At 44.9% G+C, this 72,089-nt stretch overlaps 1 protein-coding gene across 1 annotated transcript; it reads right to left on the bottom strand.

The window, feature by feature from the left end:
- Positions 1 to 41,126: 41,126 nt before the first annotated feature.
- Positions 41,127 to 71,828, bottom strand: LOC133356606 (dual specificity protein phosphatase 6-like). The gene is given in 5 exon segments (XM_061574231.1): positions 41,127 to 47,294; positions 54,872 to 55,112; positions 55,114 to 55,247; positions 62,676 to 62,882; positions 69,843 to 71,828. Coding segments are annotated over 5 exon segments (1,443 nt in total). The 5' UTR covers positions 70,285 to 71,828; the 3' UTR covers positions 41,127 to 46,875.
- Between the last annotated feature and the right edge of the window lie 261 nt (positions 71,829 to 72,089).

Raw genomic sequence — 72,089 nt, 5'->3', positions numbered from 1 at the left:
CCAAACTATCTGTATGTTCTAGATTTGAAGCTTTCGTGACTGCAAAGTCACGTAGGTAAACATTTTTTTTTAAATTAATACAAAAAATAAAATCTGTATGTTGAACTTCTTTCGCACCGTGCGTAACTCATCGTGCTCATCGGAGGATTGGGAACATCTCGTAAACCACTGTAGTTTGCGTTTCAACGGAGCGACACCAAAAGGACACAAAGTTATCTCCTGAAGCCCACTCGTCCTGGCTAGCAGACCGCGACATTGCCATTTGGCTCCCGAATTGCTGCCATACACTAGAATATAATATCACCAGCTCCTCACTCCCTCATTCCAAAACTCAAACTCACCACGAGCCCCTCCCCCACCCCCTTCTCTTCTTCCCCTAATTAAATTCACCGAGCAGACCCACCGGGGGGGCCTTATCCATCTCCCAACCTCTACCTAACGCGTAACCCCAACCCACCGCTGACTTTGGCAAAGGTCTGTGACTCACTCTGGCCCCAAAGTTTTGGTTCGTTTGCCGCGGCGGTAATTCCGCGTTTTTCATGCAGTGCTACTTTCGTTATCTGTAGCCTTTTTATATACCCGGATTTCATATCCATTTGACATTTCCTCCTTACCGAGTTCACACCTCTCCTGAATTGAGCTGAAAAGAGAGAAGCGTTGTGTGACCTGCGGGGTGGTGGATGAACGCAGTACAGATTAACACAATGTGGAAGAACAGTGTAAATGAACACAATGTGGATTGGCAGTGTGGATGAGCAGTGTGGATGAACACAGTTTGGATGCAGCCCAAGCGTGTATGACGACACACTGAAATGACGTCAGAAATAGTTCTGTGACGTCATCCGTCGGGACCGTTCTCCGACACAGGGTGATGCACTGCTATCTGCAGAGTTCCCAACGAAGCTGTCTTGGTCACGCGACTGCATGATACCAATAACACACAATTGGAATATAACAGCATGAAGACCTATTTTTAATCATTCGAATTTTCTGCAGTCTGATTGGGTATCTGTGCTGAGTGTAATTATTCTTATTGGCTGTTCCTGTAGCCTGGACATTATCGATGCTGTGAGTGTCATTGTTATTGCTGGTTATTATTGCAGTTTGTCTGCATTATATCTGCAGTGCAAATGTTATTATCGGATTTTACTGTATTTCTATTGAATCGTATCTATGCTTGTGAGTGCAGTTTTTTTAAAATATTTTTTTACATTTTATTTCATACAATGCTGTGAGACATTTCAATATGAAATGTGCTTTATTAAATAAAGATTCTTATTATTAACACATTTTTTGAAGAAGAATAGTTAAGGATGCTGACAGCGTCATTCGGACGCTGTCTTTCAGACAGACCTGTTGTTCACCTGAGGACGGCTGCTTGCGTTGTGGCCGAAACGTCGTGAGAATTGTATTTTAAAATGTTTTATTATTATAATTTTATTATTTCCCTTCTACGTGACTTGACCGAAAAGAACCAAGAAGATGAATCCAGATACCGTATTTCTACCTGGCATATCCATACAACAACAACAACAACCACAAACAAATCTAAAAATACACTATCAGTTTTACTTAAAAACAAAAATCTATTTCAACATTTCAATTCGTTCCATGGGAGAAAAAAACATCCGAGCGAGATTGCATGTTATCTAATGAAATGTCTCAGAGTTGTGGCTGATGCGGGTTCAAAGACTTCAGATGGAATTAATGCATGAGCCTGGTGCTAAATCTTCATTTTTCTCTTGGGGGACAGACAGCTTGGTGACAGGTCTGTGTGTGGTGTGTGTGAGTGCGCGATTGGGGAGTGGTAGTGTAGCGGTTAGCGTGCTACGCTACAAACCCGGTCGTCCCGAGTTCGATTCCCGCTCACGGCCACCAACACCGATGACGATAACACTGGTCAAAAAAAAAAAAAAATTCTGGCCTGGACTTTTGCAGCTGTTTTAGACTAATTTCAGGGTGCTGATTCCAAATCTGATCTCAGATTTGCTCTATCACATAATTTTAATGCTATCGGCATACCCCATTTTCATTGATTTTACCCGAAATTAACTCTGTCACTTATGATTGCAAGTTGTTGCGAGTCAGTGACTGCTTTAGCGTTAAAATATGGTGCTGTATTTTTAGGATAGTGTGTTTATAATATCATTTAATGTAGATATCCACATTTATTTAATATTTTTCTTCTGCAGTTTTTATTGAAAATGCAATATTTTATGTCTCAAAAACCTGATGTGATAGACAAAAACTGATGCCAGATTTGGAATCGGCGCCCCAAAATTACATTAAAACCGTTGGAATACCTTATGCCAGAAAAAGTGTGTTGACCAGTGTTATCTGAACCGGTCCTGGGGGCATCTTCCAAGTCGATTCATCCTCAAATGAGTGCCTGGTGCGGTGTGTAACTATCGCCACCGGGGAGACAAAGGCGGCCGGGCTGACGTGGTTCTGGCCACCCACCCCCTCGTGTGCTGTGAGGTGCTTGCTAAACACACTTGGCCCAACAGTCTGTTAAGGCTATACGGGGGATCTTTGTCTTTGTGTTGGCATACCTGCCGTTCTGAGTTCGATCCCGTTCACGGCCAATAACAGTGACGAATATTTGAACAGGTCCTGGGCCTCCCCTAGGTCTACTCAGCCTTAAAACGAGTGTGCATGTGTGTTGTACTTATTTCCCACCGTACGTAGCCAACCGTGCTAATCGATGGGTTCACAAACCTGGTGCGGGGTGTAAACTCAGCGAAGGGGGCACAAAAGCAGATGGCCGTGGTGCTGGTCACCCACCCCCTCGTGTGTCGTTCCGGCCTTAATCGGTGCTCGCAACGAGCACTTGACCCAACAGTCTGTTAAAGGCTGCACGGGGAACTTTGTCTGTTGTACGTGTGTGGAGCAATAGGTGCTCGCCAACAGCCTGCAGGGGCAGCATTGTATTTGAAACAGTGGTGGGCAGGGGTGAGCACACCGAATCTTTGAACCCGACGACCTCAGTTAGGTTCCCAGGCATGGCCACTAGTGACCGGTCGAATCTGAATCGGTCCTGGGCCTTCCCTGGATCAACTTAGCCTTCAAAATGAGCATCCCCGGTGCGGTGTGTAACCACCGGCACCGGGCAGACACAATTGAGTGGGCATAGTCCAGGCCACAACACCCAACCCAGCCAGCCACTCGTGCACCGTGGCAGCCTTCATAGCTCACGTGACTGGATGCGGGTACATCTCTGCCATAAAATTTCGATTTAAAGCTTTCGTGACTGCAGGGATTCATCTTCTTGGTTCTTTCGGTAAAGTCACGTAGAAGGGAAGTAATAAAATAATAAAAAAAAATAAAAAAAATATTTTATTACTTCACTTCTACGTGACTTTACCGAAAGAACCAAGAAGATCTCTGCCATTGTCAAGTGTTTGCCATCTGCCACCGGACATCAAACAAGGACTGGACAATACTTGGCCGGATACTGAGCCATGGACCTCTCACGGCGATGTGGTCTCTTGTCACCTTCGAAAGGGAAGTGTCCGAACATGGGAAGACCCAAGTCCATTTGTTCACATGCTGCTGGCGGTGGTGAACTCTTGTTTAGCCACTTGCGTCGTCTTGGGGAATAGTTTCACAAGACCCCAGTTAAAGCTTTGCGACCGGAGGTTGTAAAGTGCCTTGACACGAACCCAACTTCCACGTGAAAAAAAAAGTACGGTGTGTAAATATATTTATTGCATACTGATGACAAGCTTGTGACAAGGTTAAACGTACAAAGGCAAAGATACCTCGCATAGTCTAACACCCTTTGAGACGAGGCTCCAAAGAAAGCTGTCTCTGGTGTGGATCAATCAGTTTCAAGGACAATGCATGTATTATCAGAGTATGTTTTTTGTTTGCATTCTGACCACAAGTATTGTGGTTAATGCAGACATGATTCCTTGTAAAAGGTTTCAGTTTGGTGTTTTAACATCTTAACACCTGTTTTGATGCCAAAAAAAAATGGAAAAACCTCTTCTCATGTCGAATAATGATAATAATGAAACATATTCTATACAACAGCCACTCTCAAACAGAAACACGTGCCACCTTCAACCAGTTTTCTTTCCTCGATTACAGCCGTTTGCTATTTTAATCGCCTCCCATTCCCACGTGCTCTCTATTGCCACACAGTTGCGTGCCTTTATTTTCATTCAAACGTGACCCGAAAAATATTAGCAGGTTAATAAAAAAAGATAAACCGTGTAACTAAATCATTCTGTATCGGCAGGCAACGACGAAACACGCGTGTCAAAAGAAAACAGACAACACACAAACACACACCCTGTTGTGCACGACAGATTACGAGGAGACTCATTCAAGAACATGCCATGCAAAAGTGGCCAAGCAGGTATTTCGCTAAGCTGTTAAACATTATACGACATCCGGAGATGGTTGACTTTGCCTGGGGCTAGGAAGGGATTCATATATTTACGCTGCAGGTTTAATGAAAATCATTCGTACCTTTGGCTGAAATACATTGATGTGTGTGTGTGTGTTGTTTGCCTGCAAGCCTACTGGTTTGTTCCATAACATCTGGCTCTGTAGAGTAAGCGTGGGCGCTTGTGTTTACGTTGAATGGTAAAGGTGCTGCCCTGAAACTGCTCGCTCGTGCCACTGCTGTCGGAAGGGTCTCACACTCGAGGGAGCGTCAAAGAGTGCCCTCTAGTCCAGAGGGTATTTTGGGCAACTCTTTCACGCTGCTCGGACGTCTTGTAAGAGGTGGGAGTCCTCACACTTTACCCCACCGCATGCGATCTGCCAATCTATAAACAAAACGGTGGTGAACCCATTCATACTATAACAACATCTATGTTGCACGATAAACATCTCGATTTTTTTAATTTTACCATTTAAGGCCCACATCTCATTTTTAATAGCGACCTGGCCACAAATGATTGCTCAATGAAGTGGCTTATCACGTGGAAATGTATAGCAGCTAAATACTCTAAACGCACATTTTTTCTTGCCTGGACTTTTGCAGCTGTTTTAGACTAATTTCAGGGTGCTGATTCCAAATCTGATCTCAGATTTGCTCTATCACATCTCATTTTTATGCTATCGACATACCCCATTTTCATTGATTTTACCCGAAATTAACTGTCACTTATGATTGCAAGTTGTTGCGAGTCAGTAACTGCTTTAGTGTTAAAATATGGTGCTGTATTTTTATGATAGTGTGTTTATAATATCATTTTATGTAGATATCCACATTTGTTTAATATTTTTCTTCTGCAGTTTTTATTGGAAATGCAATATTTGATATCTCAAAAACCTGATGCGATAGACAAAAACTGATGCCAGATTTGGAATCAGCACCCCAAAATTACATTAAAACCGTTGGAATACCTTATGCCAGAAAAAGTGTGTTGACCAGTGTAATGTTTTGCCCGTATTGAAACGGCTGTCTGCCGTATGGACCTGAAAACTCAATTTTCTTCGTCAAGAATACGGGGTAATAAACCGTGTGGGTTGACACGGTATGGTGTCGGCTGTCGTGTTCTCACAATGTACCCGGCACTCGGCTTTAAATGAGCGCAGTGCCTGGCGCGGTGTGTACGCATCATCAGCACTGGGGAGACAAAGGCGGCCGGGCGTCGTGATGGCCGTCATCGGTGCTACTCGCGAGTAGCAACTTGCCCCAAAAGTAAGTTAAGGGGTCGTCCATAAATGATGTCACGCACCTAGGGGGGGAGGGGGGGTCAGATATTTGTGACGATGTTTGACGAGGGAGGGAGGGGTAGAAATGTGACGTCACATCAAAATGCGCAACTTTTAAATAAATATAGACAACAGGTTCTACTTAATTAAATAGACTTTTTAATAAATGTTTTCTCCTACAACATCAGAGTGCAGCGCCACATTAACTACGAACTACAATGAGAATAGTTTTAAGCGATTTGAAGCATGTTTTTTTTGGGGGGGGAGGGGGCAGAGCTTTGTGACGTCATATTTGAGGGGGGGGGGTCTGACTTTTTGTGACGCCGTGTAACTAGGGGGGGAAGGGGGTAAAAAATCGTCCAAAATCGCGTGACGTCATTTATGAACGCCCCCTAAGGCTATACGGGAATTCTCTGTCTTTGCCGTCTCTTGATGCGCCTACATAATGCATACACGCGCAAGGTGGACGGCACAAACACCCGTGCGTCTTAGACACACCACGATATCTCCCCCACCCCGTAACGTCAATAATTCGCTCGCAAATGAAGAGAAAGCCGAGGAGGGTGAGCATCACGGAGGCACCCTGCGAACTCCCCGAACGGTGATTCTCATCCTCGGCTCGCATGTGTCCTCCGCTGTAAACATCGCCAGCGTTTCTCCTGGCTGAGCGAACGATGGGCAGACGAAGATGCACGGCTCGAACCTTCGGTCCTGGTCCACTGCGTTGCAGACAAACCGTGGCAAGAGCGCACAGGACGAACCGTAGCAATTGGTTTTTTACCCTTCTATCTGGCAACAAAACTGACACCTTTTTTACAAGGAGTCATGTTTGCATAGACTACAATACCTGCAGTCATAATGCAAACAAAAAACATAACTCTGATAATGTATGCGCTGTCCTTGAAGTTGATTGGTCCACACCCGAGACAGCTTTCCTTAGAGCCTAGTCTCACATGGTGTTGGACCAGATGACGCCAAAAGGCGCACTTTTTGTTTGCATTATGACTGCAGGTATTGTGGTCAATGCAAACATGACTCATTGTAAATAAAAGGTTTCAGTTTTGTTGCCAGATAGAAGGGTAAAAAAACAATTATCATATTTTTTGCTGGCAAATGAGGTTCCAATGGCGTAGCAAACGTGTTCTTGTTATATTATTGGTCTTGCGGAAAAGTCATGTAAAGTCACCCACTTGATTTTACTGAAAGAACCAAAGAGTATCACGTAGATAGGTTCAAAGACAATTTTTGTTATTTTATTTCAACCTATCTACGTGACTTTACCGAAAGACCCAAGCATATGAATTCCTGCAGTCACGAAAAAAGGGGAAAAACCTCTTATCAGTCACGAAAATTTCAAGTCAAGATGTTCTTTTTAGTATTATTATATATTTTGTTATATATTTTGTTAAACGAAACTCATATAAAAGGTTGCATCATCTGCAATGCAATAGCACCCGAGCCGGGGAAAGACGTCAGCCGTTCGTAGCTCCAGAGCAATGTTGATTTAGTAAACGCGTGTGTTGGAAACATTTCTCAACGGGGAGTGTTTCATGGTGCATAATAGTTTTTTTAGGGGGTGGGGGGTAAGATGGCCACGTGGAAACAATGCCCGTGTTGTGTCGTGTACCCTGCTCCATCCAGAGCAGCCGATGACACGCGAATAAACAATTGTCAAATGTGTGTGTCTGTGTGTGTGTCTGTGTTTCTGTGTGTGTCTGTGTATCTATGTCTGTGTGTGTCGGTGTGTGTGTGTCTGTGTGTGTGTTTCTGTGTGTGTCTGTGTGTGTGTTTCTGTGTGTGTCTGTGTGTGTGTTTGTGGGGAGCGATAGTGTAGCAGTTAGTGCGCTGCGCTATGAACCAAGCGACACGAGTTCGATTCCCACTCACGGCCAACACCAGAGACGATTATCTGAACCGGTCCCGGGCCTCCCCTAGGTCGACTCAGCCTCAAATGAATACCTGGTGCAGTGTGTAACCATTGCCACTAGGGAGACAAAGGCGGTCGGGCGTGGTGCTGGCCAACCACCCCCTCGTGTGCCGTTCCGGCCTTCATAGGTGCTCGCTCACAGCACTTGCCCCTACATTCTGTTAAGGCTATACGGGGGATCTTTTTTTTTATCTGTGTGTCTGTGTGTGGAACGCTCTTCAACATGCCTGTGTGCTGCAGCAAATGAAACATATGGCGCGCGTTTGTCCAGGTGACGACTTTGTTTTTTATTACGCGGCTGAGTCGGGTGGAGAAGGGTGTATACGACACACACGTCGGCATTCTACTCCGCGACGTGTCTGTGTGTGTTCTCGGTAGAGTGTTCACTGTCGGTTAAAACAACGACCCTGAGCAGAAGATAATCATCGTGAAGCGTGGTGATGACGATGACTGTCTTCTTCTTGGTTCTTTCTGTAAAGTCACGTAGAAGGGACATAATAAAATAATAAAACATAATAAAATAATATAATAAAATATGTTTTATTACTTTATTATTTCCCTTCTACGTGACTTTACCGAAAGAACCAAGAAGATGAATCCCTGCAGTCACGAAAGCTTTAAATCGAAAGATGACTGTCTTCTTCTGCGTCCTCTTCGTGTCTCCTGTCCAGCCCATGTAGCCTTGTCCAAATATTCAGCACAGTGCCCCCCGCTTGCGGTGGTGGCATTGCCAGCATCTTGCCGGAGTGCGTCGATGTGCTGCCAGGCTTCTCAGGAGACGAGACGTTCGTTTGCTTCTCATTGACACGTACGCTGTTCGGTTGTGCAGGAGCCACCGCTCCCCCCCCCCCAATGATTTAATGAGAGAATTGCATCTGCCGAAACCCACTCTCACAGTCTGTTTAGACTCCGCCACGTGAGCCATTTGGAATTGGAGCCAGATGCTACCTCCTCACTTCGGGGGGGAGAGGCAGTGCCTGATTGTCGTGGTAGCAAAAGTAGCTACACATGTAGTAGTAGCTACACATGTAGCAGTACTACACATGTGGTAGTAGCTACACGTGTAGTAGTTACATGTGTAGTAGTAGCTACATGTGTAGTAGCTACATGTGTGTACTACATGTGTAGTAGCTACACGTGTAGTAGTAGTTACACGTGTAGTAGTAGTTACACGTGCAGTAGTAGCTACATATGTAGTAGCTACACGTGTATTAGTCGCTACACGTGTTATAGTAGCTACACGTGTTGTAGTAGCTACACGTGTTGTAGTAGCTACATGTGTAGTAGCTACACGTGTTGTAGTAGCTACACGTGTTGTAGTTACATGTGTAGTAGTAGCTACACGTGTTGTAGTTACATGTGTAGTAGTAGCTACATGTGTAGTAGTTACATGTGTAGTAGTAGCTACATGTGTAGTAGCTACATGTGTAGTAGCTACATGTGTAGTAGTAGCTACACGTGTTGTAGTAGCTACACGTGTTGTAGTAGTAGTTACACGTGTAGTAGTAGTTACATGTGCAGTAGTAGCTACATATGTAGTAGCTACATGTGTAGTAGCTACACGTGTAGTAGTAGCTACACGTGTTGTAGCTACACGTGTTGTAGTAGCTACACGCGTAGTAGTAGTAGTTACACGTGTAGTAGTAGTTACATGTGCAGTAGTAGCTACATATGTAGTAGCTACATGTGTAGTAGCTACACGTGTAGTAGTAGCTACACGTGTTGTAGTAGCTACACGTGTAGTAGTAGCTACACGTGTTGTAGTTACATGTGTAGTAGCTACACGTGTAGTAGTAGTAGTTACACGTGTAGTAGTAGTTAAACGTGCAGTAGTAGCTACATATGTAGTAGCTACATGTGTAGTAGCTACACGTGTAGTAGTAGCTACACGTGTTGTAGTAGCTACACGTGTTGTAGTAGCTACACGTGTTGTAGTAGATACACGTGTTGTAGCTACGGGCCCCGCACTTTCAAGGGCCCCGCTCTAAATTCTTTCAAGCTATCAACTCCGGTGCAGTGATTCTGCACTTGCTCTATTACTATAGTACTATATTGCCTTCCATTTATAATGAACGACTGGGTGTTCAAGATTAGCGATTTGTGGTATTTATTATCGGGCTGTATAGCAAATGAAAAAATACAATAACTTTACTATGCAAGTAAAAATGCGTGTTGTAATGTTTATGTTTTTTTTTATTCATTTAGGGCCCCATTATAACAGCATATGCTACAGGCCCCGCACCAGCTTGATCCGGCACTGTGGGTGATTCCCCCCCCCCAGCTCCATTCTGCAGCTCTGTCGCTTCATTGACTGACTGTGACGCGATGAAGTGAACGAGCCCGATTCGAGCTGAAAAAAAGCCCAAATAAGATCATGTATTAAGAGACAGTCAGAAATCGTAACTGCCTATAATGATGATGATGGTGACATTCAGATGTTGCAGACAAGTCGACAACTCAGAGGCTCAGAGACGAGCTCAGGGCTGCTCGAAAGCCTCACCCACACAGACGGATGAGGCCTTCAGAAGTTTATAAGTCAGAGTGCAAAGGGATGGAGAGTTCCACACCGAGGGGGCGGCAGCAGACTGCCGACATGAGGCTGTAACAATTTAGTGTAGTGTGTAGTGTATAGTCGTCGAGTGTATAGCAGTGTAGTGTATAGTAGTGTAGTGTATAGTGTAGTGTAAATAGTGTATAGTGGTGTAGTGGTGTTGTGTAACGTAGTGTCGTGTATAGTGTATAGTAGTGTATTAGTGGTGTAGTTTATAGCAGTGTCGTGTATAGTAGTGTATAGTGTAGTGTAAATAGTGTATAGTGGTGTCGTGAACTGTAGTGTAGTGTAGTGTGTAGCAGTCTGGTGTATAGTAGTGTATAGTGTCGTGTAAATAGTGTATAGTGGTGTCGTGAACAGTAGTGTAGTGTATAGTGTAGTGTAAATAGTGTATAGTGGTATAGTGGTGTAGTAAACAGTAGTGTAGTGTATAGTGTAGTGTAAATAGTGTATAGTGGTGTAGTGGGGTCGTGAACAGTAGTGTAGTGTATAGTGTAGTGTAAATAGTGTATAGTGGTGTAGTAAACAGTAGTGTAGTGTATAGTGTAGTGTAAATAGTGTATAGTGATGTCGTGAACAGTAGTGTAGTGTATAGTGTAGTGTAAATAGTGTATAGTGGTGTAGTAAACAGTAGTGTAGTGTATAGTGTAGTGTAAATAGTGTAAATAGTGTATAGTGGTGTCGTGAACAGTAGTGTAGTGTATAGTGTAGTGTAAATAGTGTATAGTGGTGTAGTAAACAGTAGTGTAGTGTATAGTGTAGTGTAAATAGTGTAAATAGTGTATAGTGGTGTCGTGAACAGTAGTGTAGTGTATAGTGTAGTGTAAATAGTGTATAGTGGTGTAGTAAACAGTAGTGTAGTGTATAGTGTAGTGTAAATAGTGTATAGTGGTGTCGTGAACAGTAGTGTAGTGTATAGTGTAGTGTATAGCAGTGTGGTGTATACCGACGTGAGGCTGTAACAGTTCGAGAACTTTGTTTTCCGAAGCAGATTTTGAGTGACGCTGCTGCTGAGTGTTCTACCGGGAGCTTTCAGTGCAAGGGAGAGAGTAATGAAGCCGAGGTGCGGTGGGGTCATCAAACTGCGACTCCGGATCCGCGTGTGGCTCTTGAAGGCCTGCACCGTGACGCTAATCATTACGGGACCTCCGTATCGTATTCACCCACAGTGCATTGCGCCTCTTGAAATATAGAGTTTTTTTTTAGTAACCCGAATTCGAAAAAAAAGTAACTTCTTGTTATTTTGCTTGCTCCCCCCCCCCTCGCCTATTAGGGTACTTGTATAAACAGATTTACGAGTTCACTGATGAGGTGACCTGATTATGCTGCGGTCTGTGCGGGGGGGGGGGGATAGGAGTTGCAAAACGCAATGGGTAACAACTGAGCAGACTAAACGTGCAATGTTTGACAGCGTTCGCGGACTCTAAGAGAACGAGTTCATGAAGGCCACCGTCTGAGACTCGGCAAACTAAACAACGCCACGTGTTCTTGTCGGCTACAACACTCGCAGGACGTGTCGAATGTGTAGCCAAGGGAAGACCTGAAGCCAGACGAGAGTGGCATTGGAAAAACAAAAAAGCGGAGACGTGGCAGAAGGAAGGAAGCGATGCCAATGGGCACGCGGTGGCGTTCACGGTAATGGTTGTGATTGGTGACCTTTTGGTTTCACCTTGGTTTTTTTTTTGGGCGAACTGCAGCATTGATTGTGCCAAGTAAAGAATTGGCTCCCACCAGAGCAATGTGGAATTCCCATCGCTGACTCGGCAATACCTGTGAATGAGAGAGCATTGCCTTTGCTTGTTTTGGACGGGGCGACATTTTAACTTGTTTTTTAAATCGATGATGATAAAAACAATTGTTGTAACCAGTCTAGCAGGACTGACATCTGATTAAATTCACAAATGGCATTGGCTGAGGCACACTGTTCTGAATGTAACGTCAATAAAAACGCAATTTTGATGTACATTAGTGGCATGCGAACCTCGTCTGCTGGAAATTTGCTTTCGCCCAGGCTAAATAAAGAGCCATTAAAGTGCAGCGGCAGTGGCCGTGGTCGCAATGCTGCCAACGCTTTCCCAGTAGGAACGAGCGATGTTGGAGAGCGCCTCTTGAAGGACAGCACGACGGGAGAGGCTGCGTGCAGGCACTCTGGGACACCCTTTGTGTTCCCAGCGCTGATGTTTACACGACGCAGCAGCAGCAGCACGGAGGGGTGGCACTCACTTAGCGCCGAGATGATCCAGGGGGTGACCAAGGATAGGGGTCGGATGCCACTTACACAGCGACGATATCCATTGCCGGGAATTGCTGCGCGCAAAGATAAAGGTCCCCCGTATAGCCCGGGAAAGGCTGTTGGGGCGAGTGCTTTTGGCGGCCGGAACAACGCCCGGCCAACGTTGTCTCTCTACGCATGTTGAACGTATTTCGCACCGTACGTAGCCAAGCGCGCTGACCGGAGGTTCAAAGTGGCATCCTCTCTAGCACCGAGCACCGATGTTTGCACACAGTACGAGGCGCCGATTTAAGGCCGAGTTTACCGCGGAGAAGCCCAGGACCGGTTCGGGTAATCTGGCAACTTTATCTCAGCCGTGGCTGGAAATCGAATTCATAGTGTGCTGTAACAACTACGCTGTCACTCCACCACGCAAGCACGCTCTACCCAGTATATCAGAGGGAGCGTACGCACACTTGGTTGTGGTTTGGGCTTGCCCAAGCCATTGCAGATTACGCTCGCCGATAGGAAGACCTGATTGGGACGTCATTTGTGACGTCCCAGAGCAGCAGCAGCAGCAGCTCTATTCCCACAACGTACAAGCTCCGTGTAATTTCCTCCCCCCCCCCCCCCGTGGACACTGGCCAACTAAGCCAAAGCCATTAGGTGTGCTGGCTTCACCATCTGCTGCTCACAGACGCAGACGCCACCGTTGCCGACGATGCGGGGTTGGACCACGTTCATCGCCGCACTTTCTTGCAAACAAGGAAAAGTGATTTTTCTTGCCCAACGAGAAACATTGATATTTTGTTTTTAATTTGGAACCCACCTCCCCAAAAATCAACATCCTAGAGGCCGATCACCTTAACGCAAAGAGCAGGGTAAGCTGCAATGTCTGAACTAGCTTTGAGTCTCGTCCCCATCAAACAGTCAAAGTGATTTCCTCGCTCAAATCAGCATTGATGTTGTGCTCGCCTCCTATTTACACCTCTAGGCCATTGCTTTCATTGATTTTATGGCTTTATTTTGGTGATTTTCGATCAGTATTTTGGTTTGGCCATGTTTGTTTGTTGTAGTACGGAGTTAGACTGATGGCCTTAATCTAAGTTGTCTTGTGGTTGTTGTTGTTTAACTTGCATCCCACTGGGATTTTTGCACATTTTTGTGTACGGTGCTTTTTAGGCAATATTTTACTGTCTTTTCTTGGATTTTCTGCTTGCACTTAGTCACATATTCACTTTAAGATCTTTTTGTTCACGTTTTTGTTTTTTGTTTGTTGCGGTTGCACCCGATTCAATAGCCGAATGGCTCACAGGGCTATACTTAAAAAAATAACTTGAACTTGAACCTCTGAGAAAAAGTGGTGGAAATTACACATTCCTATGGCCGAGGAAAGGGGGGTGGGGGAAGTCGATCCGTAGGAACGGCCACTGTTGGTTTTCCCCACAGAGTGCTGTCGTAGGGGTTTTACCGACTCCGGCAGAGGATAGGCCGAACGTCCGGACCTTCTGATTGATGTGAGTCGCTCGCTCTGCTGCTGAGCCACCCGTTAGATTTAAAACAAGTCCAACCCGTAACAGAGATGGATGAGAGTAACTGATAAATAGCACAGCAAGTTTTATATTTTTTTATATTTATATTATTTCCCTTCTATGTGAAATAATGAAATAATATAAATATAAAACAATATTGTTTTATATTTGTTTTATATTTATATTATTTCCCTTCTATGTGAAATAATGAAATTATATTAATATAAAACAATATTGTTTTATATTTGTTTTATATTTATTTTATTTCCCTTCTATGTGATATAATGAAATAATATAAAACAATATTTTTTATATTTGTTTTATATTTATATTATTTCCCTTCTATGTGAAATAATAAAATAATATGAATATAAAACAATATTTTTTATATTTGTTTTACACTTATTTTATTATTTACCTTCTACGTGACTTTACTGAAAGAACCGAGAATATTTGACAACTTGTTGAAGATGCGCATCATGCTCCTCACAGTAAATGAAGATGCAAGAGAACAGCAAGTACACAAATCACCATCAAAAACATCATCATCATCCATAGTCTATCCACTGCTCCACTCCCCCCCCCCCCCCCCCCCCCCGAGTTTTGCTTTTTGAAAGAGCACGTAGGGCTGCCCTGGACAGCGAGGCAAAAAAAAACACAATTACACCGAGCGGTTATTGGGTTGTGATTTATTTTTCTCTCTCTCTCGAGACAACTCTTGATGGATGGTTGAATTACAATACATGTTTAAAGCATCATCACCACCACCACCATCATCATCATACCTATACAGTACTGATTTAATAAACAAAACGTTTGTCGTCGTAATATTTCCATCGATGTTTAAATGAAATTGTCAATCATCGTTTAACTCCAGAACCAACATGAGGACAAGAGTATTGTCCTATTGTGGAGACAGTCGCATTCCTGTGTACGGGAGGGGGTCACATTTACCAGACAGGCACCAAGGTAGCAGTAGCAAACGCCCTTCATGAATCTGCTGTTGGATGAAGGCCTCACTCACTCATTACACGCTTTCTATTAACTCACTCTGTCTGTTGTTGTATCCTCAAATCTTGTAACTCAATTTTAACCCACTTCCCAATGTGGTATCGACTGCAAACTTGGTATACTTATGTCATACTGATGACAATACTATATTCTATCATAAAAAATAAAATAAATTTTTTTTTTACATTATTTTTAATATGTTATGTTTCGGCTTGGGTCTAATTGTCCACGCTCAAATGACGTTGGCTGTAATTGGCCACGGTCCCTTATGTTATGGCAAGCTTCGGGGACACTTCCTGGAGTCATGGAGTTCTGCTATTACTAGTACATTTCATTAAAGCGCGTTTTCTTAAAGTTTTTTTTTTACATTAATTATTTTCCAAATCTCGTCACGCTGCCAAGTGCAGATTGGCGGAGACGGGGCAAAGGGCCACGCAAAATGTCGATCATCATCGACGTCAGCAGCGGTCGCGAATTGAATATTAGAGAGCGAAACAGAAACACTTTCTTCACAATTCTGGCTCATAGCCTGATGAGGCTGGTCGTAATCACCCGCCAAACGTCGCACTCGAATTGTGAATGTCGTGGGTTTATTCTCCAACACACCCGTGTGCTGTACTAGTAACTAATTAGCTGCGTCGGGTGGTGGCGGGTTTAACGACACATTTATATTTAAGAGATCTAACAACAGTCACTTAGGTAAAAAAAATTATAAAAGTAAGCTTGTGTTGCCTCCGAAACGTCGTGATTTTTATTTAACTTTTATTAATTTTAGTTTTAAATTTTTTTACCTACTTGACTTTACCGAAAAAACCCAAGAGTATGAATCCTTGCAGTCACGAAAGCTTGAAATCTAGAATCTAACAACAGATTACCGTTTTTGTTATTGAATTCAGGTCGCCGAGTTGCGAGCGGAGTGCGCTTACCACCGCGCAAACTGCTTCTCCCAAAGCTTGTTACAGTGTCATTATTATTAATAAATGATATGATTAAGCGTGCATTATTCATGGAGAAGATGCCGTGCGATAATTATTGGCTAACCGAACTGGCAGTCCAGAGGTCGCGGGTTTGATCGCCCAGAGCGGCAGTGTACTAAGACAGCCAAGACGGAAGTGGCCATTACATCCCACGCAGAGCCCTCTTGAAAAGGACCCCTTTGGACTCAGTGGGGATTTTTGGGTAAATAAAAAATACCTGTTTTTAAATACGCACCGCACACAAATTCATTGTGCTTTGATGCAGAGCATCATGGTTGAAAGCGAAGAAAGCCCAATTCTATTATGTGTCGTCACGTGTACAATAAACAAGGTTTGTGTTTTCGTCCATCAGCCTATCGAAGCAAGCTTCTTAAGTCCCCCAGCGCCTCTGTTCAACCTCCCAGCGAGATGTTAGCTCCCTCGCCTGCTACGCAGGAGGTCGTGGATTCGATCCCGACCCTGATGACGCCTGTATAGTTAGAGTCGGCATGTCTATCTTTGACGTGGTCGTGTGGCTTTTTCTCCGTTTTTCTTCCCCTCCACATTTAGAATAAATGTGCGTTCAGAGGATTTGGCTGCCGTTATCAATGTCCACGCGAAAAGCCACTTTGTTGAGCCATCATTTGTGGCCAGGTCGCTTCTGAAAAAGAGCTACATAGCTCAATGGGCCTTGCCTGGTAAACAAATAAAACAAATAAAACGAGCGGTGCAAATGTGTCTGCTTTGCGTTGTGGAGTAAAGTGTGGGCACACTCCTACCTCTTCCAAGATGTTGGCGAAAATACCAATCCACATTTGAGGGTCTCTCTGGAGCTCTGTCGAGTAGAGGCCCCTTCTGAGGGCAGTGGCTTGAGCAGAAAATTGCAGGGCCGCACCTTTACAATTTACTGAATCAGAAAATGTATTTATTTTGGAGGAATCTGATTACACTGGTCAACAAAAAAAACATTTTTTTCTGGCCTGGACTTTTGCAGCTGTTCTAGACTAATTTCAGGGTGCTGATTCCAAATCTGATCTCATATTTGCTCTAGCACATCTCATTTTTATGCTATCGGCATACTCCATTTTCATTGATTTTACCCGAAATTAACTCTGTCACCTATGATTGAAAGTTGTTGCGAGTCAGTGACCGCTTTAGTGTTAAAATACGGTGCTGTATTTTTAGGATAGTGTGTTTATAATATCATTTTATATAGATATCCGCATTTATTAATATTTTTCTTCTGCAGTTTTTATTGAAAATGCAATATTTGACATCTCAAAAACCTGATGTGATAGACAAAAACTGATGCCAGATTTGGAATCAGCACCTCAAAATTACATTGAAACCGTTGGACAACCTCATGCCAGAAAAGTGTGTTGACAGTGTTACCTATGAAGCTCTTTTCACACATGGCTGAATTAATATAACGTACTGTCGATACGGTATGAGTGTAATTTCTGTACCCCGATTCTATATCACACCGACGTTAATCGCTGCATAACGTGCCAATAACGGAGAACATTTGTTTCGTTCAATGATTGCCAAAGAACATGCAATCGCTGGCACTAATTTGATGACAACAGTGGCTGGGAAAAGGAAATTACTTAAAGCAATAGTAATCGGACTTAATCGCTGTTGGATCTCATTAGAGTGCGGTAATCACCGAGAAGGAACAACAAGCTTACTTCGTATGCACGTTGTTCTCTTAACGACTGCAAAAAAAGATGATGGCAATAGTCCACAAGCCCCGTTGCTTGTGTGGTGGCACACATTCCCCGTCGCCATTAGCATTTTACACTGATTAAAGCGATTACGTTACGTACAAAATACATGTGGCGAAATCAATGAATGAATGAGTGAGTACGCGAGCACGGATTCACGAAGGCCCCTTTTTGCACGGACTCCCTGGTGAGACATCTGGAGCAAGTGTTGTCGTGAGCGCCCGCAAAGTACGGCTCTTCATTTTCAGATGTATTTTTTTATCTCGAATTTTTTGCAGATTATTCCAAGATAATTATAATAATCCGAAAATGGAACCTAGATATACGACATCCGATTTAATTTCACAATTATCGGAAATAACGCAAATGACGTGAAACAGGTATGACAGCACTGCTCCGCTGGCTGGAACTAACGACGGGCCAGATGGGGGTAGAAGTTGCGTTTAAGGTGGCACGAGCACGCGGCACAGGTGGGGCTACCATGAGAAGGTCACCCTCATTTGAGACCCAAACATAATCACACCTCCTGGATGTGACGCTCCTCCTCCTCTTCCTCGAAGACACCGGGGGTTGGAACCATCAACTCACTCGCTCGCCCACCCACCCACCCACTCACCCGCTCACCCACCCACTCACTCACTCACTCACCCACCCACCCACCCACCTACCCACTCACCCACTCATCCACCCACTCACTCACCCACTCACTCACCCACCCACCCACCTACCCACTCATCCACCCACTCACCCACCCACTCACTGACCCACCCACACAGCCATCCACTCACCCACTCACCCACCCACCCACTCACTCACCCACCCACCCACTCACTCACTCACCCACCCACTCACCCATCCACTCACCCACTCACCCACCCACACACCTACTCACCCACTCACCCATCCACTCACCCACCCACCCACCCAATCACCCACCCACCCATGCACTCACCCACTCACCCACCCACCACAGGTGTAACCATCAACCGCATCAGCACGGGCCAAAGATACGCACCATTTCCTTCACGAATTGAACATTATAGCCACAGCTGTGTGATTGTGGCCATGCAACCCAAACTATGGACCATGTTCTAAACCACCGCAGCCTTGCACTCCTTCAATGGAGGAGGGACAGCAACAACTGCACAAACTCTCTCCTGAAGTCCTCCCCTCGTGGTGAGCAGACCTCGATCGGCGTTGCCATTTCGCTTGCAAACAAATCGCTGTCCTCTCACCCGAGAATGGAAACCGTTCGTTCATTTCTCAACCCGCCTGTGCTCGTGAGGGTCGCGGCGATAGCAGCGTGTTGAGTCGGGCGGTCCAGACTTCCCGTCCCCTGGCACTGCTACACTATACACTACTACACTACACTATACACTACTATACACTACTACACTACACTATACACTACTATACACTACTACACTATAAACTTCTACACTATACTATACACTGCTACACTATACACTACTACACTACACTATACACTACTATACACTACTACACAATACACTTCTACACTATACTATACACTACTACACTACACTATACACTACTATACACTGCTACACTATACACTACTATACACTACTACACTATACACTACTATACACTACTACACTATACACTACTATACACTACTACACTACACTATACACTACTATACACTACTACACTATACACTTCTACACTATACTATACACTGTTACACTATACACTACTACACTACACTATACACTGCTACACTATACACTACTACACTACACTATACACTGCTACACTATACACTACTACATTACACTATACACTGCTACACTACTACACTACACTATACACTACTACACTACACTATACACTACTACACTACACTATACACTACTACACTACACTATACACTACACTATACACTACTACACTATACACTACACTATACACTACTACACTACACTATACACTACTACACTACACTATACACTACTACTACTCTACTGCACTATACACTACTACACTAAACTATACACTACTACACTACACTATACGCTACTATACACTACACTACTATACACTACACTATACACTACACTACTATACACTACACTACTATACAATACACTATACACTACTATACACTACACTACACACTACTATACACTACTATACACTACACTATACACTTCTATACACTACACTAAACACTACTACACTACACTATACACTACTACACTACACTATACACTACACTATACACTACACTATACACTACTATCCACAGGCTTTACTCTCCCTGGGGTAATTCCCAGGCCAACAGCAGCGTCGTCCTGGGCCGGCCCCGCGGTCTTGGCCCAGAGAATGGAACCCGCTGTGCGTTTCTTTTCGCTTTGCAACAGATGGTGTCACGTGGTATTGAGCGACGCCACCTTTGTGAGCATCGACACGAACGTACACCAATTGTGAAATGATCCGTAAATCCGAAATGTGTACATCCGAACTCTTTGGTTCTTTCGGTAAAGTCACGTAGGTATGAAATAAAGCAAATCACGACGTTTTGGGCGCAACACAAGCGTCCGTCATCAGGTGGCTTTCCCACCTGGTGACTTTACCGACAGAACCAAAGATGATGGATTCCTGCAGTCACGAAAGCTTCAAATCAAGATTGTGCATCTGAACTTGATCCTTTGTTCTTGGTTCTTTCGGTAAAGTCACGTAGAATGGAAATAATAAAATAATAAAAATAAAACATAATAAAATAATTCTCACGACGTGCTCTCCACCTGAGGACGGCTGCTTGTGTTGTGGCCGAAACGTCGTGAGAATTATTTTATTATGTTTTATTTTTATTTTTTATTATTTCCATTCTACGTGACTTTACCGAAAGAACTAAGAAGATTAATCCCTGCAGTCACGAAAGCTTTAAATCGAAATTTCATCCTTTGTTGTAGGTCGTTGTCCTTCCCCCCCCCCCTCCACGCCACCGCACCTCCAATTAGCACGGTAGGCTTCGTACGGTGCGAAAGAAGTTCAACACACAGACATCCGAAGTGAGAACTCATTGAGCCCAACGCAGGTCACAAGCTCGAACAGAGCGGGCTGGTGGAGTTAGCCCAGCGCCACTCGCGCGCGGCCACATTTGTATCTCCCAAGCGCCGATGATGACCGCCACCCCCCCACACACCGCACTGGCAAAGCATTTTCGTCCGAGTCATCCCGAAAGGGAAACTCCGGTCAGGTCCACTGACCACAAGTGGTGGTGTTTGGGTGCACGTGGCCAGGAAACCAACCTCAGCTGCCAGGGTAGTGTGCAATATGCTGACCACTACGGCGTCATCAACAGCAGCAGCAACAACAACAACAGCAGCAACAACAACAACAGCAGCAGCAGCAGCTGCAGCAACAACAACAACAACAACAGCAGCAGCAGCAACAACAACAGTCGCGATCGCCACGGCACATGTGCCAGACTAGGTGTACGTTCTTTGAGGTCACGCAGAGTGTCAAAAGGTCCGCTGGTGGGATCACGGAACAGACCCCAAGTGTTATGGATAAACCGGCTGAGTGAAATACACCATCACCCCCTCAATTCATAATAAGCACAAAGATATAGATCCCCCTAAGGGGCCGTCCATAAATGACGTCACGCGATTTTAGACGCTTTTTGACCCCCCCCCCTCGTTACACGGCGTCACAAAAAGTCAGACCCCCCCCCCTCAAATATGACGTCACAAAGCTCTGCCCCCTCCATAAAAACTATATTTCCATTTTGAAATAAAACATGCTTCAAATCGCTTTAAACTATTGTCATTGTAGTGCGTATTTAATGTGGCGCTGCACTCTGATCGTGTAGGAGTGTTGTTATAACAATTCTATATTTATTTAAAGTTGCGCATTTTGATGTGACGTCACATTTCTCACCCCCCCCCCCCCCGTCACACATCGTCACAAATGTCTGACCCCCCCCCCTAGGTGCGTGACGTCATTTATGGACGGCCCACCCACCCTCTCGTGTGCCGTGCCAGCCTTCATAGATGCTCGCGAACAGCACTTGCCCCAACAGTCTGTTGGAGGCTATACGGGGGTTCTTTGTCTTTTCTGTGTATCGGTGAGGGCCACCCAAATGACTGTACGAGCAAAGGCTGAGCGTGGGCGTGGGGAGCGGTGGCGCAGTGGTTAGCGCACCGCGCTTCGAACCTGGCGACTCGAGTTCGATTCCAGCTCATAATCAACATCGGTGGCGAATATTTGAATCGGTCTTGGACCGGGATCCCTCTCAGTCGACTCAGCCTTAAATGAGTATACCTGATGCGGTGTGCAAACTAAAAAAAAACACATCAGCACTTGGGGAGACAAAGGTGGCCGGGCGTGGAGCTGGCCACCCCACACGCTCGTGTGTGCCATGTCGACCTCGATAGGTTCAAGTTCATTTATTAGGTATAGCCCTGTGAGCCATTCGGCTCTTGAATCGGGTGCAACCGCAACAAACAAAAAATTAACCCGTAAAAACAAAGTTTTTCACTCTAAATCCTTTATATGCGTGGCGGCTAGAGTCCTCTCGTCCTCTGGCTTGAGATGGCTGCCACCTATGGGTCAGATGATTGTCTGCAGTATTAAACAATTGGTAATTAAATATTTAATTTGTTTTCCCTAAACATTTTTCACGAACATTAATTGTCTCGCACAACGAGTCTGTGTGCAAAATGTCAGCTCGATTGGATCACGGGAAGTGGGTTAAAAAACGACCGAAAGGTTTGCACGGTCGTAAGCAAGCAAGCACGCAAGCAAGCGAACTTAATATAAAGGATTTAAAAAACAAAAACATGAACAAAAAAACATCTTAAAGTGACTGAGTGCAAACAGAAAATCCAAGAATAGACAGCAAAATATTTCAGAAAAAGCACCGTACACCAACACCGTGTGCAAACATCACAGTGGGATGCAAGTCAAACAACAACAACCACAATACAACTTAGATTAAGGCCATCAGTCTAACTCTGTACTACAACAAACAAACATGGCCAAACCAAAAAACTTTTCGAAAATCAACAAAATAAAGCCATAAAACCAATGAAACAGTGGTCATAGGAACTGTGACCGAATTTTCACAATAAACGACGTAAACAACATGTACTACCAAACTCTGCAGCCATAGCTGGCTGCATGAGTCACTCCGCAACAGTAGGAGCATCAGTCGGAGTATCAACATTTTTCAATGCACCTTTAAGATCAGCACACTAAATAAAAACACAGATCATACTTTGCAGCGATCATCCGGAGCGAAACAGCACTTGCCCCAACAGTTTGTTAAAGGCTACACGGTGGACCTTTGTCAATGCAAAAAAAACACATGCGTCGCATCTGCACCCCGTGCTGTGCGCTCGCACGCAAAGTTCAACTCTTTTTCCGCGAGTTATCAACGAGATAAAAAAAACGAGTTCATAAAACTCACGACCCTGGGTCCCAGCCCTCTTCCTTCCTACACAAGACACATGAGTCACGACCAACAATACACTGTACAGTGTGTGTGTGTGCGTGCGCTTCTAAGCCATCGCATTGTATTGCAATTCGGAGTTCAACATTTTGGCATTGTTGGGACATTTGTTTTCGTCATAATCCATAGTCAATCTACTGCTGGATGATGGCCTACCCCCCCCCCCCCCGATTCCTCCGCAAATATTCCATGATCCTGCCATGTTAATAATTGGACCGAGAGCACCAACACCAATGAGGATTACCTGCGCACGAATTGGATTTCATTGCTCCATCTCCCCGGTCGATGTTATTAACTCTCGAACGCGATCCATTCCTTGGCTGCCATTCGGTCGTTATCCTTTTAAATTGTCGTGGCTATAATCCATCTCAGCGACGTGTCCCAGCCCAAGCAAGCCCCATTACTTTTTCTCAACCGTTTGAATGATCTTCTTGGTTCTTTCGGTAAAGTCACGTAGAAGGGAAATAATAAAATAATAAAAATGAAACATAATAAAAATAAAATTCTCACGAAGTTTCGGCCACAACACGAGCAGCCGTCCTCAGGTGAAGAAACAGAGCTGTCGGAAAGACAGCGCTCCAATGTACACTGCTAAGCTTGGCAGCGTATTTAAGCTGGGTGGGAGGAGGAGAACGCCTTGATAAAAGAGTTTACATATCAACAGAGGAATTTAGCATAGAAGTAGCTGTGATAATGTGAGAGATTAGCATGATGTTAAAGTGAGAAATTAGCATGTAACTGGTCACGGAAGTGGCTATGTTAAAGTCAGAGTTTGAATGATGACGACGATGACGATGGTGTCATTAACTTGTGGGTGTTCTCAAATGGACGTGTAAAGTTAATGACCGAACCTTAGTTGTGCGACTGTGGCTATGTTGACTCAAACCCGCGCATTCTAAGTAAACTACTACAGCCTGTGTTCCTACAGCACACCAACACATCTACGCCTCTATTTAAGGAACGAAACGGGAGGATTTCTCCACAAATCTGGCTGTCGCCTGATGAAGCTTGTTGTAATTACTCGCGAAACGTCGTTCTCCGATTGTAAATGTTCTTGCTTGGCTCTCCAACACACCGGTGTTGCTGTACTAGTGACGAATTGGCACGTTTTGTTTACGTGACAAACCTTACTAATTGGCTGTGTCGGGTGGTGGCGGGTTTAACGACACATTCACATGTTTACGCACTCTAACCCAAAAAAACCCTGTATTATGGAATGTACAATCAACTTCACGTGGGGAAAATTAATTATTGAATTGAATCTCAACCACAAATTGAGGCATCCCTGAGCTGTGAAAAGTCATCTGCCTTGTATGTATGTATGTGTGTAAATATGTAATCATGAATAATACACTCAAGTCTACTTCATGGATGAGGGGTGCTGTATAGAGTGAGAACAACTCGGTTGAGCGGAACGGCATGCAATCAAAATGTTTTGAGTTCAAATCGTGGTTTGGGGGTTGACTCTACATTGTTGTTTTATGGGACAGAGAGACACGCCTTTGCCATCGGAATCTGGAATGTCCACCACTGGCTCAGAGCTGTAAATAGGGGATCGAACTTAGGTCGCCAGGTTTATAGCGCAACTCTGCTAACCACTGCGCCACCGCTCCACCTACAAGTATAGACAACACACAGGGTAATTCATCTCGTCCGCTACCCTATTACCCACAACTCCGTGGGAGCTTTAGGGGTTTGTGAATGCTCCCATTATCCGTACCCCTTTTACACCTATCATCCGTGATTTATCTGCAGATTTCCAATCGCCCGAAAAAAATTGTCATCGATAAGAGGAGTTGTACCGCAAATTCATCCTATCATCCACGCTCATCCATTATTCAGTTCGTAAGATGAGGAACAATTGCGGATAATGGGATCCGCAACGTCCGTTCCTCACATCGAGTTCCGATGCACATCGGGGCACACACACGCACGTAAGGCACATACGACACACACACACACACACGTAAGGTACATGCGACACACACACACACGTAAGGTACATGCGACACACACGCACGTAAGGCACATGCGACACACACACACACGTAAGGTACATGCGACACACACACACGTACGGCACATGTGACACACACACGTAAGGTACATGCGACACACACGCACGTAAGGCACATGCTACACACACACACACGTAAGGCACATGCGACACACACACACGCACGTAAGGCACATGCGACACACACATACACGCACGTACGGCACATGTGACACACACACACACGTAAGGCACATGTGACACACACACGCGTAAGGCACATGCGACACACACACGCACGTAAGGCACATGCGACACACACACGCACGTAAGGCACATGCGACACACACACACGCACGTAAGGCACATGCGACACACACATACACGCACGTACGGCACATGTGACACACACACACACACACGTAAGGCACATGTGACACACACACGCGTAAGGCACATGTGACACACACACACGTAAGGCACATGCGACACACACACGCACGTAAGGCACATGCGACACACACACGCACGTAAGGCACATGCGACACACACACACGCACGTAAGGCACATGCGACACACACACACGCACGTAAGGCACATGCGACACACACACGTAAGGCACGTGCGACACACACACGCACACGCACGTAAGGCGCATCGGGGCACACACACGCACGTAAGGCACATGCGACACATACACACGCACGTAAGGCACATGCGACACACACATACACGCACGTACGGCACGTGCGACACACACACGTAAGGCACGTGCGACACACACACGCACGTACGGCAGATGCGACACATACACGCACGTACGGCACATGCGACACACACACGCGAGCGCTCTTGGACACGTGTGTGGGCACAGGCCGTGCAGTGGACAACGGCGCACACCGCACCTCTCGTCCAGGTGTTTAGTTCTCTCTCGACAGGTGAGCAGGCAGGAGTCTACAGGAGAATCCCATTCGCAGGAGTGACCCTGTGGGGGCATTATGAGGCTATTGCCGCGCCGTACTGGATAATCCCAACTGATTGATATGCGGGGTAACTTTCGAATTCGGTGAGTGATGTACCCTGACGCCCGCACACAATGGCCTGCGCTCAATGAGCATGATCTTGCCAAGGAGCATAAACCATCAAGCAAACCCCGGTCATCCTCGCAGCAGAGTCATTTTTGGTTCACCATCGAACAAAGACGGGCACTGCATCACGTGGCGCTTTCAGAAACGTGCTTCTGCGGCCGTCTGGAACGCTCTTCCTTCCGATATTAGGAAGCCACTTGGAGCTATGCACTTTTAAATCATCGTCTAGATTAAAATCGGATTTCTTCAGAAGTGCTTTTGCGTTGATTTTGTTGTCTTTCCCCCACACATCCGGCCAGCGCGGTTGGCTACGCTCAACGTGTACACATACAATGGCCTACGATCACCTAACCACCTTTGACCAATTCTCGCGAATGACACCCGACCAGGTGGATCTGATGTCAGTAACATCCAGGAGCCGCCGCTGGACTTCTAACCGCGAACCTTCCACATAGGCAAGCGACGTGTCGAGTCACCGCGTGAGTCTGCGTGTCACTTGGCCAAAACTGCCCGCTGCAACAGCTTCCCGGTGCAGCAGCAGCAGTTGTTGTTGTTGATGATGTTGTTGTTGTTACTGCCATACAGTGCCCTGCACCTATATTAGGAGACCGCACCATACACAGGAGGGCCTTTATATTCAGCACCTCCGCTCGGCACCTTTGTCCCAGCGGGCAATGGTGAGGCAAGAACCATTCTATCTTAAGCCACGATGCCCCCTCCCCGATGGGGTCCTGGCGTTTAAAATTGTCACGCAAATGCACTTCTGTTTATCCGGCGAGGGCGCTCTGGGTCGAACCCAAGCGGAGTGGACGACGCATATTGTCTGTAAAATTAAGCGATTAGTTTGAAATGTAAAACGAAGCGATTAGTTTGAAATGTAAAACGAAGCGATTCGTTTAAAATGTAAAACGAAGCGATTAGTTTGAAATGTAAAACGAAGCGATTAGTTTAAAATGTAAAACGAAGCGATTAGTTTGAAATGTAAAACGAAGCGATTAGTTTAAAATGTAAAACGAAGCGATTAGTTTGAAATGTAAAACGAAGCGATTAGTTTAAAATGTAAAACCAAGAGATTAGTTTAAATTGTTGCGGCAGTGGCGCACAAAGCGTAACGTGGTGTCCACTTCAGCACTGGGGAGACAAAGGCGGCCGGGCGTGGTGCTGGCCACTCACCCCCTCTCGTGTGCCGTGCCTGCCTTCATGGATGCTCGCTAACAGCACTGGCCCCAACAGTCTATTGAAGGCTATGTATATATATATATATTTTACGTGTGTACGTTGAACTTCTTTTGCACCGCACGTAGCCAACCGCGCTAATCGGAGGTGCGGTGTGGGGGGGGGGGGACAACACATACGAAAATAAACATTTATGAACTAATGAAAAGCAGTTTTGAAGAAACGTTTGTCAATAACACTGCCCTGGACAGGAAAGCGAATGGACTGTCCTCGTCTGAATTTCGATTTAAAGCTTTCGTGACTGCAGGGATTCATCTTCTTGGTTCTTTCGGTAAAGTCACGTAGAATGGAAATAAAAAAATAAAAAAATAAAACAAAATAAATAATTCTCACGACGTTTCGGCCACAACGCAAGTAGCCGTCCTCAGGTGAAGAACCAAGAAGATGTCCTCTTCTGGACAAGGGTTATTCTCTCCGCGATGGACAAGCGCCATCGCACCGAGACGTTGCCTACTGCACGCAGTTTTTGCCCTCTTTAGAGCCTTGTTCAAGATGAACGCTCTCTCTCTCTCTCAGGAGTTGTTGTTTCCTTGAGTTTTTGAACTCCTGACATCCGCTGCTCAAGCTGTCTCAAGGCAGAGTGGATGTGGCGAGGAGGGGGAGTAGGGAGAGGGGGAGGTCTTTATTTAATTAATTTAAGCAGGAGGTGAAATATAAAGGGGTTTGTTATCCCTCTGGGATTGATTTTTTTTTAAAAATGAGTACCACTTTGTTCGAAGTCCATCGTGGTGATCCTATGGATTGAAATGGCCCCTTGCGATGGGAATGTGGAATTTCCACCGATAAGTGATGACCATGGAGATGAGGCTCGTCCTCTTGTAAGTGTAAGCAGGCACACGCCAGCACATATATATATAAACATTTCAATTGTTATTATGCCAATTGAAGTATACACGCAAATAAACACAAAGATCCCCGTATTGTCGTGCTGACCGTTATGGGCAGGCGCTGTGTCGTGAGCGCCGTCTGACGTTTAAGGCTGAGTCAACCTACAGGACAATCTGAGCCAGTTCAGATATCGCTCGTCACTGGCATTAGCAATTGTCACGCAGTGCTGCAACCGCTCTGCCACCACTCTCAAAAACACACACGCACAGACGCACCGAACGCACACCCACGCTTTCACACACACACACACGCGCGCGGGGAAAAAAAACTCGACAGATGTGTGCTCGAGATATTGTTGTCAGCAGGGATTGAAATCCCTGCCAAGGCTGTCAAGCTGTTGGCTGCCTGTATTTCCTGGTGAGTGTGCAGTTGCTCTCATGGCCGCACAGCCGAAGCAATATCCGAACCTACAGTCACCCACCCAGGGCCGGATTCAGGCACGGGGCTTTAGGGGCTGCAAGCCCAGGGGCCTACGTCAGCTGGAGTGCCTCCAGAGATGAAGTGAAAAGTAATTTCGTTGGTGAATTGCTGAATTTTATTTGTTGTTAGCCGTGTAAAAATACCATTTTATTTTTCTTTAACTTTGTTTTCCTTTTGAAAATATTCCTGGGGGCCTCACAGTGCCTGTAGCCCAGGGGCCTACAAAATATTCATTGGGCACACCACCCACAACCTCTATCCTGACCACGAGTGCATTGCAGTGCCACGAAACCGCGCAGGGCTAAGACAGACAGACGCAACCACCACCACCATCACCCCCCGATTTGCCGTCACAGATTCACACCGTTGGGGCAGCATTTGTTAGCGAGCACCCCGCTCAAGGCGAAGGTGCTGTAGCCGAAAGCCTTGCGGGCATTTTCACCACCAGTACCACCACCACCTCCTTCGTCTAGGCTCTTGAAATCCATAATAGAGGCTTTTTGTGGGGGGGGGGGGGGGGGGGGTTAGATCGCGTAAATTTATAAATGTGTCGTTAAAACCCGCCACCACCCGACACAGCCAGCTAGTGAGGGTTGTCACGTAAACAGAACGTGCCAATTCGTCACTAGTACAGCACACCGGTGTGTTGGAGAGCCAAGCCACAACATTTACAAACTGAGTACAACGTTTCGTCAATAATTACAACTAGCTTCATCAGGCGACAGCCAGATTCGTCGTACTCAGGTTGTAAATGTTGTGGCTTGTCTCTCCAACACATCGGTTAGTGCTGTACTAGTGACGAATTGGCCACGTGTCCTGTTTACTTGACAACCCTTACTAGTTGGCTGTGTCGGGTGGTGGCGGGTTTTAACGACACGTTTATATATTTACGCGATCTAACCCAACAAAACCTCTATTATGGATGATATTGGTCGCGAAAGCCTCCGTGTAAAACTGGCTCTTGAAATGTTGAGTTCTATTTTTTTAAATAGATACACCGAATTCGAAAAAAAAGATGCCTATCTTTGTTATTTTGGTTGCCGATTCCGCCTTGCTGATGTTGACCAAACTGTGACAGGGAACTCATCTGAGGCTGAGTCGACCTAGGTGAGGGTCTGGACAACGTCAAGAGCAGCTGAATGTGACAGGCGATGGTTTGCAATCGCGGCCAGGAATTTGACCCGAGTCGCTGGGTTTGTGATGCAACTCCAAAGACAAAGATCCCCCGTAAAGCCTCCATAGGCGTTTTGGGGGCAAGGGCTCTTAAGCGAGCACCTATGAAGGCCCAGACGCTACACGATGGGACGGGGTGTTCACCACCACGCCGTTGTCTCCCCAAGGGCTGATGTTTACACGTGGCACCAGGTATGGCAATAAGGCTGAGGAAACGCAGAGGAGGAGCGGGTTTTTTTAAATACTGTACCACTGAAGTTAACCACGAGCCGGCGTCTAACTCAAGTTTGCCAGGATTGTAGCACACTGCGCTAACCGTTGCACCGCAGTTCCTCACACAGACACAAAGCAAAGACAAAGCTCCCCGGTGTAGTCTTTGTATAGCCCGTTGAGGAAAGTGCTGTTAGCGAGCACTTCTATAGAGGCTAACACAGCACACGAGGGGGTGGGTGTACCCCCAGCTGATGTTTACACAACGCACCAGGTACTCGTTTTTAGGCCGAGTCTACCTAGAGGATGGCCCAGGACCGGTTCAAATAATCGTCACCGGTGTTGGTGGCCATGACCGGGAATCGAACTCGGGTGGCTTGGCTTCCCAGCATGGTGCGCTAACCACTGCGCCACCGCTCAACCTCACACCCCCACACACACACACGTGGACACATGCACACACCCACAAGAGGAATTCAAATGTAAAGGTGGGAGGGGGGGTACAAACAAAGAATAGGTCCCTTCAAGAGTGTCAACGCGCTTATCCTTAGTCGCGTCAATCTTAAAGCCTATAAATTCACCTCGTGGTCAGACAAATGCAAGCAAAATGTTCTGACAATAGTCATTCCCCCATTCCACTCCCTCACACCAACCCAATGTCGGCACGAAGTCATCCTCCGTACTCTTAGGTTTTTTCGGTAAAGTCACGTAGGTAAAAGTAAATAAAAAAAATATTTAAAATAAATTATAAAAATTATAGAAATAATAATAGAAATAAAATAATAAATCACGACGTTTCGGAGGCAACACAAGTTTCCGTCATCAGGTGGGACCGTCACAGCCAGATTTACTGTATCAACATTTTTATTATTTATTTATTATTATTTATTTTATCTATTTTTTTTTACCGACGTGACTTTACCGAAAAAGCCCAAGAGTATGAATCCTTGCAGTCACGAAAGCTTCAAATCTAGAGTCATCCTCCGTGTTTAACTTCAGATATTTAGAATCAACATCAGACGTTTAGAGCGGTGGTTCTTAGCCCAGGGTGCAATGACCCCCCGGGCGTGCCAGATGCCCTTTTTTTTAGAAGGTAAATCATCGAAACACAAATGAAACACGGGCACTTACGTACAACCACTTTGTTTCCTCAAACCCGAGTGTATTGATTAACATTGTACATTTCTTAACGTTTTAGAACCAAAGGGTTGCAAGACTGCAGTACATTTTAAGAACCACTGGTTTAGAGTATTCGGATGATGCTATAAATGTCCACGTGACGACAAGCCACTTCGTTGAGCTATCATTTGTGGCCATGTCGCTTCTGAACAAAGAGCTGCATTGCTCAGTGGGCCTTACCTGGTAAAATTAAATAAAACAGAGTTTTTAGTTTAGATTTCAGAAAGTGACAAAACGCTAATGTCGGTTTCGTGGCTTATTCCACGTTGGCTCCTGTGCATGTCCAGTGTCTGAATGCATAACGCGACGTTACACATTGTATATGCGGTGTGACTTCTACGATAACAATGGCAATTGTTTACCCAGGAGAGCCTCACTGAGTCTTAACAATATTTTGTTCTAACACCGTTTGAGACGAGGCTCAAAAGAAAGCTGTCTCTGGTGTGGACCAATCAGTTTCAAGGACAATGCATTTATTATCAGAGTATGTTTTTTGTTTGCATTTTGACCACAAGCATTGCGGTTAATGCAGACATGATTCCTTGTAAAAGGTTTCAGTTTGGTGTTTTAACATCTTAACATCTCGATTTAAAGCTTTCGTGACTGCAGGGATTCATATTCTTGGTTCTTTCGGTAAAGTCACGTAGAAGCGAAATACTTTTCTTGCTGTGATTTTCACACCTGCTGATGATTGCTTGTGTTGCAATCGAAACGTCGTGAGGATTTTATTGTTTTATTTTCATTATTTTATTATTTCCCTTCTACGTGACTTTACCGAAAGAACCAAGAATATCTTAACACCTGTTTTGTTGCCAGAAAAAAGGGGAAAACCCTATTATCATATTCTGTTGTTGTTGTTGTTGATTGAAGCAAAATACGAGGCCGTCACAGCACATTGCGTAGCACACACAACCCGACCATGAGAGGATTCCAACGCGACTGTACCATTGAAGAGAGGAAGGGGTGGCGGGGGGGGGTGAACGATGGGAGGGGGGGGAGCCCATTGCCCCAGCCAAGTGGGGACATCGTGGCGGGGTTGGATGGACTTTTAAATGGGTGGGGGGGGGGTATAACAGAGTTAATTAGGGAAATCCTGGGCATGGAGGGAAGAGGGGGAGGGCTGAGGATGACCCAAAGCCTCAATACAATTTTTAACAGGAGGGCCCTGCCACATCGGGGTGTTTGGACTATTCCATTTGGCTGCATGTGGTGTCGGAAACAGGGTACGCAGATACACCTCCCCATGCCTTTGAAGTGGCGGGGGGGGAGTAGCACTCATATCTCCACACAGATGGATGCATGAATCCTTGTTTCTGCACTGTCATCTCTTTGCTACCTCGGGGCCCAGGCCTGCAACACGTGGTATCCCAGGCAGTCTCAAGCTCAGCCACCATCCGGGCATGGCCCTTCTGAACTTTGCGATGAACGAGGAGAGGGCTGAATTATTTGGGATTTGATGCGTATATGGAACAAATAACAACAAAAAACCCTACAAAGGCAGAGCAACATTAAGTTTGTCATATGTACAGTTATACGCAGCAATCACACGGCGTGCAATATCCAAATTAGAATAAGCACGTAACCGTTTTAACAGCGCGTGATGCTTTCACGGGACACAATTTTAATTCCATACATGGCCTTTTATATTATTATTATTGTTGAAACGATCATTCTTGGATGTCAGAAAAAAGCCTTTCTCCTGCGGAATGCATAGGACAAACAGTCCCGTGAATATCACCACAGCCTTTGTTAAACCTTCACGTTAAATCTTGATTTAAGTCCCCCAAATCCCCAATCACTCCTCTGCTCTTTCTTTTCGCCGAATTCCAGGAGGGGTAGAGCGGGTCCACGTCAATGCGTGCTGGGGCCGGACTAAGCTGTGGTGCGAGAAGCCAGGTTTCCCTGTCAGGTGTCCATTGTTGTTGTTCTTTTAAAAGCAAAGCTTGCTGGAAGATCACGCTTGTGAAAATAACACTCCGTGTGTGTGAAGCGTGCGCGCGTGTGTGTGTGAGCAATGGTTAGCGCACTGCGCTACGAACCTGGCGACCCGGGTTCGATTCCCGCTCACGGCCACCAACATCAGTGACGATTATATAACCCGGTCCTGGGCCTCCCCTAGATAGACTCAGCCTCAAATGAGTAACCTGGTCCGGTGTGGTAACATCGCCACTGGGGAGACAAAGGAGGCCGGGCGTGGTGCTGGCTACCCACTCCCTCGTGTGCCGTGCCGGCCTTCATAGGTGCTCGCTAACAGCACTTGCCCCTACAGTCTGCTAAGTCTCGAGTCGACACGCGTGCCAGCTTGGCACGGCACCATTTAGTTTCTGTTCCTACTTTCTTGTTTTCATTGTTTAGCCCAAGACACATCAACCACACCTTGATCGCTTGGCCACAGCCGAGCAGAGCGGCGCTGAGAACCAAAAACTACGCAGCGGCCCCACCACGACCCACGACCACCATCACCACCCCCCCCCCCCCCCCCCGAGTCGATATCAAACCCGCTCACGTCGCAAGGTACGTGTTCCCCGCGACGTCGGCCAAGAACCCACGGCAACACTTCCACACGCCAGCACAGGATAACACGAAAGATCACGGTCTCGTCAAAGGAGTATAAGGGGGCGTCCATAAATGACGCCACGCGATTTTGGACGATTTTTGACCCCCCCCCTCGTCACACCGGCGTCACAAAAAGTCAGACCCCCCCCCCTCAAATATGACGTCACAAAGCTCTGCCCCCCCCCCCCCAAAATAAAACATGCTTCAAATCGCGTTAAACTATTGTCATTGTAGTGCGTATTTAATGTGGCGCTCTGATGTTGTAGGAGAAAACATTTATTAGAAAGTAAATTTAATTAATGAGAACGTGTTGTCTATATTTATTTAAAGTTGCGCATTTTGATGTGACGTTACATCTCTCACCCCCCCCCCCCCATCGTCACAAATGTCTGACCCCCCACCCCCCACTCCCTAGGTGCGTGACGTCATTTATGGACGTCCCCTAAACCACGCGTGTATGAGAGCTCCTGGTCCAACACCAGGCGAGACTAGGCTCTAAGGAAAGCTGTCTCGGGTGTGGACCAATAAACTTCAAGGACAGTGCATACATTATCAGAGTTGTGTTTTTTTTGTTTGCATTATGACTGCAGGTATTGTGGTCTATGCAAAAATGACTCCTTGTAAAATAGGTGTCAGTTTTGTTGCCAGATAAAAGGGTAAAAAACAATTTCGATTTAAAGCTTTCGTGACTGCAGGGATTCATCTTCTTGGTTCTTTCGGTAAAGTCACGTAGAAGGGAAGTAATGAAATAATAAAAATAAAACATAATAAAATAATTATTATATTATATTATTATATTATATATAATTATTATATTATTTTATTTATTATGTTTTCTTTTTGTCATTTTATTACTTCCCTTCTACGTGACTTTACCGAAAGAGCCAAGAAGAGGTAAAAAAACAAATTATCATCCACGCGTGCTCCAACAGAAGAAGAGGCGGCCGCACCGTATGACCCCCCCGTGCGTCATCGCGGGGGGCCCCTTCCCCCTCCACACGAGCACGCCACTTGGAGGCGACGCGAACTTCCCAATCGTCTGGATCGATAACTTGTCTCTTCGCAACTGCTCGTTGCCCGTTTGGTTTGTTGTCCTTCGGCTACGTACGGTGCGGAAGAAGTTCAACTGTTGAGCGAACGCCTGTGGTGTAGGCAGCATCACGCCCGGCCGCCTTTGTCTCCCCCAGCCGCGATTATTTCACACGGCACCGGGCACACGTGTAATGGCGAGTCGTCTTGGAGCAGCGGTCGGGAACCTATGGCTCGCGAGCCATATATGGCTCTTCCGGTGACGGCATATGGCTCCCAGACAATTTTGAGTTGAAAAAAATAATAATAAAAAATAAAATCAGTTTGGAACTGATTTTAAAATACTTGTGATATTGCTTTATAATACTGTGTCATTTTAAAGCAAACAGAAATTAGTTTTGAAGATAAAATTTCTCGGGTCACGGGTCCCGTGACCAGAAGTCGAATTAAAAGTAAGACATATTTAATTTATTATACGTTACAAATACTATATGGCTGTCAATGAAATATATTTAGAAATATTTGGCTTTTATGGCTCTCCCAGTCAAAAAGGTTCCCGACCCCTGTCTTAGAGGCAGAGCCGTGGGGGCGATCGAGATAATCGCCACTGATGGAAATTAAACGTCAGGTGGTCCCCAGAGCGCGGTGCGCTAACCACCGTGCCACCGCTCCCTCTCCCACGCACGCTCCTTGCACGGACGCACGCGAGGAAGAAATTCTCTCCAAGTCGGCCAGCCACAAATACAAAAAAAACCCCCACCCAAAAAACCTCCCACACAAGAGAAATAATAAATACACTCAAATGGGATGTTTTGTAACTAAATCCACGCGAACAGCATGCTGTCTTGGAATCACACCAGCCGCCTCGCATGCCAAGGCATCGGAGGGGAGAATTCAAGTAACGGAGTTCACAACATCCATCCACCAACATCACCCCACTCCCTCCCCTACGCGATCGGACCCCCCCCCCCCCCCCCACGGCTCCCTCTCTCCCTCCCAAGTCTCCTTTTCCTTTTTCGGATGCGGAGGAGGCTTGTTTCCGAGTGTGAGCTTTTTCTCACGCTCTGAGGAAGTGAGAGGGGTTAGGTCCGCGCGCCACGATTTCCCAAGTCTCCCACCCGCCCCACACCCTGGCTGTGTACCACCACTGCCCTGCCGCAGGACGGTCACTGTCCCTCCCTCCACTGTTGACGATCGTCCCACTATTGTTGGGGTTGTTTTTTAACTTGTTAAGCAAAAGCGTCTCTTTTTAAATCCTTTATATTAAGTTCGCTTGCGTGCTTGCTTGCTTGCGCGCTTACGACCGTGCAAATCTTTCGGTCGTTTTGTAACCCACTTCCCGTGATCCAATCGAGCTGACATTTTGCACACAGACTCGTTGTGCGTGACAATTTATTTTCGTGAATTTTTTTTTCCATAACTTTACACTTTTTAGGAATTTTTTAAAAATATTTAATTACCAATTGCTTAATGGTGGCAGGCAATCATCTGACCCATAGGTGGCAGCCATCTCAAGCCAGAGTACGAGAGGACTCTAGCCGCCACGCACATAAAGGATTTATAGTGAAAAACTTGGTTTTTACGGGTTAATTTTTCCCCCCATTGCATGCCACAATTGTGCTTTTCAGCGCCGACACCTCGCGAGACGAAGGGCCCATTACGGCATTCGGATGTCTCGGCGGAGCAGCGTAACTCTCCGTGCGAGGAGAGAGTGGCCTGCGGAAGTGGGCTTCACAGAGCTACCGCTCAGAATCGCCTTCGCGTGGCCTCTGAGCCACACATTAGGGGGAACAGCGATCTCACTCACTCGCCTATCCAGAGAGAGTAATGTTCATCGCATGACAGCCAGATATAGTGATTTCTCAAAGCTGAAATGTATCCAAATAAGTACAAATTTTTTTGCATTATAATGGTTTGATATGCATTCCAATTAGTACGGGGAGTGGTGGGCGCAATGGTTAGTGCACTTGTGTAATGAACCTGGGAACCTGAGTGTGATTCCCAGCCACTGCACACATCATTGACTGCGTGACATCTCAACTGGTCTCGGGCCCTCTCTTCACCAACCCACACACTGACCCGCTGGGTGAAGTATGGTCACACCCCCACCTCCCCCCTTTCCCCAGCATGGGGATGCCTTGACGCAGCAGCGGATCGACCAAGGGCCGTTAGTTAATTCAGTAGTATTTACAGAGGGAATTATAATCATTGTTAGTGTATAGGCAAGGCTTCGGTGGTACGGCCATGTGATGCCAAGTGAAGAGTCATCAGTGGCCAAGACTGCCGTGCGTATTGAGCCAGAGGGCCGCCGTCCACGCGGACGTCCGAAGAAGCGATGGATGGATCGAATAAAGGAAGACATAAAGACGGTCAACGCATCCCCTGAAGATGCCCTGGACCGAGCCAAATGGAGAAGGCAATGCCGAAAAGCGGACCCTGTGCCACAGCGGGAACAACGCTAGGAAAAAGAAGAAGTTAGTGTATTTGTTTCAGACGTTTGTCGGTACGTATGTTGAGGAATCGCTGTGAATTCATTTGACTTGGTATTAGACCGCGCTACCGAGGAATGGGTTTCAAATCCCAGCCGGGGAGTTGTCTTAGCTCTACGTCTCTCTGGGATCAAACACTCGTGCTGTTAGCGCGCGCCTGAGAAGGCTGGCACGGCACACGAGGGGGTGGCGTTGATATCATCACGCCCGGACGGCAGATAGATACACAAAGACAAATATACCCCTATAGCCTTCACCATACTGTTGGGGCAAGTGCTGTTAGCGAGCACCTATGAAGGCCAGCACGGCACACTAAAGTGTGGGTTGGCAGCACCACGCCCAAACACAGACACACACACGCTCTGTAGAGTCAGTGGTGATTATCAAATTGCTCATTTGCAAGGTTTTACCAATGCAACAATGGTTGGCACCTTCACCCTTACCTGCAAACACCTGCGCATGCCTGTGATGGGCAACGTTTTTATTCTGTAATGCACTCGTGGCGTTTACTAGCTCTGGACAAGGATTCATTGTCTAATTGTAACCTGCAAGTTGGCTTGACGTGTTACCTAATCGCTTGAGCGTAAAACTCCGTGGGGTACAAATTGCATGGTTCACTGATGATAAGGTTGGTGTATTTATCCTAAATATATACTGGGTATATATATTGTAAGTAGGGATTCACCAGTGGTTGTCTTTGTATGGACTCGACCCTGTCATGGGAATGTGGAATGTCCACCACTGGCTCACGGCTGCCAACGAAGGATGAGCACCGCCTCATTGATAATTTGGGTGAGAAAATCACTTTTACCCTTTGATGAGGACGAGACTCAAAGCAAGCTCAGACATTTCAGTTTACCCTGCTCTATGCGTAAAAGGTGATCAATCTCGAGAATGTTGTTTTTTAAAGGTCCAGATAAAAACAAAGTATTGTTGTTTTTGTTGTTGTTGTTGTTGTGTGTATTGTTATCGTTATAAATGTCGACTCGACTATAATCGTCAAGTCAATCTGTTCGTGTTATTCCACTCGTCGAGAATCTGAGGATTGCAAGGCCCCTTTTACTAGGGGTGACCTTTGCCAATAAGTGACGGCAAAAACGGAATGCTACGTTTAAGGGGGACGTGCCAAATTTGAGATGTCTCGCCCTTCCAGAACAACGTTGTAATTTAAATCAGTCACTCAAGTCAGTCAACATCGCCAGGCCGATGTGCACGTCGTCTCCTTCATGAACGGAAACTTAAAGACACGAGCCACAGCGGTGCGAGTGTGGCCATGCAGCCAAAGTGATGGACCGCACAGCAATGCACCGTCAGTCTGCACTCTTTCAACGGAGGAAGGGCAAACAAACTACGCGAACTCTCAACTCGTGGCTGGCAGACCTCGACATTAGCATTCAACTCCTGAACATATTGACATACGCAGGGTAAAGCAATTCAACCACGATTTCGTCTTGCACGAATTCCACGTGCGAAAATTCACCGGCGATTGTAAGCTTCAACGGAAGAATCGTGACTGAGCATGGTAGACAAGTTCACCTTGATGGAGGAGATACTCCGGCCCTGCTTGAATATTCAATGATGGTTTTTTTTAAAATGTTCGTTCCAATCAATATCTGTTATATTTAGAAGCAGCTGAGAGAGCTCCTTGGGCTAGAATGTCAAATCCTCAAGGGAGTACGTGCGACGAGCATTAATGGGAGGGTTTTTGTTTTGCTTTAACATCACAGGAACATCGCGTACGCAGCAAATACTCGGCGGAAGCATAAGTGCATCCTCCGGTAATGATACGAGACGAGACAATAAGCCTGCAAAGAGTTGAATAATTGTCTCACGTGGAGGGGACGATAACTTGATGCGGGTCAGAGTTGAGCGGCTTTCTTAGACTCCTTGTTTTTGTACCAAAGTTATTTTTGAAGAAGACAATCGTTGTCTTTAGCGGCGGCCACCGAATGACCGTGCTTCGGTTTTCTCCGACCAATTCATGGGAATTGTGCTATCGGGTGTCCGGTCACGAGGTTGAAGAATCCATTCGGAAATCTCGGCGAGTCGCGTGCGCCGAAGAACGGCTGCCACAGAGAGATTCCATCCCGGGGCTTCCCCCTATAATTTCATCGAGTGGCTTTCTTTGAAACTTCACGCACCAGTTTCATCGTTTGTTTGTTTTTAGTTTGTTTAACCGGGATGAGTCTCAGTTGCGTCACCAAAAGTGACAGAAGCAAAGCAAATGAAGACCAAACTTGAAGGAAAATAGAAAATCAAATCAAAACTACCACAAGAGAAATCAGTAATGAGTGGCACTTCTCCCCAATACGCCCTAAAATTACATGGGTTTGTCCAATGAAACTCAAACCAATACATTTTTGTGAATAACCACTTTAAAAAAAATCTAAGCAATTTAAACTAAACAATATTTATTTTTTAATTTAAAGTTTTCGTGACTGCAGGGATTCATATTCTTGGTTCTTTCGGTAAAGTCACGTAGAAGGGAAATAATAAAATAATAAAATTAAACAATTAAAATTCTCACGTTTCGACTGCAACACAAATTTTCTTGCTGTGGATTTCACACCTGATGATGATTGCTTGTGTTGCAGTCGAAACGTCGTGAGAATTTGTATTGTTTTATATTTTTATTATTTTATTATTTCCATTATACGTGACTTTACCGAAAGAACCAAGAATATGTTTATTTTACCAGGTAAGAACCACTGAGATATACAGCTCTCTTTCAGAAATTATCTGGCCACAAAGCACAAACCATGGCTCAACGGAGTGGTGTCTGTGACAATTTATAACAGCCAAATACTATAAATGCATGTTTCCAAATGTGGAGGGAAAAACCAGAGGATCCGGTGATAAATCCACACAACCATAATAAAACATGCAAACTCCAAATATACAGGCCACAGGGTTGGAATCGAACCCACAAACTCCTGTATACCATGCGAGGTAGTTAACATCTCGCAACCGTGGCACCCATGGCGATGGAGTTCAAACGATAAACCTACTACACCTGAGGCCCCATAGGTTGGTGCCTGGATTTGAACCCAGGGTCTCAGCAGTGCCAGCTAAGGGGCCTCCCGAGTCGCACGGTCACCTCCAGCGCGTGCTGCGTAGCGATGCGATACGAGCAAACGAGCTCAACGCAGCGTCAAGGAAGTCGCCTGTGGCATTCTGGAACTCGACAAGTGAAAGTGGAAGGGCAGGAATGTTCTTCGGAGTAAAACACATTCCTGCGGAGGGAGCAGGTAGGAACGTTGGTTGCTCGGTCAATGGGCAGGGTCAACGGCGGCGTGGTGTATTCCGCAAATATGGCTGACTGAGATCAGGCACAAGCCGGCGTGAGTAGGTTAAACGTTTAAGGGCACCATGGGGTGACCAGCCCCTCCCCACCCAGCCCCACCAACCCCCCACCTTCCCCACCAGCCCCTCCACACCATCCCCTCTCCACCCAGCCCCACCCCTCCCATTTTCAGATGCACGACGGACGGACAGAATAATCCCCTGTGGGCTGGTATAACCAGGAGGTTCCTAGCAGTATGAAGGGCATCGTTCTTGTAATGTGCATTGGACAACCCCTGCTCATTTTCCGCAAGATGGCATGCATTTTTGCAATCTCGATGGAATAACGGGATTTAATGCTGGAATAAATTTGAACTCATAACCTCTATGGATGTGATACACAGGCGTTCTTAACCACAGCACCACCCAAGCAGTGCTTATAACAGCGGCAGTGTACGCATGAAACGACTCAATCACGATTTCATGAAAGGGCAGCAAAAGGAACTGTAATGGCATCGAAGGCATTTTTATTCTCATTTTCAGGACAAAATATCATAACAAATTCCATGGCGCTCAAAAAGCACTGCATCGTGATACAGAAAAAGGACTCCAACACTTTTTCGCAACGGATTCCAGAGATTACGCTGCCTCCAAGTTTTCCAGAAGAGATTTACAAAAAATATATATATACGTATATGTTGACCTGAAGCAGGCTGCTCAGTTGTACGAAGAAGTTGTGTTTGAAAGCACCAATACTATTTACCAATAAGAGCCATTTGCAGCAGCGTGGATTTACTGCAATGCACGCACTCAAACACTTGCGTTAGGGACATTCTGTTGACGAGCAATATTAACTTTGTACAGCGCCAGAAAGTGTGTTGCCAATTTCCTGCACACAGGCAGTTTACTGCGTGACTGGAAATTCGTTTTTTAAAACAAAAAATAGTCTCAAGTGCGAGTGCTACATTTCACAAGATCGCATGAACAACATTGTCTCGCTTTGAAAAACGTTGCGGCCCCGGGAAAAAAAAAAGTGTTTAAACGGAAGCTTTTACCATCAAAAGGAATTATACATCCATTGGCATCCACACTTTACTTCAGAGCGTGGCACAAGTTGGTACTTGATAATGAACATTTTAAATATAAACAATGATGGCGTTAGACAAGGTGACTTTCCGCTCACCGTGTTGCAATTTCCGATTGTTTCAAAGTACGAATGGCTGGCGTCTCTCTTAAGTTAATATTCAAGGTTTAACATTTGACTACGCATCTCTTTATGCCACACACAATGATCGGGACGATTAGAAATATATGGAAGTTCTCAGGTTATTTAGCTTAAATAAAAAATAATCATCATGTCTTAGGTGGAATTACGTAGGGTAACAGCAAAAAAACGTCAACCCACAACCATCAAACTCGCCAAAGACAACAACAATGCACTGGGGAGCAATAGCAAAAGTACCATTCCCCAAAAAGTGAGGGCTTCCACAGATTTCTAACGGCCATGCCTCCTCACCTTCCCCCCCCCCCCAAAAAGACTTAACGCTCACCAGCATTACATCATATCAGATATAGCAACCGGCATGCACTGTAACGTTTCCGAGTCGCTGACGTTATCGGACCGCGTCCGAGTTTCAGCGGCGGACAACGAATCGAGGCCACCTTTGACCCGCCGAAAGATTTCGCAATTTGGCCACAGCAGGCGTGGTGGTCAACAGGAGGGAGGTTGGGCGCAAAACTGTGCAACGGGGGACAGAACTGGGACCCGCCTCTACGAGACGCCTCCGGCTGCGCGCAAAACAAAAACCGCGTCGGTCTTTTAGACAACTTCGCCGAGCGTCGAGCTGCCCCATGTGGTCCGTACTTTTTGTTTTCGCTCCCATCGCTATCGTTGGAAGTTGCGCGTCCATGTAACAATCACCGAATGTTTTGGTTTTGGGGGGGGGGGAAGGGGGCATGGACTTTTACGGTCACGTTATCGTTCACGCACGACAATTCGTGTTGCGATCACATCATGAGCATGCATGCAAGTACTTGCTTTAAAATACGTCTTTTTATTGTAAGTGCTACACTTCGTATACTTTTTTCAATTACAATCCAATCACATTTTTATTAGGTTAACCGTGACACTGTAAAACTTAAAGAGTGTTGGTCAAATGGTGCCATGTTTTAATTTGTAAAACCATTAGCAAACCAAATGGTCTCCAATGGCACACTCACAAACACGTTGGTTTTAACCGCCATAAACACAATTTTTCAGCACGCACAGCCGTCAAAGCATCGACACAATGCTAATAATCACGTAACAACCGCCGTTAATTCTCGCAACACTTGGCAGGGGCCAACAATGACGAGGATTAAGATCGGTGAAAGATTGGGGAGAAAAAAAAGCAGTTTTGTTTGAAACGTCACCACGATGCGCCCTCGATGCACCGTGGTGATATGCTGCGATAAATTTGCAGCGCGCACTTTTGAAAGTCCAACCATTAAAAAAAAAATACACACCTCGGCCAAGTACTTAATCCTCTTAATGCTCATCGTGAATGGACTAAACGGGGTCAACGTCTCAACACCTGCATGTTCCGTTTAAAACAAAAACAGTTGTGCGTAAAAGCTATATTTGGAAAGAACAAAAATTCCCCAATATGCAATAATTTTCAACTTTGTTTTAATTTTTATCACACTCGAGAGAACGTTTATCCTCTGGCACGCAAGCTGCTCTTAAAATGATAATTTCCACCTTGCACTCTTTCACGTTAAGAGCTCACATTACACCAAGTGCTGCCGTCTCCGCTTTAAACATCAAATATCAACTTTATATTTAGTTGCGACATTGCGAGGTTGTTACGCCATTGTTGAGCCTAAAGGTCACCGCTTAAAATCTGCAATTGAAGTGATTGGTTGAGAGTGATAAAGGCAAGTCATGTTTTAAAGCCAATTGTCTTTATAATTACACACTTATAGAAAATCGCTTCACTTTGGAAAAAGTTGTACGTATCAAGGTCAACAAATAGCACTTTTCACATCCTTGAAAATAGTAACTGAACTCAGGCAGGTGACCAACCCAATGCCAAACCTCGACTCTGGTATCACATTAACAGGATGCACTGGGCTGGACCAAGAGGAAAAACGACAGGAAGGAAAGTGAAATTCAAGAGCAACTAAACCACGACCAAATAAGCCACTTGGAGGGTTTTTTTTTTATCCAACAAAGAGTAACCTGCGGTGGCGGGAGTCACAATCGAAACGAGAGCAGCGCGCGATCTGGGCACCGTGCTGTTGGCGACCGAAGAAGCAGGCACACACACCACGTGTCCCCTCGGCCTCGGAGGGACATTGCCGATCGAGTCCAGCGTGCGACGAACAAGAGGAGCCGTTTGCAGGGGGGGGGGGGGGGGGCATGGGGTGTGGTGGCACAAGCCCACCTGCCTCGCTGGGACCCAGATGAAGGGCATAACAGCGCTGCCTCGAAACGGGTTGGAGAGGTCACGGGCAGATGGGCGCGTGCCGGCACCGATTTACACCGGCTGGGCAGCCAATCGGAAAGTCCCGCTTCCCGTCTCTCGCCCAGGGTTGTTTATTTCTCGCCGTATGGATAAGTGGAGCCAAGCCGTTAATTTGACTTGCGGCAATTTCATAAAAATGTACGTCGGTCCGTTTAGCGCGGAGCGGCAGGCCGAACCTGCGGAGGGGGCACATGCAAACTACAAAGCCGGGTTCCTTTTATTCTCTTAAGAGCAAACAATCATATTAATTACGAGTACCTTCGTGTTCCACCGAAATACCATTTTATATATAATGTATAAATATATACAAACATGGCCTTTCAGTTTCCTTAAAAAGCATCAATTATCCCCTACACCGCGCATTCAAAAAAAGTCGAGAAGAAAAAAATATACATTATCACCTCCGCCTGCGGAAGATTACGGAAAGAAAATACAAAATGTTTTTTTTTTCTGTACGATTGTCTTGCCAGTATATCAACACTTTTTAATTGGAATGTGCCAAGTTGGACAGCCAGTCACAAGGGCCAAGACAGCAGCAGCCACCACTGCCCAAAATAAAAGAAACCCACGTACTCCCGAGGCTGCGTTCGCGGCAAGAGATAACCTCACAAGTTGCCACGTACGTCAGTGTCTATGACACGCGGATTAGAACTTCAATGGCTAGCAGAGCACGAAGTTGCCGATGTATTTCTTTCATACATCTCGGCTACGCGCTGCCATTAACGACGTCAAGATAATCGCGGCATAGAAGAGCAACAACAAAAAAAGTTGGCAAATTCTTTTTGGCTGAAAAATTCATAGGAAGTATTTTTTTTTCTACATTTCACTAGTTTTTTTTTTCCCATTGCAATAATCTGTGGGTTAATTAACGGTAATAATAAAAACTGTAGACGATTAACAAATCTTTAGTTTAAATCGTTCAAGTGAGCATGGTTTACAAGGCCCACGAAATATTTTTTTTACGCGTAAGTTTTGGAAAGCAACATTTTTTTTTTATCTGCAGATACGGTACTAAAGATCTTTAAACCGTTTCGGCAGACAGCAGGGAGTAAAACTGCGCCGCATATTTGAGAAGTTAATTGGGCCACTTATTTAAAACAATTATAAACACAACGCAGTGCGTTAAAAATGATTCGTTACAAATTTTTGGAAAAAATTGTAGCCGACGGACTGCATGATCAACCATGATCAAAAATAAATGTTTGCTTTGAACTTTTCCTGAAAGAAAAATAAATACGAACAAATGCAATAGGCTGAAGGGATATTTTGAAGTTCTAGCTACAATCATGCGTACAATTAATATCAAGGCGTCAATGGTCATGTACAGTGTTTTGACAATGCTCAACAAAATGCAATTAAAACCTGGAAGCTGGTTAATTTTTCTTTAAAATGTGATGAATAATCACGAAACCACAACACACTTTACCTTTGAAGCTTCGACATTTACGATAAGCCAGCTTGGCAAAAAAAACTTTGATTTCAAATTTAATTTCAAAGCATATGGCAACTTGTGTTTAAGCAAATACAAAATAACAGCGAAGGCTTACATTTGCACTACGTTGTATGTATATCTATTTTTAAATCAAGCAGTTGCAAAACACCTGCCCGCCCCATTAATAATGCTTCACTTGCAAAACATTTTTTTTACATAAAAAAATACATTCAGAACATTGTCAAATGAACATGAACCGATTTATAATGATCAATAGTGTTCAATTAATCATCTTCAAAATTTGGGCCACAACATTCAAAACGAATAGAAAACATCCCATAGCGTTCTCTGCAGCAATTGTAAATGCTCGTTCACTAAATATATATTTTGATCAGCCGCACAGCGCATTGTGAACTAGGCGACCACAGAGGCGGGAGTCGGTGGGTGGCATCTTGCACACGAAGGAAGCGCAAACGGGAATACGATGAACTGAAAAATGCTTCGTTGTTGCCACGTACGTACATATGTTGAATTTCTTTCGCATCGTACGTAGCCAACCGTGCTAATCGGGTGGTGCCATGTGAAGACGAAAGGACCCAAAGTCTTCAAACGTCCTCCACGTTCCTCTCATGGAACCTTAACTCTTCCACCAAAACGCAGCTCTTAAATTCATGTGTTTCACATATACGTTTTGTGTTAAAAGTACATTTTTTACACGTATATCTGGTCTCTTTTATTTACACGTGTCTTGAATTTCACAAGTCGTTAGCGGTCACGAAAAAGTAGCAAAACGTGATAGCACGTTACAGAGACATTTTAAGCAAAATGTTGCTTCTTTCGTCACAGGTAAAAACATTTTTACGAGGCCACCAGAAATGGTAGAGCCTACACAAATGACTTCATGGTTACCCCATGACCTGTTGAAGACTGGTAACAACAGTACCAATCTCCTACCTCCAGGATTCCAACACGACAGGAAGCCACGCCAAGCCATCTATGAGGAGCTAACCAATCGCCGTTAAACAAAACGCACTTTCTAATTCATTTACCATTTCATCCCATTGCCTTCGTAATTGTATTTTTCTTTACATTCGCCATCACAACTTCCTCTTCCATTTTCCACACCGAACCTCACATGACCAAAGCGGCTTCATCGCCGTTGGGCCAAGCGACGCACGCACCCCCCCCCCCACCACCACCACGCTCTCGAAACCGCCTCGTCAACCCCCGTAGGCGGCCGCGAGACCACGGCAAAGGACGCGGCAGGAGGAGGCAGAAAGAAAGACACAAACCGCCGCGGGCAGCCAGCAGTCGAGCTTTCTTCAGGCGGAGCCAAGTGAGTCGAGCTTGAACACGTTGTGGTTCGTGGGCGTCGTGAAGAACAGCGCGGCTTCCCCGCCGCTGCCTCCGTCTCCCGCCCCGCCCTCTCCGCCGCCCTTCGTCGCGCCCGGGCGGTTGTCGCACGGCGGGCTGCCCCTGCTGCCGACGCTGTTGCCGCTGCTGTTGCCGCTGCTGCTGCCGCTGCTGCTGCTAAGCCCCAGCGTGCGCTCGAAGTCCAGCAGCTGCCCCATGAAGTTGAAGTTGGGCGAGATGTTGGCCTTCTTGTTGCGCACGAGGTCGTAGGCGTCGTTCAGCGAGAGGTTGAGCGTCTGCATGAGGTAGGCGACCGTCACCGTCACGGAGCGGCTGATGCCGGCGAGGCAGTGGACCAAGACGCCGCACTTCTTTTGCCGGGCCTCGTCTGTGCCGTCCGCGCACAACCACGGAGATAGCCGGGGACGGGCAAAACAGCAGCAAGGAGACATTGGGGGCAAGGGGGCACACGGTGGGGGTTTGGGAGAAAGACGGTCGAGAGTTAGAATACGTTAGCGGCGAACGCAGTCGAACAGAAAGCGTGAAGCCGTGCCGGGCGTTTTATTTTCGAAAGCCGCGTTTGGATATCGATATTCTGGCAAAAGAGGGGCATTTGTTTTTACATTGTGGTAACTTATTTGAGAAAATCGTGTCGACGACGATGTTGAACAGAGTTTGCGGACCTCGGGCAACCAATGTAGAAAATGACCACCATGTGAGCATTGAGATCAGTTTATGTGAAACAAGCAAGGTGAGTCGTGGTTCATAGCATTTTCAACTCAAAGATGTTGGAAAATTAGTCCGCAAATGCATCCATAAGTTTGTATACTTGCTCAGCACTGATGCCGCAGGGACAATGAGATGAAGAATTCAAAGCTGAAGAGGCTTCCACTGAATGACGTAGGCACGAAATGGAGAAACCCATCTCTGTGAATGCTTGTTCGTTCAAACCAATCAAGCAAGCCCGAGGTCAGATAACAACACCTCAAGCAGCCAAATAGTAAGTAGCCAATCTGTTTGAGGCACGGGGTGGGGTGGTGGATCAAGTGCCAGTAGCTAAGATACCAGTAGGTGCTAGTACAGAAATGAGGATGTTGACCAATCTATGTCGATATTTCCATGTTACAACCTCCCACGTGTTTTTCTATGACGTGTAAACAGTGGTAAGTTGTTTAGAGAAAATACAAACAGCTTATTCAATATTTGAGAATATAATTTTTTTTAAACGTGTTACAGACAGACGGAGACGAACACTTGCGGAATGCTGCCGAAATCAATTATTGTGACCGGAAATCAAGCGTCTGTCTGCCGACGCTTTCAAAAAAAAATACCGAAAGCCATTTGTTATATAAATGAATGGAGACCCTTTCTGGGACCTCTCTCCAATAACAAGGCGCATATTTATCCGGCACGTGTGTGCACAGCCAGAGGGGTTGAAATTATAAATATATTGAGTGAGCTAGAGAGAGAGAAGAGAGCCCGGGCAGGATGAGGTGACAGATTGGAGCCAGATCCTGAGCCTACATGGCAGAGACGATAAAATAGGGAGCAGGCAGGGAGGGAGGGACGGAGGTAGGGAGAGAGTTCGAGGGAGGGAGAGAGGGGTGTGACCGGCAAGAGGGGAAGCCACGTTCTGGTAAAAGATTCCTGGCGTCAGGCTGTGGGCTCGATTTACTACCAGGATTTCCCGATGCTTTTGAAAAGCCGGAAAAGCCAGAGTAGGGGAAGGCCGGCACCCGAATGAGGCCAAGTTACAAGCACGTACGCGCAGGCACACGCGCGAGACCACGTACAGTGCACGAGCACATACGCACAACGCATCACGCGCAAGGACGTGGAGCTGTGTGCACGGCCGCATTTGCGTGCTTGCGGACGCACATAAATGCATGTACTTGCTAGCACACACACACACACACTCGCATTTGTTTGTGTTTAGTCTATTGCCTTTCCCCCACACCTCTTGATTATCACGCTTGGCTATGTACGGTGCGAAAGAAGTTCAACACGCACACATTTAGCCTTTAACAGACTATTGGGGCAGGTGCTGTTAGCGGGCACCGATAAAAGGCAGGCACGGCACACGAGAGAGAGGGGGTAGAATGACCAGCACCATGCCAGGCCTTCCTCTTTCTCCCCCGTGCTGAAGTGTACACACCGCACCAAATTCCCATTTAAAGCCGAGTACCCGCTAAAGTGTGCAAACACAACACCAGATGCTCGTTTGAGGCCGACTTGACCAAGCTGAGGCCCAAAAAAATTTCAGAAATCACTCTCCACTTGTATTTGCCCCAGGTACTCATCAGGGAGGACAAAGACCAAGTTATATATCAATTGCCATTTATGTTAGCAGTGGTTGGTAATCTAACTCAGCTGACCATTACGACAAAGACCCCCATATAGCCTTTAACAGACTGTTGGGGCAAGTGCTGTTTGTGAGAAGCACCGATAAAAGCCGGAATAGCACTAAAGGGGGTGGGTGGCCAACACCACGCCTGACCACCTTTGTCTCCCCAGTGGCGATGTTTTTACACACCGCACCAGGTACTCATTTGAGGCTGAGTCGACCTAGGGGAGGCCCATGACCGGTTCAGATAATCGTCACTGGTGTTGGCTGTGAGCGGGAATCAAACTCGGGTCACCAGGTTCGTAACCACTGCGCCACCGTTCCCCATACTGCACATTACTCACTCGTACATACATGCGTTCATTGCATGTTATATATGCAGGTCCGTAAAACATTGCTTGAAAAAGAGCTTTAGTTAACCCCACCCAGACTTATTGTTAGACCCATTTACAAGCCCCGTAACTTGTCCATATAATCATATCATAAACGTACGGCTGTTCGTGCTTCTTTGCCATGTTGAAATTAGAAACAAAATCATACGAGCCCAAGTTCATTTTCAATAGCCATCGCTCAATAACAACCTACGTTCAGGATATGATGTACGAGGCCGTACACAGCCAACGTGGGTCTCGTGGTGAGGGACTGACAAACGGCACGAACCCAGCTTCAGTTACTTAACGTTAATGCACTGCCGTGGCGATTATTATCAAACAGACTGCCAATTTGCATGAACACAAAACATCCTGTTAATACTGTTCCTTCCTGAACGCAATTGTTACTTGTAAGTTTTGGGACCAACAACCGCCGTCTGGAAGAATGCGATAATGATGATTTTAGTCACGATATTGAAGATGACAGTCATGATTACCAACATAAAATAATGCCATGTATGTACCCAATAAAGCCTAAGTTAAGAGACATTATTTTAGCAATGAATGAAAATTGGGATTTTGAACCCATTTTATGAACTACCTCGGGTTCTGTTCAGCGTTAACTGAGCCACATTGGCATCGCGCTGTCTATTGATAAGCCTGCTGGCTGTGGCGTTTATCGCAATGGGAGGCTTTAATCAGAAGCGATTGTCCAATTACACGCATGAATGTAACACGCCCGATGGAATACAAACACACTGCAAAAGGCGCATGCTTCCACGCACGCAATCGGCTAATTTATAAAGCAATTTTGTAAATCTAGCGATCAAAACTAATAATAAAATGCGGCGGCTTTACCTGGATTAAAAATACGTGGTTTTTTTTTTGTTTACGGTGCCAAGCTAAAAAAAATATCCAGAGGAAAAATTCAAGTGGAAAAATAATTCAGCTCATAGCCAAGCCACCTCCATCGCAAAAGCGCATGCACGCGCTCGCTTCAAACGCCGCTAAATGAGAGCGTCTCGTCAAGTGGCTCTCTTCTCTGCATGCACGTACACAGCGGCGGCGTTATAGCGGCCCCCTTTCTCTCTCTCAAGAGAGTGAGTTCAATTTTCGTCGCAATTTTATCCTGTGCATCCTCGTGCCCATTAAATTCAAGCCAATTGTTTCGCCAGTTCACCGGGTTACAGAGCTAAAAAAAGAAACGCAATTTGCCCGCCCGGGAACGACCACGGCAAATCGATGCGCACGGAGCACAATTTGGGAAACCCAAAAAAAAACCCAGAAGAGTGAGGAGGAGAGAATGTATTTTTAGAAACCTATTTGCCGATTTCGATTTGTTCTCGGATGGAGGAGAACGATCGGAGCTATTTTAAACCCACGCTGAGGATTTCTTTATTTTTTTCACATGGATGAGTCTCCCCGATGCTATTTTAAGGCTCGGCAAACCTACGCAGAGTGCTGAAGCTGTTCCCTGCAACGGGGGGGCTCGCGGTGACTCATCGCATGACACTCACCCATCTCCACCCGCGGTCTTGCTCTCTCTCTCTCCGCTGTTCCCTTCCCCGATTAAATTAAGCTTTCATATTCTAATTGTTGTGCACTATTCTGAGATGCGGTTAATTAACCTTCGCGGGAGATAAGGATGAAAAGGGGTTTGCATTCGTGCGCCAAATTACAAAGCGCTAGCAAGTGACAGGGAACAATGCATAGGTGGAGCACAGGGCCAGGAGAAAACTATACCCTAGACCAGGGGTCGGCAACCAAAATAACAAGAAGAGCCATTTCTTTCCAATTCGGTACAAAATTCAGTATTTCAAGAGCCGCAATGCATCTGAGTACATACTGTACATACGTACATATCGTCAAGAAGCAGCCCGTAAAGAGCCGCATGCGGCTCCGGAGCCGTAGGTTGCCGACCCCTGCCCTAGACAATAGCAATGTGACGATTCTCATGATACATATGCTCAAGAATCGATCCGACTTGATTAACATAGTTTTCAGCCCTTTATCAATCCACTGCCGGTCGAAAGCCTCCCCGTTGCTCAAATGAGTCGTTTGACAATGCTTTTTGAACTCTGGGCAGTGTGGGTCAGTGCAGTGGGGGGGGGGGGGGGGGGGTTCACATATAATTTGCCAACGAAACGTTAGCTCTGGCCAGGAATGTAACTCAGGTTGCCAGTTTCATACAGCCAGTGCGCTATACCACTGCTCTGCCCGATTCATATCTGCTTCTACAAATTAAACCACTATATGTTCTATGAATCCATACATTTATAGGTTCTACAGATGAATACTAAATAGTTTATATGCATCCATTATAGGACTACAAATTCATAGCATGACAGATTCTACACATTTCCACCAATATAGATATTAGTCATACCACTGCATTATCGATTATACATGCAACACGAGAGAAAAAAGGAATTGATTCATTCATTTCACAAAATGTGGCCCGAATCATGATAATTCACCGATTTGTATAGGAGTGACTTGTTAAAGCCCTGGACAAAAATTATAAGCTAGAAAGCCATGCCACTGCTCAAGGCATTTTAAAGATTTCACATTTTGTGGCCATTCAAGATAATTAAATTGTGTGTACTAACCACCATTCTATTATGGACATGCGATTAATAAGCTGTACGAGTAAAATAACACACGTGCTGTATTAACATACGTACTATGTATGTGTAACGACTGCAGGTTACACATCGACATGAGTACAGAATATATACAAATGAAGGGAAACAACATTTTAACACAATGGATTGAGAGTCATGCAAAATGCCAATGCTTCAGCAATTCAGCTGTAATAAATATAGCATGTATGGCCTGGCCCTGAAAAATAAATGTGGATCGTCTACCCCCCATGGCATCTGCAATGGCAATGCTAGTTATCCAACTGGAGTACTAGCGTTTTGGTCACTAATGCAAGACGAGCATTTGGTCACTAATAAAAACAGGATGACTATATTGCAGTGCCTGGAAAATGTCCATTCATCGTCCATCTGAGAACGCCCGGTGTGTATTCTCGAACACTACAACAATACCCGCAAGCCAACTGCCAAATGCTACGAGAAAATAAACCCCACGGCTTACCAACACTGATGCTCATCGCTGTAATGTGTTTTATTATATTAAGTTGGTAAAAAAAATAACCTAAGTTTCTGATTTTTTTTTTTTCCAAGAGCACACCAATGCAATTGCACCGCGTGGGTGTGAGAGCTCACACACGTTATGTGCGCATCAAGATTGTATACACGCGTGTTTTTCCATGTGGGGAGCGGTAGGGGAGCGGTTAGCACGCTGGGCTACAATACCAGCGACCCAAGTTTGATTCCCACTCACGGCGAACACCGGTGATGATTTTCTGAACCGGACCTGAGCCTCCCCTAGGTCGACTCGGCCTCAAATGATTACATGGTGTCATGTGTAAACATCGCCACTAGGGAGACAAAGGCGGCCGGGCATGGTGTTGGCCACCCACCCTCTCGTGTGCTGTGCCAGTCTTCATAGGTGCTCGCTAACAGCACTTGCCCCAAGTCTGTTAAGGCTTGATGGGGGGGGGATCTTTGTCTTAGTGTGCTTCCATGCCCACTTTTTTTTGGGTCGGTCAAAATGGATGCTATTAACATACTGGTTTTCACAGTTTGTTTTGATGATGGACCCCACTGAGTGAACGGAGCAAATTATTGAATTACCAATTAAAATTACATGGAATAGGAATACTACGTGTGGCTTTGAAACCGTACATTTGCCTGCATTAAACGAAATATTAACAAAGTACTGAGTGTTATTCTAATCAATCAAAATGTTTAATTATTATTTTAATTCAGCTCAAATAGAGAGTTGAGTTAATCTGGCCAGGCAACACTGAAGGCAATTCGTTCGCAATCGGAAGGTTTAAAGTTTAAATCACTGGTTGGAAGTTAACAGTATTCCAGTATAAAGTCAACATTGGTCTTTACATGGAAATTGACCGTGAAATTTTCACCAATGCTTCAGGCATCACACAAAATTCCCACAAATGCCTCGGGTGTCGCCAACGGACGAGATCGCCGTCCCAACGCTTGTTTGAACAGGGAGTTGCTTCGACATTCTAATTTAATTTGCAATTAATGCTCATTATATCCCATTCTCACTCAAGACAGCAGAGGCATTCACCCTGTCTCCGTCAACAAAATGCTAAGGTGGGACAAAGGGGGGTGGGACAAAAGGGGGGTGTGGGGAGGCGACGTGATGGGCCATGGAGAGGATAAGAAAACGCTACTTTTGCGAGGTCTGACTAAGGGCGCGTGCCGTCATCTTGGATGATGAATTTCTCCGAATGCAGCGTGCAGATGTGGTGACATCATCGCTGCCCGTGACCTCAGGACCGTTATCTCATTTTGCAGTCTCGAAAATTCCGTTTGTTGACAGTTTGGTCGCGCACGCAAACAAACACTCCAGCGGAGCCCGATTCCAGCTTTTACAATAAAACCGGTCAATGTTTTTAATCTGCGAAACTGGATAGTCGTACGCAGAGCGAGGCAGTCGTTCGGCTGGATGTCACTCTAAAATGGCCTGATTTTTTTCCTCAATTCAGTGCAGGACAAATGGTTGACCGAGCTGTCTGGCAGCGAATAAAGAAATCATAGAACAGTATGATCACAAACAGAGCTGTATAGGCTGGGTAAGCGCTGTTAGCCAATATATATTAAGCCTATCATGGCATACAAAGGAGCGGTGTGGGCATTAGCAGTGCAAGGATAAACCTCCCCCAACCCCCAGCAATTTAAGAAATTATCGAGACCCAAAGCGACAATGTGATTGAATAATTTATTCTTTATTTATCTCGTTCTATGTCTCAGTAATACTGTCTGTTTTCTATTTTTTTTCTGTCTCTTTTGGAAAGTTTTTTTTTTCTCATTAACCATAAAAGTAACATTATGCAGCCTATAATTGCGTGTTAAACATAGTGCCCTTTGTGATAGGCCTTCCTGATAACCTTCTGTTCGAAGAATTCGGGACCATGCCGCTTCTGAAAAATAAGTTAATACCTTAGTGGGCTTTACCTGCTAAGACGAAACATTATTTCGTTTTATTTGTATATTTTTACGAGATTCGTTTACCTTTGCCGTACTTTGCCACTCCTATAAATTTGTTGTATTGCTTGTTGGACATCTGTGAAAACTAACTTTATAGCTCATCGGATTCCTCCAATATTAATACAGATATAATTCGGTCAGATCGTCGCAAGCGACTCACCAATGAACGCGATCGCCTCGGGGAAGAACTGCGACAGGTTCTGGCTCCAGTGGTCGGGCACGGGGATCTGCTTGTAGACGAAGTCCCTGCGCGACTCGAAGGCGTTGGGCACGTTGGGCGTCACGTTGAGGATGTAGCGGATGCCGTGCTCGGCCAGAGCGGCCAGGTTCGTAGAGTCGCGTGCGCAGCCCAGGTAGAGGTAGGGCAGGATCTCCACAGGGAAGGAGGGTGAACCCCCTGACTGGGCACCCCCCAGGCCCATCTCCACTCTGATGCTGCTGATGATGATGATGCTGATGGTGGTGGTGGTGGTGCTGGTGTCCAAGGTCCGAATCCCCCGGGCTTCCTTCGGAGGAGTCGCCAGCCATGACGCTCCCTTGGAGAAGGTAAGGGACGGATGAGACTGGGTTAATCAAATGTTGGTTGGTCAACCGGGGTTGATGGATCATGCGTGTGTGTGTGTGTAAGACACCCTGTGGAAATGGGGATTTATTCGGTAAACAAGTAATCAGTTAAAATGAATCCCAGTCAGCCACATGAGATGTGTAAATGTGTTGGTGCTAGCAGATATACATGAGATATTTACTCAAACGCAAAAAAATATCCCATTACGTAAGCTGTTTGTCATCGTCCGAGACAAATTATGTACCATGATCACAGATAATTTCTTGATCTTCCGATACAATTTTTCAAAAGAACTTCTCCAGCTATGACAATTTGTGCAATTAATTTGCCAAAGGCAGACTGCGAGAAATATATTTGAATCAATTTGGCAGGTATCCAAAGAATGAATCACCAAACCCCCTCTGAAATGTACAACGGTGCACTCTTGTGATTTGTGCGAGAAAAAAACCCTTGAAGGGGTTTACAATGTCGAATGCTCCACTTTCATCTTCCGTTAACATTTCACACGCAAGTTTAGCAGGTTGAATCGCAACAGTGATTTGTGACGTCACATTGGGTGCACTATCAGAGAGTAAGTAGCTTGAAGGCCGAATCGCTTGCCTTAACAAAAAAATAACGATGTTTAATAGGCGTGCAGCGATTCACCATGCTTTTCCGTGAAATTCTATTGGTTATGTTTTGAAATCATGATTACACTCAAAAAGAAATTAAGTTTTTAGTATTTTTCGGACCGTCTCATTTGTACGGTGTGCCTCATCCACACTGTATTTCTCACTTGTGCCGTGCTATCTGTACTATATTTGGCTGCTGGCGACGCAGTGGTTAAAGTGCACTGCACCATGGACCTGGCAACTGGAGTTCAGCTCCCGGTCACGGCTGACATCAAGTGGCGAGTGACATCCAAACCGGTCCTGGAACACCTCCCATCACCAACCCGCACCGATCGGCGTGATTAAGTATGATCAAACAAGCCCTGACGATGACAGAAAGATATCAGGAGTCCTTCATTTAGCCGTAGACTGATAAAGGACCATGACATTACATTCATTTACTTTTTCACACTCTTGTCTACATTTCGCTAAAACACATCGTGAACTTTGCAGGAATAAAAAATAATAATTACAGATGTGCTTCAACAAACAGCACGTGCGTTGGGATCATTAATATTCTTTCGTGGCAAAAAAATTCTACGTGACAAACCACTTTGTTACGTCATAATTTGTGGCTAGGTAAAATCTCAAGTGGGCTTTAGCTGACAAGCTAAACATTTTTTAGTTTTTAAAGTGATTTTTTACTTTGCCTATAATTTGTACTCCGATAGTGTTTGTGTATCGTTTGTTGTTGTAACGTTCTGACCCGCCCCTACTGGACATCTGTAAAAACAACCTTAATAGCTCATCGGATCCTCCAGTATAAATACATATTCTCATATAACGCATTCGAATATGAATCAATAATGTGGCCAATACGGCATTTAAACAGCTGCTCCTCGCACAAATTTCACAGCATCGGAGCTACAAGACGCAAAGGGTTTACTCGCAGTATAAGCACAGCTCCATGCGAATTTTGTTTTTATCCCGCAACCCACGTGTCCGACTTTTGGGACTCTCCGGATGAACCTGGCGTCACGTCGCTGCCGCTAGAACGTCGTGAGTTGCACCCTTGTTTTGTGCCCCCCCCCCGCCCAGGCCTAATGTGGTTCAAAAGCAGGGGGCAGATCTGCAAATGAGGTGCTTAAGGACCAAACAGAACAGTCCTCCCCCTGTTCTTTCGTTTTGTTCCCCCCCTACTCCGCCCACGATATCTATTACTTTGGAGCCAGCAACGAGAGAACGGGTGAGAATGGACTGCGCCTAAATCGAACAGATTTCCACTCTCCGTCACTATTTTGAATAAGCTGCAGATGAAAGTGAAAGTGTTTCTCTGATTCGTGGGGATCACGGCTGCAGGCTTTGCACGAAACCGATCATTTTACATTTTTTCCCTCGCCCGGATCGCCGTGATGTGTTTTGACACCAAAATGACAATTGCACGTACACACACACACTGTAGACAAACGTACTTACTTTAAATACGCACCGCATGGCACATTCTTCATAAACACTTCAAACGTGCTGTGTATACAACACTGTAAATGATCAATCAAATATTGGATGATGGTCTCATGCCACGTCGGACGTGGGCGTTGTTTAGAACATATTTCACCATGCTGGTCGTTTCAGGTTGATGAATGTGGATGAGGGAGGGGGCGATGTCGGGTCTGGTTTAGATATCACAGATGTTAGCCCTAGCGTGGACTCAAACTCAGATCGCCAGGTTCATAACGAAGTGTACCAACCACAACGCCACCACTCCACTCCACAGATACAAGAGACTGTACGCGACTACAAATATTAGCCTAATGTTGGTAAAACGAATTTACAATTACAATTTCAACTGCATATGAAGAGAACAATAATACAGCCTTATGGTCAAGTGATTAGTGCACATGAACGTAACTGCTTTTCCATTGGCAAGATGGCCAAATCAGGAGAAATAGAAGGAATTTTGATTTTTCCGCTACACTGGTGTAAAATGCTTGTGCCTATACATTTAGCGCAATTGTATTTTAAAAGTCCAAATAAGTCTGAGCGTTTGACTTATTATGACCCTGAGACAGCGGTGATAATTCCACAGGTCACATGACAGGGATGAGCAAGTCCTTACGAAAAACCACTGCTAACTTCCCGACTGAACACTGCTCATTTTATAAAGTCCTGGAAGGATGATGGGCTGAGTGAACTCCCAACCAGGATTTGTACTGCGGATTTCGAGTCGAGCATTCTAACCATATTAATTTCAACTTGTAACGAACACGCACTGTATTAGCTCACTCTCGGAGAGAGAGAGAGAACGACTCTGAGGTGTGTGAAAGCCACAGGGGTTGAGAATAAATAAAAAATAAATCGACAAAAAGCGAGAAAATACTTCAATTTTTTTTCATATGCAAATTACTATTGGTAACATGTTAAATATAAGTTACGGGGTTTTTTGTGTCACGTTCCTTTGACTTTCGCACGTGCTTGTGCAGCAAATCGGACAGCATCACTCCCGGGGTCTTATCTTGGCTCCGTAGAGTGGGGCTCAGTGTGTGCATAGTTTGCCGGACAAACATTAGCCAATTAGTGGGAGTGCACATGCATCACCACTTGTCACAATAATGTGTAGCCTTGTTGTAAAATAAGATTAATAAAAATAGCAAGGTATACTGGCCAGTTTATGTATGTTGAACTTCTTTTGCACCGTACACAGCCAAGCACGCTTAAACCATCTCTCCCACTATGCTTAGAATTAGGGTTGTTAATATCATTCTAGATTTGAAGCTGCAAGGATTCATACTCTTAGGTTCTTTCGGTAAAGTCACGTAGGAAAAAAATAATAATAAAATACAAATTTACATCAGTTACTTAACCTTATTGATAATAAATAAATACTCTTAGTTCTTTCAGTAAAGTCACGTAGGTAAAAAATGAAATTAAATTTTTATTTTTTATTAATTTTAATTTCATTTTTAACCTACGTGACTTTACCAAAAGAACTAAGAATATGAATTCTTGCAGTCACGAACGCTTCAAATCTAGAATTAAAAAAAGATCCTTAAGTTTGCCACGCGTACCAGGATGCAACGATAGAAACGGCGGTGTAGCCCTGTGTATGCGCACGTCTGTGTGAACGTAGCACGCGGCGAGGCCTACCAACGATGCCTTGCGATGGTTGTCACCAATACCATTTAAACGCGCCATGAGGTCAGAATGTTCACGCACGCCAATCGGTTCCAATCGTCACAAAATTATCGTTGGATTAAATTATGGATTCCATGGCTTTTGGAATTGATGATCTATTTTGAAGTGTTGTAAACAAAATAATTGACCAAAAACCCTTCTTATAGAGTGTGCAATTAAATAATATATGTTTCCAAAGAAGATTGTTAAATACGTCACACACACACGCATTGACACGTGTATACTCCCAGCTCTGCTTTGTCATAGATAGATCTCAACAGGCTCTCATTCATTAAAATAGAGTCATTATTTGTTATATACAAACAAATATCATTGAAAATGTTGCCTGATCTGAATTGCACCTTTTCTCCTCCGTCTGAAAGCCATTTTTTTCCCCTAAAAAATATGGAGAAGAAAAATAATTCAACGGATTACAAGCACGAGTCTGCTTTTCAGGCCTCTGGTGAATGAATGGAAAAGCCGCATTATTTAAGAAGTGCAAAAAATATCCGAGCATTTATACTGCACAAAATAAACCACTGGGGAGAATGAAAATAACAGAGGTTTAACAAAAAAGTGCCCAACACAATATACACAAAAAAGTCAGCAGCAACGCAAAGAAATACGCAAGACTACAATGACCGGAATTTTCAATTGCAGGCTGGGTTATATTCCGTTACACTATAAATCCTAAAACGATTCTCTTAAGAGATGCAACGCAACAGCGAGAGTTGGAAACCAAGTTAATTTGTGCAATCTCAGTATTCCCACGAGATCAGTCGGTCGAAACATCAAGACCTCCCTTTCCTCTCAGTGCAAACTCCCCCCCCCCTATCACTTGTCATAAAACCTTCATTTTAGATGAGGGGATGCTGCCACGTTGCTATGGATAAGCACATTGGACATGCAATCCAGAGGTCGCCTATTTGGTTGCATCTGTTAGCGTGGCACAGCAGTTTAAACAATGTTTCAAGTTTATTAGATCGCCCCTCCTCCGTCCATCGAACATTAAAGATGGGGACGCCACAGTTAGTGGATTAAAATGTTGCGTGTGGTGGGGTAAAACATGGGTACGTCCACCTCGTCAAGATCAGTGTGGAAGAGTAGGCCAAAAGTACTCTATAATAAGTAATATTTAAAAGTAAGTTTTTAAAAACACACTTTAATTAAATGTATCCTACTCGTAATGGCAAAACTCCATGACTCCAGGAAGTGGCCGCAAAGCTTGCCATAACGTGCTGTGTATACAACACAGCCAACGTCAGTTGAGCGTGGACAATTAGACTGAAGCCGAAACATAACAATACAAATGAATGTTTAAAAATACTTTTTATTTTTGATAGAATATAGTATTGTCATCAGTATGACATAAGTATGCCAAGTTTGCAGTCGATACCACTTGGGAAGTGGGTTAAAATTGAGTTACAAGATTTGAGGATACGACAACAGACAGAATGAGTTCATAAAAAGCGTGTAAAAAATTGTTTAAAAACAAAATGTTTATTTTTTATGATAAAATATGGTATTGTCATCAGTATGACATAAGTATACCAAGTTTGCAGTCGATACCACATTGGGAAGTAGGTTAAAATTGAGTTACAAGATTTGAGGATACGACAACGACAACAGACAAAGTGAGTTAAATAAAAGCATGTAAAAAGAGAGGTTCCTCCAGAACTCCCTCTAGTCGAGGCCCTTCCGCCAACAGAAAGCAATCGCAGGGCTGCACCTTTACCGCTTTAGCAGGTAGGTTCACTGAGGCAGCAAATCTCTGCTGTACGAATCTGCGAAATGGAGTGTTTTTTTTTAAGGACACCATTCCTAGGTCAGTTTAACTGCTGCTAAGTTTATTTTCGTAAATGGGCGACCACTGAGAGGACGTCAAATGCCTTTGTTCGAACGGAGAGCGAATCGTTTGAGAATAAAATAATACTTAAAAATCGATGCTTACACGACCACGCCACGGTGGGCCATTGTCTCACGTTGCCAAAGACATGGATTTCACTCTCAATGTGTTTAAACTATCACCCTTGTCTGCTACTTTAAAACATGCTGGCCAACATAAATAACACAACTTTTTGACTGGTGCTATGTAAAAACAGACATGTGAAATTTCGATTTAAAGCTTTCGTGACTGCAGGGATTCGTCTTCTTGGTTCTTTCGGTAAAGTCCCGTAGAAGGGAAATAATATTTTTTATTATTTTATTATTTCCCTTCTACGTGACTTTACCGAAAGAAAGAAGAAAACAGACATATGGTTCAACAGTATCTTTTTTATTTTTAATGTTATTTTATACTTTTAAAAGGTTTGTATTTCTCCCTCCACTCTCAGGGTGCATCAGTGAGTGGCCTCGTGGTCGGCACACTCACCCTTGGACGGCAAGGTTGCCCGTTAAAATCCAACCTTCGAATATAATTGGGGAAAAGAATTGCGTCCCAAGAAATGTTTAATCAAAGACCCGCTTGCATTGTTTGGCCGATTCCTTTAACTTTTTGGAGGAAATTCACCAAGCACACAATACATAATCGACCTACTTGCTGTACTGTTGCCCACTGTTACACTAGCCAACTGCCAATGGGTTTTTCATACACAACTCCAACGTACGATGCGTAACACAACACACCATTTGCAGATCGTCTAAATGTAATGAAAACTGCTGAATGCTGCACCATCTGTGGGGAGCACAGGTTTCGGAAAAAGCTAAAAGGATAGGTCAGGAGATTTGAGACGCCAACATGGCAGCCTACAGTGCCGTAAGAAGAGCGCGCGGAAGACAGAGCAGCATAGGGAGGGAGCCAATCACAGTTGGAAGTAGAAGCCTTGAAGCAATTATCTGTACAAGGGTAGGGAGTCAGCAACGTAGACCATTAGAGGCAGCGAGAACCAGACGGCAGGGGTAGTAGAGAAGGTCCTAATTGCTAGAATGAAAGTTCCAAAAGCAAAATCATGAATCTCATGCGATGGATACAATGTACTGATGAGTCCTAATAAGAATGAAACTAGCATATAGTTGCCATGTTGTCCCCTGCCACCTAAATAAGAAATGCCACAATCTCGAGCGGCTCTCTGGAGCCAGTGGCTATCACAATGCTGCGTGCAAAACACAAACAAGAACGGCGACATCGTCCTGATATGCAAAGCATGCTCGGCGATTCCTGTTAAGTGTTTTCTTTATTTACGAAGACACGTATTTTACATGTACATTATCTTTTAATAAATCTGCAATGGTGTGTATGTACGTTTAACTTACGTCGCACCCAACGTAGCCAACCGTGCTAATCGAAAGTATGATGATGGGAGGACGTGGGGGGGGAGGGTGTGCAGTAAGGGTTGGTTTATAGGTGGGGGGGGGGCGGGAAGTGGAAACCATTCAGCGAGTTCTAGATTTGAAGCTTTTGTGACTGCAAGGATTCATACTCTTAGTTCTTTTGGTAAAGTCACAGAATTGCTGCATCAAGTGATCCGTACAGGAGCAAGCAGCAAATCTGGCTGTGGCGGTCCCACCTGATGATGGAGACTTGTGTTGCCTCCGAAACGTCGTGATTTTATTGTTTTATTTTTATTAATTTTAATTTCATTTTTTACCTACGTGACTTTACCGAAAGAACTAAGAGTATGGTATATTCAGCGAGTTACCTGCTCCGAGCGAGCATGGCTTGCTCGAGTCCGGGTCGGATTCCGTGTCAGAGCAGTCGCTCGAACCGATCCGTAGGGCGCCCAGGCCCAAGATGGGGACCCCAGCCGTGGGCGGTGACGTGCAGAGTCCCCCGGGGCTCCCGGCTCCCGCGTCCATGCACGTCTCGCAGTGCTCGGGGTAGCGCGCCCGGAAACGACTGAATCCCCCTGCGCACGTGATCCGTACAGGAGCAATAAACAAACAAGTGGCTGTTAACCATGATATGTCATGAAAGTCAATGCGATTTCATGCTCAAATGAACATTGCAGTGGTGCATATATCCTGTTTACAGCTCTGAACCAGTGGTTACTACTCCACATTCCCATTGCAGGAGCGAGTCTTTCCATAATACAACAAGAGTTTACTTCCCCACTCTGCACAACTAATTTATTGACCCTGGAAGGATGATGGGGTGAGTCAATCCGAAACAAAATTCCAACTTGCAACCTTCCAATTGTGAGCTGCTTACTCTACCACTGAGACACTTTGATGCGTACAACAACGAGATATATATAAAAAAATAAGCGTGATGCTTTGGTTCTTTTGGTAAAGTCATGTAGATAGAACATAAAAATTATTTTAAAAATGTAATATATATATTTTTTCCTATCTATGTGACTACCCGAAAAAAAAAAAAACTAAGAATATGAATTCCTGCAGTCACGAAAGTTTTAAGTCAAAATTTAACCGTGATGCTTTTTAAGACTCCACCCCGAAACAAGTTGAGCATGCTTGGATATGCCATCATTCATGATGCAGCAAAAGTGGAATGTGCAATTGTTAAATAGGAAACGAAACAAATAAAGGTTAAGCCACTAGCACAACATCCTAAAACTATAATTGAAAGGGTGCCTTAGTCTAATTCTCAGAGGCCCATACATTTATATTGAAACATAATAGAGTGTGCCTAAAGTCTGGCTTTGTGTGTTGGAAATTAGCAGTGATGACTAATCATCCTAATCATGCCTTAGGCACTGAGATTCATGAGCTAATGTTGAGGATTAGTTTGACAGTATAATCGTCAGATTCATGGCCACTTTTACTCTTGACGTACAGCAAGGACATTTTTTATTTGGGTGTGGAGCATTTACCCAGAATCAAAACAATTGGCAGCTATACAACTAGAAGCTCACCAGCACTGCCAAAAACACTGGCCGATAACAGGAAAAAAGAGCATGCTAATGTGTTAGCCATGATCCTTCTTCAGAGCTGACAGAAGACAGCTGAGAAAGGGCAAATTGCTTTGATTCAAGCTTCTGCACTCGCATCACAATGTATAATGAACGCGATGATTTTTTTTTTTTTTACAAAAGAAGGAAAAACATTGACAAATCTCGGGGCGCAAAATGCAGGCATTTCAAAAGCGAACAAAACCATTGGCTAAAAAACTCGATTCGATAAACGAAGCGACGGAAACACTGTACGTACGGGGCTAACACGCTGAAGGAGCATTGACAGCATGGAAGCCACACGTGGGTGTAAGAAGCGCGTCGGGTTGCACAGGGTTATGAGGCAAGTGAGATATGCCAGAGATAGCCTGCAGAGTGACCTGCCAAAGCAGTCTCAAGTTCTCGCAGGAATTGTCACTTAATAGCATCCGCCTTTAAAATCACATTACGGCTCTCAGTTCATGGCAAAATAATATAATCTGGTACGTGCACGTTCTGGCACGACTGTAAAAGGTTCTCACCAATGGATTGGTAAATTATTAAATGATTCAATTGCCAGATAATCCTTCAGTAGTGCTAATGCAAAGGCTTTGGCAAAAGAACACGATGTTTCCCCCCATCAAAAGTCCACGTAAAATAAGCGGAAGTTAAAAAGCAGTAAAAAAATCATAAGTCCTTAATATACAGTGCATTTTTAATGTAAGTCTTGGTTATTGCTTGTAAAAACGTTAAAAGAGAATAACCTGGTGGTGATAAAAGGGACTTATTGGCCAAAATGTTGGGTAATGTGCATTTTCAGATTTTATTTTCAATATACACATGGGTTGACGGTAAAGTGGCATCGTTTATTTCCACGGGGCACTGCCTTCAAGTGGCAAACGAAGCTTAAGATCGTTTGAGGACCTCGGTCGCTACACTGGATAGGGGGGGGGGGAGCGCTCCCACATCAGTCAGATAATCAAGAGGCACGACAGAATGTCATCCATTCACAAATTCGCACTGACCACCAGCATGGCAAAGAACGGTCACATTACAGCTCCCCATGACGGACATGCCCAAACAACAAAACTCACAAATGTGGTGCTTTTGAGATGTGTGGTACTACACAGTTTAGAATTATAATTAGGCAAGATTTTGTTTGTTATACTTTGTGTTCCTTGATATCGTCCATGGGCCAGAGCAGAAATTAGAAGCGCCTAGGGTAGCAAAACTTTAGTCGTACCAATTTATTTATATGGCTGAGAGTGAATAATTTGAGAGCCAACGCGTGTCAAATAGTTATCACATCTTTCCCTGGTATTGGCCACGAATAAATTGGAACTGCTAAAATTATGCCATGCCAAGTGGCACCAACAGTTAAATATATGATCTCGGCTCCTAAACAAATAGACTGTACTATGTGGTTCAGACCAGATATACGACCACCGGAAAAAGACAGCATGATATGTCATAAAACTAAATTTAGTCAGCATTTTTTTTATTTTAGTCTCAGTCTTGTCAAAGAGAGTCTTCGGAATCATTAGTCAAGTCTTAGACATCATTGACTAAAGTAAAAAAAAACACTTCATTTTCCTTCCTAATTTCATTCGTAAAATTAGCACTGCATTTCAGCAGAAACTTACTGGTGGAGTGTGGCTAACAGATTTGCTATTTTTCTATGGCAGATACAAGACGAAACAAGCTCTACTTGCATTATTATCCCGTGTGCCACGTGGGTAATTAAGAATCAATTCAAGGACAAGTCACTGTAGTTAATCTATAGGCGATTACAAAACTTAAACATTATTCTACTCTCATTACGGCCTTGCGAGAAACACAAGATGATGGATTTATAACAGATCCCACAGCATGCCGATGTGTAACCAAAATAAGGTATTTCGCAAACAGATCAATGAAAAAGTATATGTAGTTTTTATTCTATGCGAGCAAAAATAAAAGAACATGGGGGGGGGGGAAGGTTTGTCCTTATTTTTCTCTGAAAACAATGCTGGACCATTGCGTGTGGGTCACTATATTTTTCTTTAACCATCTTTTTTTTGTTATCACTAAATCTCTGTGACGTCTATTAGGTTACTGCTCAGAGGAAAAATAAATATTTAAAATACCACGACCCTTGTTAGGTAATTGCGGGGGTTGGAACAATCACAACACAGACCACATTCCCAATGCAGCTTAGAGGTACAAGTTAAAAGCATTGTAACGCTATGCAGCACCACGGTTAAATCACAGAACTTGCTTTTACAATGGAAACGATACAGAGACCAACGGGGGAGAGGAGAAGGGAGGGGGAAGGTGGAGCGGAAGTGACCCGAGCCTTGACTAAACGCAAGAAAGACCTAGAAAGCAGGCAACATTGCTTGTGGCATCAACAACATGGCTTTAGTTACACGAATGGAAAATAGGGAAGTGTATAGGGGCTGGTGGTGTTGGGTTTGTTATTGGGGAGGCAAGGGCTAAAATGCCAACAACAACAAAAACCCACATTTGACGACGAAAACACATCAAGCTGGCGACATTCATGAAAGTCTGTCTGGTTATTGCCAGGTGTGCTTGTGTTAAACCAAGTTATTACGCTTAATTTTCAAATCAGATGAAGTTAGCATTCATAAATGTGACTCCGTGAATGGGATCGCAAGCTTGACATTTAATATAAATAGGTGACATATCTCTGCGGAAATACGTCCAGCATGCGCAGTTAAATCATCGCGGTACTGTGTTCCAAGCCCAAGTCTCTGCTTTACATATACGTGTGTGTGTGTGCTCACACTTGCGCACACAGGGGTAAAGATCGAAACACAGGTTTTTTTGGGTCAGATCGCGTAAATATGTCGTTAAACCCGCCACCACCCGACAAAGTCAATTAGTAAGGTTTGTCACGTAAACAGAATATGCCAATTCGTTACGATTACAGCACATAACATTTACAATCTGAATGTAAATCTTGTGGCTTGGCTCTCCAACACACTGGCGTGCTGTACTAGTAAGGAATTGGCACGTTCTGTTTACGTGACAAACCTTACGAATTGGCTGTGTCGAGTGGTGGCGGGTTTAACGACACATGTATATATTTACACGATCTAATAAAAAAAAACCTGTATTATGGATATTGGTCGCAAAAGCCTGCGCGTTAAACGGGTGAAGATGTACTTGTGCACAAGGTAGGCTCATTGTGGCGTTTCACTGCCACGTGTTACAACATTTGTATTTGCCCATGACTGTCTTGGGCCAGTCGAGAAAGCTGCAGAGGTTCTCACCCAAAGATCTAGATACCTAATAAAATATTTTATTTTATTATGTTTTATTTTAATTATTTTATTACCTCCCTTCTACGTGACTTTACCGAAAGAACCAAGAAGATGAATCCCTGCAGTCACGAAAGCCTTAAATCGAAATCTAAAGACCTCTTAAATGACACCGTACTTATTCCACTGTAGGAAAAAGAGGATATCTTATCTTGACATTTTACCAACGTCTTGCACGCTGGCCAAATGGATCGTCTGCCGTGCGAGTAGCCACAATTGACCCCACTATGAGCAAGTTTGCCAACTAACCCACAGCGCAGCGCACAGGATAGTAATTCTCATTGCTAAACTTGCTGCGAAAAAACAGGGAGGCCGAAACTGTTTACCAAGGCAAGCTGCTAGCACTAAGAGCAATGAACTATGACCTCTGCTAATACTGACAGATGATCACGATGATGGAAGGGCGCTTTTTTTGGTTTTACGATAGAAATTGCGGTGTGGATACTATTTAGGTTATGGCCAAATATTACCAAATCGCATTCGGATATTGCTGACAACCAAGGTAATATTGACAGAACGTGGAAGGTGTCCTATTACCTGGCATGCAGTTCAATATTCCAATAAATACCTTCCATTAAGTCTGGCCACATACACAAAACTATATTTGCTTTCAACTTAATATTTTTACAAAAGCTTTTGACAATGCTGTTCAATTGCAAATCAAGCCAGCAGTTACCCTTAACACATCAGGGAGGTATTCCATCGAAAGAGTCTTCTGAAAGGGAGACTTGCAGACAGAGACTCAAGGAATGTCATTTATTTTTCATATTTTGGAGTCTAAAATTTAGGAAAAGAAAAAGATGAAAATGCCTTTTTGTGACTGACTGATGTCGTGGGGTCTTAAACACACACGAGATAGTGCATGATTTATAATAAGACATCTTTTTAGACTTGTTTTACACTGAGTTGCATTTTTTTTCCTGTCAATTCATTGACAATCTAATATTTGTTTTTCCCAGGATGGTACTTTGCATTATGAATAACCGGATTTAGGGCAAGGCGATATTCAGTAAATTTATTTTGCACGTTTTCAGCCAGTATGATCGTACTCTGCTGTGTTATTTCCATTTCCACAGTCTCTTTCCTTGCCAGACTTTTTTTGTCTCGGTCGTCATAAATCAAAAGGTTTTATATTGCTTTTATTACAGTGTAATCGCTCGGTCTACTCTGTGACTTCATCACCACCTATATATTTTTTTATCGTGCCTTTTTGCAGTCATGGCGTCTCACGTAAAACACTTCAAGTGACATCTCGACCAGTTTATAAACCGTATGGAGTCACCAAGGGAGATGCCATTCAAGCAATCTTTTTATATACATTTTATATATAACACAAGCGCTTTCAGACCTTAAAGCAATGGTCGAGCGCTAAGGTGCCACTTTATTTTGTACGTGTAAGATTTACCAATAACAAGCGATACTAATGAAACACACATGGGATTATTTAATCAATTAACACCTATCCATATCCCCAAATAAAAAAATATATCAATCAGCCTATCGGCTGCCTTCCAGACGGAATGTTGTTGCGTCCAGCAGCGTTTGTGTAAAGCGAATCGACAGTGGTGTCCACCTTTCTGTGTTTCGTCACCCGCGTGAGACATGGTAAACATGTACTCTGCTGGGCTGCCAAATGTTGTAGGCAGTCAGATGCCTCCTCACATCAAACGAGACCAAAACCCCCATCACCAACCAACCAAAGACATCACCCCACCAGCAGCAAAAGCAAGCAAACACTTCCCTAATGAAACCAAAAATGCTTCAGGGCCCGTCCGGCTCGCCAAGACTGTGTGAGCTCACAACGCATAGCCCATTGACAACAAACGCTGCCTTGTAACTGAAAAAAGTCAACCTTTCGAGCGATGTCTCCGCTGAATAATGCACCATTACAGTATTTGACTGGTATATTTTATTATTTTCTTGGTAACAGGATGAGTCAACAAGTCTATATTTGCAAGGGGAGCACAGCTGCAAAGCACAGAACAATGTACACTATATTGCAAGCAACAAAAACAAACCAAAGCGCATCGGCTCTTTGCTCTGGACGGGCAATGCTTTTGTGTGAAGAAATGTTACCGTGTAGTTTGACAAAAGCAATCGTGCCACTACTGCAAGACTTTTCTCTGACATTCAGAAAATAAACACCAAATCACCCCAAATCCTAAAATCTCTCCCACGCTGCCCTCCGAATGAAATCCCAACATCAACTACACGATCATCGGATTTCTTCAGTATGAATAAATATTCTGATCTTAACATCCTTAATTGATTGACTCACACGATGCCCGTCTCCTCGCGTCTCGCTCTACTCCACTAAGGCCTCCGTTTTGAAATCTCAAGTCAACTTCAGTGGTCAGTATTTCTCGACTGCTGTATGGCACGAACTGGATCTGTACCTGCACCAAACACGCACTATATTATCTGGCTGCTATACATTGCCAATTGACGAGCCACTTAGTTCAACTATCATTTGTGGCCAGGTAGCTACCGCAAAAGAAAGCGCTACACATCACTCAGTGATCCTCCTAACCTGGCAAAATAAAATTAGTTTTAGTTTAGTTTACAGCATACATCTTGCGATGCCGTTGCACTTATTTAGACCCCCCTTTTTGAATAAGGTCGAAGAAAACAAATTCACCACAGTCGTGCATTTTACCTTGAAGGTAGAACGCCTTGCATCCGTCTTCGGACAGCCTCTGCAGCAGCAGCCTCAGCAACGAGCCACACTTCTCCCCATCGCCGTCCGCGTCTCCGACGCACCCTTCCGACTCTCCGTGGCTGCCACCACCACCACCCGCAGCCTCCTTATCCTTCCCATCGACATCGCACTCCCGGTCATCGTAAAGCACCACCACCTCGCTCCGACAACGGCACGCCACTCGCTCCTTCTCCAGCTCGCCGTTACCGAAGAGGGATCGCACTGGGAGATTTCCCCGCCGTAGACGCCGCAGCATGAGCGTGGGCAGCGAGACGTTCACGGCGCCCTCGATGCGAGCCGCTTCGAAAAGTTCCCGGGCGCGGCAGTCGAGTAGCAAGAGGGCCCCACCGCTGTCCAGCTGAGCCTGGAGCCAGTCCACACTCCTGGCGCGGTTGGACATGGCCAAGGAGGCAATTTGCAGATGTTCTAGCAGCAGATCTTGGGGTGAAGCCACCCAAATGCCACCGGCTACAAGGAGGTTCTTCTTTGTTGGTGGTAAATGCTGCGTTTGGTGGTGATGATGATGAGGATTCTGGTGTGGTGTTGGCAAAATTGGTTGAATTATGATGGGATGTTTTGTTGTTGTTGTGATTCTACAATGCCGTGGGCTTGACACACAGCGATGAGTTGGACGATTGTCGATTGGTTGTTTAATTTGTGAATGTGGTTCGATGTTAAGGACTTAAACGAGTTGTAGTGGGTGGCGTGCGGTGACGATTGATAAATATAAAAAAATGTTTTGGCGAGGTTTAACAGGATGCGTTAGAATTTTTTTAAAAAGTCAAATCAACTTAATTACGCAATCACCCTGATACGAACATAATTTGTTTATATGTATCTTGATGTGGTGTATTAGATATGTCAGTTATTAAAAAAATAAAACAATCTGCGATGGATGGGTGGGGGTGATTTAAAATGTTTGGTTACAAGTGAAGACGACGGCGATGATGATCTGTAAACAATCTTCCAAAGTATTTCTTGAAGCTTGGAGTTTTGTCTGTTTCTTCAAAGTCGCAATATTCACGGTCCTTGATCAAAGTTACTTCTCTCACAAGTTCATTAAGAGACAAACGTCTGGTCCCAAAGCTGCCACGGCGTTCTTCCGAAAAAAAGGATGTTTTTAATTCTTATCGGTTTGAAAATTAAAAAAATAATTGTCTTGCAGTGAAAGAAAAACAACGCAGATTTCGTGTCGAAGCCTGTTCCTTCCTGGCGTTAGCAGGCACAAGCCAATGTTTGTCCTTGCCCCTCTCTGCCCAGAAATGTCTTGTTGTTAATGTTCACTCTCAGCTGTACCATCTTTTTAAAAACTCAAAACGTTCGCAAAGAAAAGTCAACGTTGTTAACACGTTGCGTGAAAATCTTCACCAGACATCGTAACTCCGGCTGCCTTAAACTACTGCCCGCGGGGTTGAGCGACCAAAGTTTAAACCGTAACGTCCTAAATCAACGAGCACATAAGTTGTATTCGCCGCACATTAACGTTCACCAATCGTACATTTCATTCACATGCTGACATTACACGCGAGAGCACATAGAGCGACACGGTCTTAACGTAAACAAAACCATTGCTTTACACCCAACCCACCAACTTAACAGCCGTATTGCCAAACGCACATCACCTACCCCAAGTAACAACGTTGTTTCCCCCCCTAAAACCCCAAACAAAATGAACCGCTCAAAAACAAAACAAAAAACCCACCACTCGCTTATCGATGGCCTAATACTACAAATCGACCGCGCTCGGCCGCTATCACCGGTCAATAATAACAACAACAACAACAAGATAGGCCAAGTAGCGAGACGAGATGAAGATTCGGTGTAAGCTGGAAGGAAGCCTCCTGCTATGGTGGTGGTGGTGATGGTGGTGTGGGGACGTAGACAGAATGCTGGTGGCACAGGCGACTGCTGCGTCGCGACTGAGCTCATGAATAGAAGCCGCGGCCACGCAGCCTCTTTCATTAATAACCCTCTCGCGGTGGAGGGAAGGGGGTGGGGGGAGGGGCTATTTAAATACCTACAGCGGATAGGCACGGCGGTGGGCGTCAACAAGCAAGCGGCAGGTCACCGCCCCGCACGGCGCCCATTGGCTGTTGGAAACCGTGCTATGCTTATGCGTTGTAAGAAATGTAATGTAGTGGGTTATCCCTCCCCCCTCGCGCCCCCCCCTCGCCCCTCCCCTCGTTTCCCCCCCTCGCCCCTCCC

Source organism: Lethenteron reissneri, chromosome 54 (assembly GCF_015708825.2).
Source record: "Lethenteron reissneri isolate LAM-NWPU_2019-01 chromosome 54, ASM1570882v1, whole genome shotgun sequence".
Taxonomy (NCBI): domain Eukaryota; kingdom Metazoa; phylum Chordata; class Hyperoartia; order Petromyzontiformes; family Petromyzontidae; genus Lethenteron; species Lethenteron reissneri.
The sequence above is the reverse complement of the archived record's forward strand: the minus strand, read 5'-3'. Positions and strand labels throughout refer to the sequence as shown.